Raw genomic sequence first — 71,149 nt, forward strand, 5'->3', positions numbered from 1 at the left:
AGATGTCAACTAAAGTCCAAAGTAACAGATATGCTAAAATATGAATTTTGTCTATACACTATCGATGCACTAAATGCAGTAAGACGTGTCTAGACTTAAGAATGATACGCAGAAAATTTCCTAAGGATGATAAGCAGTTGGTTTCTAACTAGATATGATAAGCAACACTTTTGACATATAGACACGGTCAAAGTCCAGACTCACTAATGTATCCTAACAACTACCAGTTAGACACACTAATGGGAGACCTGGTTCGCTAAGACCAACGCTCTGATACCACCTGTAAAGACCCGTCCTTATCCATCCGGACGATATCTTCAACATTTGGTCCCATTGCGATGGTCGACTCCAAGTAATGTCCTTAAATTGAGCAAATGCACAGCGGAAGTCTTAATTCATACCTGAGAATAACATGTTTTAAAACGTCAACATAAAGTTGGTGAGATATATAGGTTTGTTGCTAGCAGCGTTATAACTATGGACCACAAGATTTCATATGTAAACATTTTAATAAAAATATTCTAAGTGGTTGAGCACTTGGTAACCATACTTAACAATTAATCACGTCGCATATTCCCTTTAATATGAAATCTTACTACACTGTACCAAGTGTAGTCACAAAACGAAGTACTGTGCAACCGTTGAATACTGGTCGTCCAGTCCGGTTGGGGTTGTCAGGCCCGATAGATCTATCAACAGGATTCGCGTTTACAATACCGCTGTAAATATTAGTTACCAAGCTACAGGGAAGTATGCCAGTGGTACAACTCAACGTAGAATATATATTTTTAATCACTTGTGTCCATAACGTAAATCATAAAATGCATGTATTCTCATCCCGAAATATTTAGAGTTTAAAAGTGGGACTATATACTCACCTAATGTATTTTGTAGTAAAAATACATATAACATCATTGAACAAGTGTAAGGTTGGCCTCGGATTCACGAACCTATATCATTAACATCTATATTAACACATATAATGATAATCGAACAAGTTTAGGTATCATTATTAATTGTTATTTTAGTAATTTGTTCATTTTATTAATAGCTAACTTAGCTATTTTTATTTTTTTATTTTTATATATACATTAATTAGATAATTAATAATATATTTTTATATAGAATATCCTTATTTGATATATCAATAACACTAATAATAATGATGATAAAAATATTATTAGTGTTAAAAATAATAAAGATGATAATAAAAATAATAATGATAAAAATAATAATAATTTTAATATTAATAGTGAATAGTGATGATAGTTCTAATAATAAATATGGTAATTTTTATAAAAAATTTAGTTTCAAATATATCACTACTTACCTTAATAATAATAATAATAATAATAATAATAATGATAATAATGAAAATGATATTATAAATAATAATAAAAAAAAAAAAAAATTAGACTACCTTTAATAGGAAAAAGCCTTTTTTTTTTTTTTTTTAAAAATGCTTCAAGAGGGACTCGATCCCGAGACCCCTAGCTAACCCATCAACACCCAAGACCAACGAACCAATTCAGTTTCTGTTTTTAGTTCACCGAAATAAATATATAACCATCTGTATCCCGTTTAAAGAGTCCAACAGATAACTAAATTCTCGGCCCAACTTCACTGGCCCAACTAACATTAAATGGCCTAACAGCAACTCGGCCCATCGTAAAACTAAATCATAAATGGTCCAACAGATTTCGGTTCTTTTCCCAAAAATAATGCCACAGTGGAGATTCGAACTCGTATCCCCTCGTTACATACAATTACACCAAACCGTCTACTCTGCTTTGCTTTTTCTGATTCAAGACCTACTTAAATATATATATTCGATATTACACAGTATCTATTGTCTTCCAAAAATACACGTTGTAATTTAACTTGAATAAAAGATTAGTGGGGTGTGGGGTTATTCTGTAACGTATCATCATCATTAATAATCATCATCATTGACTCGTTACTTCTTCATCATCTTATGGTTTCCGTTCATCATTTCTCTCGTAGGGGTGGGTATTGGATTACGGAAAAAAAAAAAAAACATAGTAACAGTAGAAACGAGATGAAGAATATAAATAGAAGGTGGTGGCGGTCGTTGGGGTGGTCGATGATGGACGTATACAGAAGCAACGAATGGGGTTTTAACATCAACATATTAAAGGTTTTGTGGTGGTTTATGGTTAATCGGTGGTTTATGGTGTTCGAAAATAAAAGTGGTGGATTTCAAGGTGGTTGTACATGTTAAGGGTGGTTGTTTATGATGGTGGTGAAAAGTGTTGGAGGTTCGGTGATGTATAAAGGTGGTGATGAAGGTTGTTTACGGTGGAGTGGTTTAAGAGTGGTTAAATGAGTTTCAAATGACTCGATGGTGTTTGTGTTCGGTTTATTGTGGGTTAAGGTGGTGATCGAATAAGAAATCAGAAACAGAAAAACCCAGCTGAATTTCACGATGGATTGTGGTGGAGATTGATGCCGGTTTATGGTGATTGTTGGTGGTTGTAAAGGTGACCGGAGGTTCAAGGTTACGGTTGAAGATAGTGATGAGAGTGATGATAGCCGTTGGTAGTGATAGGTGATTACGAAGAAGGAGAATGGATCAGTGGTCATGGTGAGAGAGAGTGATTACAAAGTGACGGGTGGTGGTGATGTATTCACGGGAGAGAAAGAGGGACGATTTATATATAAATTTTCGGTTCAATTCTTTAAACTGAGTTGATAAAAAAAAAAAAATAATTGATAATGGTACTGGAAGAATCGAATGCTTCTTGTCTAATATTCCAAGTTACTCAGTTGTCTTTTTGCATTTGTAATCGACAGCAGGAATCAATTTTAAACAGAAGAGGATAAGAAAAGAAGCCTGTGATAGAAACAAGTACCTAATCTGCTATTAATATATATACACGTAACATATCTGTATTTACATTAAACTATAATAAGATATTTTTATATATAAGTAATAATAATTCTAATTAATAATAAGTATGTTAATAATACTGATTAATAATAATATAAGTACTAATAATAATAATAATATTAATATTATTAATGATAATAATGATTTTACTAGTAATAATAATATAACAATTTATATATAAAGTTTTATTAATAATAATTATTTTAATAATAATAATGAAAGTAATAATATTATTATAACAACCATATTTTTAAATTTCTCGAACAATCAGATTAACTTACATATGTATCAGTTGAATCAATTAACGAATGCTATTAATGTTTACAAACTAATTATATATATATCTTTATATTTATATTTATATATGTAAATAAATATTTTATATACAACAACTGTTCGTGAATCGTCAGGCTTGGTTAAAAGGGTATCTAGTCATCCAAATATAGATTTTAGACTTTCTAGACTCAACATTGAGGTTTTTGCTTATCGTGTCGGAAACATATAAAGCTTAAGGTTTAAATTTGGTTGAAATTTTCTGGGTCGTTACATATAATTCACTCGACAATTTTGTTGACAGTTACTCGTATGTTTTATTCTCAGGTTCATGATTGATTGCTTCCGCTGTGCTTAGAGAGTCTGCATATTTATGATGACAGCTTTTGTTAAACATTAACTTGCATTCTATTTTGATACATTAAATTGTGGGTGTTTGTTGACTTTGTTTTAGTCAACTTTTGGTTAAGTATTTATGTATGGTTTTTCTAAACTTACATATTTTGGTAGGTTTCCTTTATAGGAAATCATTTTTAAATAAAGAATGCAAGGTTATTTATTAAATTTATTTAGAGTTATGATCAAGTTGTGGGACCAAGATAACGATGATCGTCAAGTGTACTTTGACGGGTCGTTAAAAACCGTAAACCGTACACCCTAAACTCTAAACCCGAAACTCTAAACTGTAAACTCTAAACCCTAAACTATAAACCCTAAACTCTAATCCCCAAAACCCTAAACCTAAACTCGAAACCCTATACCCTAAACTCTAAACCCTAAACCCTAAACCCTAAACTCTAAACCCTAAACTTTAAACCGTAAACTCTAAACCCTAAACCTTAAACTCTAAACCCTAACCCCTAAACTCTAAACTCTAAACTATAAACCTTAAACCTTAAACCTTAAACCCTAAACAAACCTAAACTCTAAACCCCAATGCATAAACCCCAAACCCTAGACCTTACGTCTTAACACCTAAAGTATAAACCGAAAACCTAAAATTTTAAAATAATTCTTTTTCTTAAAATATTTATTGTTAATCATTTTATTTTATTTTATTGAAATGCAAAATGAGAACTTTTATTGCCAAACTCAAACGAAAAATTCAGTCTTTGATTATTTCAATTCTCCACATTATTTAGTTCTTAAAATTAATATAATCTTGAAGTAACGGATATATATATATATATATATATATATATATATATATATAAACACATGAATTTGTAAAAGGGTTTTAAAGAGTAGCAAGTTAAAATTTTAACTTTTGTAGTCAATGAGATCGAGAAATCGTAAAATATTAAGGTTGTTTTAGAGAAGCATAATACTAATTAATTAAGAAGGGTAGTTTAGGTATAATATTGAAGATTAACCACTAATTAATGAATAATATAAAATGGAAAGATGGAAAGACACATGTCACTTTTTAATTTGGTAGGTGGATTAGTAGGTTAACTAGTCCGGACCGGCCCGCGCGTTGCGGCGGGAATTTTCGGGCTGCGTATTCATAATTAACGTAGCGTTGTGTATTTATAGAGTGAAACATGGTCCATGTGTTAAGCGCCGTTTTAGATGTCGTTGTGTTAAGTGTTTTTTAAAAAGTATCCGTTTTGAACGTAGTTATTTTTGTTTTGTTCAATAAAATTTTTAGAGTGTAACGGTGCTGTCGGAAAAATGTAACTCGCGGCGAGCAGAAAAATACGGGTTGTCGTTGTGTTAAGCGTTTTTTAAAAAGTGACCGTTTCGAACGTGGTTAGTTTCGTTTTGTTCATAAAATTATTTCGAGTCTGACGCTGCCGTCGAAAAATTTAACTCGTGGCGAGCGGGAAGATACGAGTTGTCGTTGGGTTTAGCATTTTTTAAAAATTGTCTGTTTCGCGTATAGTTAGTCCCGTTGGGTTCGTAAGATTTTTTGTAATTGAACGGTGGTCTCGAAAAAATTTAACTCGCACCGAGCGAGAAGATAGAGCCCGTTATAAATTCGGGTAGAATTAGTTTATTTTATTTTAATAAAATTAACATTTAGTATATAAGGGTTAATAAGGTAGGTTAAAAAATCATATCTTTTTATAAATAAAACTTTATTATTAAAACACAATTGCATATCATTTTATGTGTACATTACGTATACACATAAATACATACGTACTTACAAGTAAAATGATAATCATATATTAAAGATTACGGTTAAGCATTAATGTAAAATCATAATAATAATTCTAATATAAAATTACATATTTTCATAAATAAATTGACACATAAATTTAAAATTGGAAATTAAGTTATTTAATATAAAAAATTAACACTTTTTATTAAATACGTAAATGTTGCCCTTAAAGTTACATTTATCAATTATCATTCTTCTACTTGCAATTAGTTTTGTTTATTTTTCACCAACATAATTAATTATATAAATAAAACCTCTTTCGCAAGACGCTAGAGAGGAATAAAAAACAATTACAACGGCTTAAGAGCAAATTATCACAACGGAATTTATACTTTCCTCTATTACAAAGTTAAATAAAGCAAAAATAAAGAATGAAATCAAAAGATACACGTATACGTAAACCCGCAAGCGAGACATTAAATACTTGTCGTCTTTTGGAAATTCTTATTATAGAGTAGTTTTTTTTAACTTTATTTTTTATAGAGTTCAATATCATGCGCTTTGTTGCATATAATACCAAACTGGAAGGACTTAATCATGCGCATATCCGCATCCGCGGATTTCACATATATAATCACGCTATTATGCATGGAATATTCAAAGTCAATGTGCATTCAACACTGAATCATTGACTGAATCTATCCTCATGCGCGGTAATTAAGCGATACACGAAAAACATGCGCATTCCCCAGAAGTCGGTTAATAATTCCTTGTCAATCAAGGATAAGATCTTTTGCATAATTATATCCGATATTCGGAAATGTCAATTATGGAAAGGATTGACATGGTCTTGGAAGATTATAGAGTTAGGGATTGCCTAAAAATACATACCCTAAACCCTTATAATGATATACAACATTTATGTAGTCTAAACTCTGTCGAATCCGTTTACAGTTGAAGTTTAGTTACGCAAATCATCAACATCATCACTGTTCATCTTCAAGGATAACAAGTCAGTCACTTTCGATGGTAACCTACAACCTTTACAGGGCCATCGATAGATGAACGTCATTGATGGTGGACTTAACCATTTAGCCATCTCATCAATATGATCATATCGATCTGGATTATTCATGGTAATCAGACCAAAGAGTTAAATACTAAAATTCTTAAACTTCACATTATACGTAAATTATGAATTATATTTTTTATGGAAAATTTATGCATGATCAAAAATAAATACACATGTATAAATAAAGGATAACATACATATGCACATATATACACACATTAATTTTGTATTATTATCCACATATTCTTATACTTGAACCCATCAATTGTCATATCATGTACCCCTTTTGTTTCTATATAAACTTACTCGGTACTTCAAATTACACACCCAAAAACACAACCCTCCTTATCTCCCCCTCAATCACACACTCATCTTCCTACACCCTTCTAAAAGATCAAAACAACTATGGTTATCAAGCAAGAAAAAAGCCTATCAACCACCATGAATGCAAAAATCATAGGCTCAGGGAAAGAAACTATGATTCTAGCTCATGGCTATGGTGGAGACCAATCTCTTTGGGACAAAGTTCTACCTATACTCACTCAAACATACCAAGTTGTTGTTTTCGATTGGTGCTTTTCGGGCGCTATTAAAGAACCAAATACTCTCTTTGATCCGAGTAAGCATACTTGCTATGATGCTTTTTCTGAAGACTTAATCAACCTTCTTCAGGAGTTGAGCTTAGATTCAACTGTGTTCGTTGGCCACTCGATGTCCGGTATGATCGGATGCATAGCTTCGGTGAAAAAGCCTCATCTTTTCAAGAAACTTATCCTTGTTTCACCATCTCCGAGGTATGCTTCCTAAACATATACTCAACACACACATACGCTTGCGTACGTTCTTTTTTCTAAATCTAGGAACGTTAGGGATAAACAAAGACTATATATATATAAACGTAACACACGATGTCACGATGTAGTTTGTATAAAATAATAAAAAATAAATAATATTAGCGGTGTATAATAAAATCATCCCAATAAAACGTAGTGGTTGAGATGATATCCTTACAAGAACTGTATGTCTTCGATTCAAACTTCACTATCAGTATATTACTTAGTTATTTGCCGAAAAAAAGTGACAAACGGTCACGAGACAACCAGAACGAGTTGGCTATGTTAGTATGTTATGAATATTTAGCATCTTTAAGTAGACTTAACATAAAATCTTATCCGTTTATATTTAATGGTATAGAGTATAGGATAGGTGAAGATGTGAGAACATGTATACAAAATCGTTTATATATTTGTGGAGGAACTAATAAGAGATTAAGAGTATAAATTAGATTAAAGACTAAGAAAACAATTATATTAACTAAATAATTGAAGCTGGTCGATCGGCCGGCCGTCTGGCTTAGTTTGTGAGTTTCCCCCTGGCTCCATCCATATAGTTAACGTCCTCGAATAATGTTTTCTTTTTAGACAAAAGAAAATCATTTTAGTTACTTAATTAATTTTTTTATAAAAATATATCTTTCAGTTTGTGATCGGTATTTAACATATTCTAGTATTCTACAACCACACATATATATACACCCGAAGCAAAATCACTAACAAGTATATGGAGAGGTGATCAATGTTCGTTTATTTTCTTTTATTTTTTTTTTCATTCTTAATTTGCTTTTAAAGAGCTAAGACAAACTTTTATATACTTACAAAAAATTGTTAATATTTTAACGAGAATAAATTTTTAAAAAGATGTTGGAATAGATGATTATCTCGTACATGTTGGAATATAAATTTGGTTGTTGATGTTATTTTTTTTATTTCTTATTTTTTTTAACATCATGATATACTGTTGATGTTGTCTACATAAATATTTCATATGATAAAAGAAAGGGGGATGATTCTCACACACACTTTTTTGATCCTCACACACCAATTGAGTATTATTAGAAGAGTAAAAGGTTAAAATAGGTGTGTGAGGATCAAAAAAGTGTGTGTGAGAATTATCCCCCTAAAAGAAAACCTGTAACTATAATATTAAATTATTAAATTGAATGTTTAATATGAAAAGAGGAAACGGGCTTGTCACTTGTGTGAACGTAGTTAGTAAGACTGTAGAAGTATTAATGCATGCAATGGCGTGTAGTACGTTGTGCGTTGATTGGACAATACTTGGATCTTATCAGAAAAGCTAATATTTGGAAATATTGAAAGAGACCAAACAGCAATAACCTAAATCGTACGTCACCACTAAAATATTTCAAAATAGTCCTTTTCAATAAATAATACGTATTTCATATCATTTCTTGATTGTTTCTTTATAAATGTTCATATTGCTACTTTGAATTGTTTCATTATAACTGTTTAATTTATTGTTTAAAAGTCTAAGTAAAAGAGATGCAACTCGATTGGTAAAGGTTATCGCGCGAGAACTCTACCATATTTATTGATAAATCCATTATATATGTGCATTTACAATAAGTTGCATTAGCAAATTAACAATAAGTTGTACGAGTATTTGATTTGGAAACACTCTGATTGGGGCGGAGAGTAATTTTTATGTGATACGGAGTAATAATTATTAGAGCTACATACATTTAATAATTTATGTGAAATACTAAATAATAATTATAATTAATTAGTTACTACATATATACCCTTGACTATCCCATACGACAAACTAAAATACCATTACCAGTATCATATTATATTTCAACAATAATGAAATAATGGTAAATGATTATTAAGAATAAAGTTTCTCTTTAAAGACGGTTAGTTATGAAATTCTTTAAATTAAAATACTCCGTTTTGTTTTAGACTATATCACATGATTCATGACTACCCAATTTTCAGGGTGCATTATTTATTTATCATGTTTCATGCCGTGATTGATGATGCTTTTTTATTCCTTAAAATCATTGATTAATTAAAATTAATTAGTTTATTGCGGAGTAATATTTTTACAAAATGAAAAATATAAAAGGTTATGAATTGTACTGTATAACTTATTAATTTTTTTTTTTTTTTTTGTAGGTACTTAAACTCTGAATTCTATGAAGGAGGTTTTGATCTAAAAGACCTTGAGCAGCTATTCACAAGCATAGAGTCCAACTACAATGAATGGGCATCCTTCTTTCCATCCCTTGTTATTGACAAAAATGACCCCGAATCACTCAAGGTTTTCGAAAAATGTCTTAAAAGAATGAACCCCGAGATTGGCCTTTTGATAGCGAAAACTGTATTCTTATCCGATCATCGTGACATTCTAGAAAAAGTTGCAATACCATGCACTATAATTCAAACAACAAATGATATTGTGGTTCCAATCTCAGTCGTCGAATATATGAAGAAAACGATTAAGGGAGAATCGACGGTTGAGATGATTGATACTCTTGGACACTTTCCTCAACTTACAGCCCCTAATCAGTTTCTTGAAATCATTGATCGAGTGATGAACGTTGAGTTGTCGAAAACTCTGATAGAGTGAATACCAGTTTGTTTTGGAATTAAGGGTATATTAGTACTTAAATTACTTGGTCTTTTTGGATGTATTTGCTTGTTTCTATTTTGGGGGTTTGTCCATGTGAAAATAGTATGCAATCAATGTGTGTTAGTTTGGAGTTGGTTTTATGGTAGATATGTTAACATGTTCCTGTGGCCATGGATTGTTGTGAACTTGTTGATTTTTTAGTCAATGTGTACAACTTTTAGAATTTAATCAAAGGTGTGGTGTAGTGTTTGAATACAAATATGCTTTTTATCAACTCTACAGAAAACCCGTAATGGTCACGGACGTTTATGTACAATAGTAACGATACACAATTTCGGCCAGCCTGCAAAACAAGTCGTCGACTCAAGATTGATTTGTTCGCAAAACGAGTCGAAAACTTGAGCCAGAAAAAAAACTAAAGAAAAAAAATTAATAAGCAAATAAATAAGCAAAAAATAATGCGATATGTGTCACTGATAATACAGGGATTAATACGAGACACTTGGAAACCCAAAAATCCTTTCAAGTTACACCTAACTCATAAATTCTTTTCAAGTTACACACTGAGATCAAAACCCCAATCTCATCGAAACCCATAAATTAATTGTAGGTGAGTTGGAAACTTTGATGCCATATCAATTTTTAAACTTAGTAGTAAATAAAAGTTACGTGCATACAACTTGCAAGTGTGTGTGAGAATATTTGCTTAATTACCTATGTAAATTTTCGTGTTAAAACGTTATGAAAAACACTCGTTAATATGAATTACTACTACTCTGCTTAATTACCCAAACCCATCATCTCCTCCGGTCAATCTTCTGGCGGACGATGATGTAATCTCAATGTCGAAGCCAAACGGCTTTTCGTCATAAAGTCGAGTGATAGTCGAGTAACTTCGTTCTTGATCTTTAATTTTCCGGATACATGGTCTCGTGACGATTGCCGAAGAGTTTTTGAGGAATACGGGAATCTCAAAGACGTGTACTTTGCACATAAGAGATTGTCGAGCGGTCAACGTTTCGGGTATGTCCGTTTTGAAAGCTTCACGGATACTGACTCTTTTGCCAGAATATTAAACACCATACAAGTTAACGGGAAATGGGTTCGTGCTTACAAGTGTAGCGACCCGACCAAATCATGTTTGACGGCGCCGTCTACGTAGGTCCCATTACATGGTCATAAGTCTTTAAGACAAAGTTTGACCGAAAATATGTCGCATTCATTTCATAAGTGTGGATGTTTCAAAGTTTACAAAAGTAGTTTCCATAACTAATACATAACGATGTTTAAAGTACAAATGAAACACGTGCGACACAGTTTAAAGTAGTCAAAAGACGCTCCACATATGCAAGTATACTCGACATCCAAAGCAAGTATCAAAAAGAATGAGCGGAAGCATGTATCACCTAATGTTCAAGGACTTGAGAAAAACATAGAAATCTGTCAACGAAAACGTTGATGAAATCATAGGTTTAAGTAAGTAAGTGAGTAAAAGTAAGTCGAACCACAAGATTTTGCATCATTGATAAATAGTAATACATTCTAAAAGTTAATATTCACGAGCACCCAATTATCAAGGCTTAACGTTTCCTTCAATAGTACCCCATCACAATAGTGTTAGAACATACACTGTTTCCCGAAAATATATTTCATCCGAATAACGGTAGCGAACCGTCCGAATGAGGGTTTGTCAAACCCATATGGCCATACAACATAAGTTCACGCCTACACTTACACCCTGCAAGTGTAACTAATGATAATCGAATTGAGGATTTTGTTCTAAACTCGTATGTAGAATGTTTGTTTTCCTGTACTTGTGTTCACTTAGTTAAAAAGAAACGTTTATGTTTTCTCATCCCAAATGTAAGTTCAAACGAGTAAAAGTGGGACTATGATCTCACCTTGAGCGCAAGAGTAAATAAGTAATTCGACAAGTGACGTGTGCAAAGAACAATGCTAGTCTTGACCTAAACAAATAGGTTGTATCAATAACGATAGTCACGATTGGTCAAAGATGTTCAATTAGTCCTATGGCTCAATACGACTCGTTTATGTAGCATGTGAATCAAATTGTCTTGTTTCATGCAAGATACAAGTATAGGATCATGTTAGAAAGATCGCATAATCATTTGGTTAAGTTCGACAAAAAGTCAAACTTTGGTCGGTCAAAGTCAACGAAAAAGTCAACGCGTTCGGGTCGGGTCCTGAACTATTTTTCTGTGCTAATTATTCATATATGAACATGTTAGAACAAGTCTCATGTGAATCGGAGGTCCATAGGGTGCCAAACATTTTTCATATAATTGACATGTAGGTCAGAACCTGAACATGCGACCCAAGGCTGCCGCGCCGCGGCATTTAACGGGTGCTGGTACCTAGTCAGTCTCAATTGTTCAAGTCTTTTTTTCGAACTTCGATCAAACACAAATTACAAACCGCAAACACTTATGACTCGCACCTTATATTGTTGGAAAGCTCTTTTGACAAGGAAGACAACTAAGCACATTTCACCAACCGAAAACATTATTTGCAATAACCGACTTTTCAAATCAAATAATCAATCAATGCACACATTTAATACTCAAATTTGATAAGTGCACATTTATGATTCGGGCATTTAATGCATACATACAACACTCCATTTTGTAGGTAATCGAGCATACAATACAACTAACTACTTACTAACAATAATTCATGGCATTCAATGCATCAAATATTCATTTCAAGCTTATCAAACCCTAACCCAAATTCACCAAAATCACTAATCAAGTTTATGGTGTGTTCTCAAGCAACCTACACATCAAGTTGAAGCTAGTGATGTTAGAAACACATTTAATACATGCATTTATAACATTTAATAATATTCAAACAACCAAATCACCAAATCAAACACACCAAAGTTCATATTCAAGCTAGTTACTTCAAATAACGAAATCGAGCATATAAATCATATAATCATGTTAGACTTGAGTCATAGACACTAATTAACAACTTTATAACTTAAAAACATCAAGAACACAAAATCTAGTGATTTTAGAAAGTTACCCAAATGTAATGAAATCGGTATGGAATCGAAGAGGAAGTTGCAAGGATTCCAAATATGTAATTTGTTTGGATTGAAGCTTGATCGATTTGTTGTAGATGATGAATTCTTTGTTTGGAGAATTTAGAGAAAATTGGAAAGTATGAAGAGAAAAGGAAAATGAAATGAAATTAATAAATGGTGGAGAAAGGGTGTTGACTAGTTGACCTAGTCACACCTTTGGTCACTTGGCAACAATGGTCCCTCAAGTTTCATTCGGGTGCGTGAATTACCTAAACGAGATATTTTTAAAACGCGTATTAACGGGAGATGTTATAAACATATAACGGAATTTAAATAGTTAAAAGAAAAAGTAAACGGAATAAGGCGGGATGTTACATTACCTACTCCTTAAAAGAAATTTCGTCCCGAAATTTAAGTAGGCGTAGTATGTGATGACCCGAAAATTTTTGACTTATTTAAACCAATTCTCTATACGATTTATTATTTTAACACGTTAAACAAAGTCTGTTAGATTGAGTCTCAAAATTTTAGAACTGTTTCATATATACAATTACCTTTGATTACTCTCGACGATTCATGAACAATTATATGTGTATATATATATATATATATATATATATATATATATATATATATATATATATATGTACAAGTAAAAACGACTTTCCTACAGTAAAACCCTATTTGCTACATTAAAAATTACTTTGTTACAGCAAAACACTATTTGCTACAGTAAAACACTATTTGCTACAGTGAAAAAACTATTTGCTACAGTGAAACCGTATTTTGCTACAGTGCTACAGTGAAAATACTATTTGCTACAGTAACACTATTTGCTACAGTAAACACTATTTGATGTTGACGAACTAGCAAACAAAAACGGAAAAGGCGGCCATGCGATCGCATGGCAAAAATACTGAAAACTCATGCGATCGCATGAGCTACAGTAAATCGAAAAGTAATATAAATACGCAGTTTGTTCGACGAAGTTTATCACAATTATCTCTCAATATTCAAGGGTATTTTTAATTCGGGTTTCAAACCGTTTTAAGCTAAGGAAATATTGGGTATTGTTCGGGGTATTGTTCTTGAATCCAAGGTCAACCATAAAGTCGTATTCCATCATTACGTCTACGCAATTTACCTACAATATTGAATCGCAATATTGAACTGTGAGTTTATAGTCTCCCTTTTTAAATACTTTAAATATTTTTGGGCTGAGAATACATGCAATTTATTTTAAACGCGATAAGACACAAGTACTTACTAAATTCTACACTGAGTTAAACCGAAAATCCCTTAGCTTTGGTAACTAGTAGCTGCCAGTACATAGGATATGGACTGGTGGGCGCGAATAATTGTATATGGATCCATAGGGCTTGACATCCACGTCCGAGCTAGAGCGCTAGCCTTTTAACGGACGTATGTTATTTGAGTTTAAGACACGTTGGTTTGCGTGTATTAAAACGAATGGGGTAATTATCACTATAGCGTTAAGTTTAGTTACCAGGGTGCTCTGTTACGTAGAATCTATTGATAAACTTTTGATGAAATCTTGTGGTCTATCTTTATATATGTTTATGACTCGAGCAATTAAACCTATAACTCACCAACATTCGTGTTGACTTTTTAGCATGTTTTATTCTCAGGTCCTTAGAATGCTTCCGCTGTGATGTGCTTGTTGCCTGCATGGAGTCTCTCATGCTTTGTACAAAGTTTATTGCATTCAAAATAAAACTGCGTTGTGTAATAAATAATTGGACTGTGATGTCAACCTGTATATTAAAGACTTATGTATTTCGGGGTTTTGCTTATACCTAAGCACTCGCCCACATGTTTATAACTTTCTATGTTTAGAAAGTCACTTATTTTAATGAATGCAATATTTTATCAAAACGTATCATATAGAGGTCAAAACCTCACTGTGGAATCAATGATTAACGTGTCGCGTCAATAGCGATTTTGACGGGTCGTTACATAGTAGTCATTGTTCCTTCCTCGAAATCTTGCGTTTCCGGAACCGGGAATAAGTGAAGGTATTTCTTTTGCATTTGATCTTGCCTTTCCCAAGTAAACTCGGGTCCTCTTTTGGCATTCCAACGAACCTTGACAATCGGGATTCGGCTTTGTTTCAATGTCTTGACGGAGGTATCCACAATTTCAACCGGTTCCTCCACAAAATGAAGTTTGTCATCAATAGTAAGCTCCTCGAGAGGGATGACGATATCGGGTTCGGCAAGACACTTTTTCAAGTTAGATACATGGAAGGTAGGATGAACGGAGCTCAATTGAGGCGGAAGATCTAAACGATAAGCAACGGTTCCAATACGCTCCAAGATTTCAAAAGGATCAATATACCACGGATTTAGCTTCCCGCGTTTCCCAAAACGGATTACACCTTTCCAAGGTGCGACTTTTAACATTACTCGGTCACCGACTTGAAATTCGAGGTCGTTGCGTCTTTTATCGGTATAACACTTTTGACGACTCCGGGCCGTCCGAAGCCTATCTCGGATTTGAACGATCTTTTCGGTGGTTTCGTGAATGAGTTCGGGTCCGGTGATTTGCACGTCGCCTACCTCGGCCCAACAAAGAGGTGAACGACATTTTCGGCCATATAGCGCTTCAAAAGGTGCGGCTTTAATACTCGCGTGATAACTATTGTTGTAAGAGAACTCGGCGAGAGGTAAGTGCTTGTCCCAAGCTTTTCTAAAATCGACAACACAAGCCCGTAACATGTCCTCTAAGGTTTGAATTGTGCGTTCGCTTTGCCCATCGGTTTGAGGATGATATGCGGTGCTCATGTCTAAACGCGTTCCCAACGCTTCTTGCAAGGTACGCCAAAATCTAAAAACAAAACGGCCATCTCGGTCGGAGATAATCGATAAAGGTACACCGTGTCGAGCTACGATCTCCTTAATGTAAAGTTGTGCAAGTTTCTCCATTTTGTCGGTTTCTTTCATAGCGAGAAAGTGTGCGGATATGGTGAGACGGTCAACAATAACCCAAATGGTATCATAACCGCCCGTTGTCTTTGGTAACTTGGTGATGAAGTCCATCGTTATTCTTTCCCACTTCCATTGCGGGATTTCGGGTTGTTGAAGTAACCCAGACGGTCTTTGGTGTTCGGATTTGACTTTGAAACATGTCAAACATTTGGCAACATAAGTAGCTACGTCCCTTTTGATGTTCGGCCACCAATATTGTTGTTTAAGGTCGTGGTACATCTTATTGGCACCGGGGTGAATCGAGTATCGTGACTTATGGGCTTCATCTAAAATAAGACTTCGTAGATCCCCATAGCTAGGCACCCAAATCCTTCCGGCGAAATATCAAAGTCCGGTCTCCCTAACATCGAATCGAGAGACGAGAATGTTCAAGAGCTCGTGTGAAACGTTTTCATCCTTGAGAGCCTCATCTTGGGCTACCCGAATTTGGCTATTAAGGTTTGTGTGGATGGTAATGTTTGAAGCTCGTACACGAAGAGGCACCGCTCTTTCTTTTCGACTTAAGGCATCGGCTACCACATTTGCCTTTCCGGGATGGTAACGAAGCTCGCAATCGTAATCGTTTAAGGTTTCGATCCACCTTCGTTGTCTCATGTTTAGTTGCTTTTGATCGAAGATGTGTTGGAGACTTTTGTGATCGGTAAAGATAGTACTCTTGGTTCCATAAAGATAGTGTCTCCAAATTTTTAGTGCAAAGACAACGGCTCCGAGTTCAAGATCATGTGTCGTGTAGTTTCGTTCATGAATTTTGAGTTGTCGAGAAGCATAAGAAATGACTTTCGTTCGTTGCATCAACACACACCTAAAACCATATTTCGAGGCATCGCAATACACAACAAAATCATAGTTGCCTTATGGAAGTGACAAGATAGGAGCGGTGGTTAGCTTCGTTTTCAAGATTTGAAATGCGGATTCTTGTTCGGTCGCCTAAACGAATTTCTTTCCCTTATGAGTTAACGCGGTTAGAGGACGAGCGACCAAAGAGAAATCTTTGATGAATCTACGATAGTATCCGGCGAGACCCAAGAATTGACGAATGTGAGTAGGAGTAGTAGGAGTCTCCCATTTAGTAATGGCTTCGATTTTTGATGGATCGACTTTAATATCTTGGTCACTTACAACATGACCAAGAAATTGAACTTCCTTCAACCAAAATTCGCACTTGGAGAATTTGGCATAGAGTCGTTCTTGTCTCAAAAGTTCAAGCACAAGTCAGAGATGTTGTTCGTGTTCTTCTTCGCTTTTAGAATAGACCAAGATGTCATCGATAAACACAATAACGAATTTGTCACGATACGGTTTGCACACGCGGTTCATAAGATCCATGAACACCACCAGTGCGTTAGTGAGACCAAACGGCATGACAAGGAATTCATAACTACCATAACGAGTTCGAAAAGCGGTTTTGGAGACATCTTACCCCTTAACCCTTAATTGATGATAACCCGAGCGGAGATCGATTTTCGAATATACACAAGACCCTTGTAGTTGATCAAAGAGGTCATCGATGCGGGGAAGAGGATATCGGTTCTTAACCGTCAATTTGTTTAGTTCACGATAATCGATGCACATTCATAGGGATCCGTTTTTCTTTTTAACAAACAAAATCGGAGCGTGTCACGACCCTACTTTTTCCTTTATCTTTTCCGTTAATTATTTAACGACCGTTAACTGTTAGTGTGCCACGTCATTTCTATGACCTATATTATAATTTTTGTAATAATATATATATATATATATTAATTATTATGTGTTATGTGAATATTTGTATTCATATTTTAATTTATACGTTTCTACGTCTCGCGGATTTCCATCCGGCGAATCTTTTCGGTTTTCAAACCAACGGACGCGTTTTTGGGATATTTAAATCCTAAATATTTTAAATATGATATTTTAAGATCATATTATTATATAGTGTATTTATATTTATTTTCGTCGCGCGTTTGTTATCTTTCCGGATTTTTAATCGCGTAAGCATGTTTTCGCGTTTCGGGATTCGTTCGGGCTTTCGGGCCATCAGGAATTACACGTTTTTCAAATTTGGGCCATGAGGCCCACCCCACAACCCACCCATCGGCCGAATAAGGGAGGGGGGTGTATCCCTTTTGCTTCTCATTTTTTGTTTTACATAATTTTAATTCTCAAATAATTCCTAAACCTAACTTGCAATTTTTCTCTCCTCCTCCTCCCTCCTAGCCGTCGCCATTCATCACCAATATCACCATCATCATCTAAAATTAAAGCTTGGATCAAGGATTGATTACTATATTCGTGTTCCTCTCGTTCTTCTCTACGCGATTACATAAATCGTTTCTCGATTAGGGTATAAACCCTAACCCTAGAATTTGCAATTTTTCATTTATTTACTGTATTTTGATGATTATTTAGTAGTATGATGTTTGTGGATTATTGTAATGGTGTTTGTATGCATAGATGTACTCATAATCACATGTTTTCGGTTTGTTAAATCCTGGACAGCAGCTATTTCGTGTATTCTGGGTTTGTTACTGAGATAAATGTTAAAATAAAGTATGTAAATGAGTTCCCCTCATCAAGACATTAATTTTAGACTCCGGATTCATGTCGTTTCGATTCCCGGAGCCCTAGTTATGATCAAATTACTATTTTGTTAAAATTGAATTGTGGATTGACATGAAACAGGTTTGGTCCGACTTTGTGACCTTCCTTGGTGTCTTTAGGGTGTGTTAGTGTGTTAGGACTGATGGTGGGACGAACTTTCATGTTCGGGTCACCTAAATCTGAGCCACGGTTCACCCGGTACGACTAAAACACGGTTTTGAGTAAATTGAAGGTCCAAGTGGTGTCATGGCTGATTACCATGACTTGTGGACTGTTCTTGGTGTGTTCTTGAGTGCACCTTTGTGTCGGGTGGTTTGAATTGGCGGAGATGCATATAAGGCTCGCCAGAAATTGACACCCGGGGCTCAAGATACGACCCGATGAACTTTTAAATTAAAACTTATGTTTAATTCTAAAACTTATGATAAAAATAATGAAACTCATTATTAATTAATTACTTATGATAAAAGAAGTAATTATTATTATTTAAGACTTATGATATAAATATTTATTATATCATTTAAATTATTATTTATGATTTAATTAACCTTTTAATTTAACTTATGATTAATGACACTTTTATTATTAATGGAAAATACTTATGATAAGTATTAAATTTATTTTATAAGAATATTATTATAAGACTTATAATAAAGATTAAATAATTATTTAATTATTATAAGACTTAATTATTATTTAATTATGATTTAATTATTAAATACTTATGATTTAATAATTATATTTAGAAACTTATGATATGATTAATAATTCATTATTAATTAATAATACTTATGATATGATTTAAAATTTATTATTAATTAATAATATTTATATTATGACTAATATTTAATTAATTAATTAAATACTTATGTTATATTAATTATATCATTTCAACTTATATTAACTTTAATATTTCATTTTATTTAATTAAACTTATGTTATGACATAATTATACACTTTTAACTTTAATAAACATTATAACTTATATTATTATTATAACTTACACTTTTCAAATTAACGTTGACTATGTTTGACCAAGGTTGACTTTTGAGTTGACTTTCAGTTGACTTTGACTTTCAGTTGACTTTTGTTGACTTTCTAAATAAGGAAACTTTCCTAACTTAAAAACTTTCTAAAAATAGAACTTTCTAAATTTGGAAACTTTCCAAATATAGAAACTTTCCAAAAATAGAAACTTTCCAAGAATAGAAACTTTCCAAAAATAGAAACTTTCCAAAAATGGAAACCTGCTAAAAATAGAAACTTTCTAAAAATAGAAAGTATGTGTCCGTACGATGTTCCAGTCAAACCGATGCTTGCCGAGTATTGTTCTATGTCTACTTGCAACATGTACAATAGCTATCATACTAAGACTTGACCTAAGTTAGTTATTTATATCGACCTGCTTTATTTGTAGGTCGGCGTTGTGATCGTTCCTGATCACTTTATTCTATTTGCTGTTCGCTTGTTTGTGTGGTTTCTTCAGTTGCTTTTAAGGTGGGTTATAGTCCCGTTTTTACATACTTTTCAAAGTATATTTTTGGGATGTGATTACATGCATTTTCATTTACGTTTAGACACAAGTAACAGTTAAATTTAATTATTCATTGTGAGTTGGACAAAAATATTCCCTAGTCTGGTAACTGTAATCATTGGTTTCTACCGGTGAACGCGAATCCTACGGATAGATCTATCGGGTTTGACAACCCCATTTCGAGCTAGTCGCGCTAGCAATTTATAATCGGAATGTTTAGTACTTCGTAATTTATTGTAGATACACTGTCCAAGTGTATATTTTTATTGTGTTTGGCAAGGGTAAATAAAGGGTTAAGTGGTTACCAGGTGGCTCATTGATAATGGAATAATGTTTAATGTTTTCTAACATTTTTAAATCTTGTGGTCTAAAGTTTATTTATTTATTTAAACCTATAATTCACTCAACCTTTGTGTTGACAGTTTACTTGCATGTTTTCATAGGTACTTGAGTTTTGTGATGCTTCCGCTGTGTTTAGAAGAGTCTGCATGCATTTGGGCAGATTTTATGAAACATTTTATGAAACTTAAGCTTACATTCTATTTTTGGATAATTTAAACGTGTGGGTTTGTTGGCAAGGTTTTGTGTCAACATTTGGTTTATTATTATGGTTGGTTGTTTAAAACTACATATTTTGGTTTGTTTCCTTTTTGGGAAACTTTTGAGATAAAAGAATGCAACTTTGTTTATTTAATTCATTTAAGCCCGATCAAGCTGTGGGACCAACTGACGGATCCGTTAAGTGTTTTGACGGGGTCGTCACATGTGGTATCAGAGCCAGGTTGTAGGGAACTAGGCGGTCTTAATGTGGTCAACCCGTGGTTATTAGGGTGCATTAGAGTCTAGTCTACAGCCCGACCTTTTTGCTATAGCATTAATATGCATTTCATTTCGTATAAGTTATATTATTAGCTTTTATATCTTTTTGGTATGTGATTTGCGGTTTTGCTGTTTGCAGATGTCGACTTCGAGCGATAACTCCGTTGCTGCTCCTGCTCCACCGTCTCCTGCTAGACGTCGTGCTAATCAACCAGAGATTGATGATCCTGTTCATTACTATTTTTCTACCATTACTCATATGAACCGGGCTTATAATGAGGTGACACGTATTAACGCCCTTAGTGATTGTTTGCGCACTTTGCCACATAATGAAGTTATGGACGAGATCCGTGCCGACATGGGTAACTTTATCACTTTCAAGCATAGGGTTGAGGATGAGAACCGTAAGCGTGATCGAGAAGTTAAGGCTAAGTTCGAGGCTCTCGAGAGCACTGTCCGTGGGTTGAAGGAAGAGTTGGATGTTGTCAAAAGGGAAGTTGCGTAAGTATGAGGATCCTGCCGAGACTCATGCTGGACCAGCTTATCACACCCACTCTAAGTGAATGTGATGTGATTATTAATATTGATTATCTATTTCATCAGACTTAATGTCCTTTTTATACATACATTTTGGGTTATGTACGGCGTTTTGCCGAGGATTTTATTAAGATTTTGTTATGGGATATTTTTCATTATGTATGGAAGGTTATTTTTAAGACATCTACTATCATTATCATGTTTTATTTCTGATGTTGTGGCTCCTGGCATGTTATATTATGCGTAATATATGTTCATGTATGTTAGGTGCTATGTATGTTGTATGATGTTATCATAAAATATGTATGCATGTGATGGTTATTTCTATAACAATCATAACTGTCATGTTATTACTCATAGTGTTAGTTGACTAATATCTTAATGGTTAGTCTTTTCGTGTTTTGATCTATTCCTTTATGACACTAGTATTATTCTTGGTACTAACGATGTGTTATTCTATTTTGAAGATCATGCCTCCAAGAGAGTCCACTGAAGCGCGTATGCAACGCCTGATCAATGAAGGAATTGCTGCTGCTATGGCAGCAAATGCTAATGTTAACGCCAATGCGAACAACAACGTGGGATGCTCCCACAAAACTTTTATGGCTGGTCGACCCCAAGAATTTAGTGGTACGGAAGGACCAATAGGGCTTACTCGTTGGTTCGAGAAAATCAAATCTATTTTCAGGGTCAGTCGGGTCCGTGAAGAGGACAAAGTTAGTTTTGCTAGTTGCACTCTCAAGGATAGTGCCTTGACATGGTGGAACAATCTGGTTAGTAGTTTGGGGAACGATGTAGCTTATGGTTTGGCCTGGAATGATTTTAAGGAAAGATTGATCACCCGCTATAGACCTCGGGGTGAGCTTAAGAAGCTAGAGGTTGAGCTCAAGAATTTGAAAATGCATGGCACCAAGTTAGATGCCTATGAACAAAGGTTTTTCGAGTTAACTTTGATGTGTCCTATGGTTTATGCGGATGAGGACTGCAAAATTGAGGCTTACATTGATGGTTTGTCCGAGAAGATTGAACACGGGGTTGAGTCTAGTGAACCCCAGACTATTGAGGCGGCTACGTCTATGGCCCACAAACTTAATGACAAGGTGTTGAGAAGAAGCAAGACTACAGTTGTTGAAACTAGTGAGGAGGTTATCAAGAAGGCTGATAATGGGAAACGAAAATGGGATAACAACCGCAATCAAAACCAAAATCAGCAGAAGAAACAGGATACCTCAGGTGCTAACAACAGAAATCAGCGTGTGTGTCCTCGTTGCTATAAAGCTCATGATGGTTACTGCACAGTTACTTGTAAGAGGTGCTCTAAGCAAGGGCACATTGCTAAAGATTGTACAGTGCTTTTACCGAGTTCTGCTACTCCCGCGGCTGGTGGTAATAATAATAATGTTGGTAATAGAGGTGGTAACGGAAATGGTAATGGGAAACCGAATAATGGAAGTAATCAAAGGGTTTGTTATGAGTGTGGGAAGCCGGGGCATTTTCGAGATGCTTGTCCCAATAAGAAGACTGCTGAAACTGTACGCGGCCGAGCGTTCAACATTAATGCTAAGGATGCGGAGGAAGATCCTAAGCTTGTTACTGGTACGTTCTCAGTCAACAATTTATCAGTTTATGTACTATTTGATTCGGGGGCTGATTTAAGTTTCGTGTCGAGTAAATTAAGTCCGAGAATCAAAACGCCGTTAACTCCCTTAGACAATACTTATGTTGTTGAAGTAGCTAATGGTAAGGAACTTACTGCTAAGACTGTACATTGTAAATGTAACATTAATCTGGGTGGTAGGGATTTTGAGATAGATTTGATACCGATTGAACTTGGTAATTTTGATATTGTTATTGGTATGGATTGGTTGTCTGCGAACTGTGCTGAGATCGTGTGTTATGATAAGGCTATTCGTATTACTGATGTGATTGGAGAGCCACTGATGGTCTTTGGAGATAAGAAATGCACACAGTTAAATCTTATTAGCTGTATGAAAGTTCGTAAACATCTCCGCAAAGGCTGTCATGCTATTCTTGCTCATGTTGTTGATCCTAGTAAGGAAGTAAAGAACGTTGATGACGTTCACATTGTTAGGGATTTTCCCGAGGTGTTTCCTGATGACTTACCTGGCCTTCCGCCGCAACGCGCGGTAGAATTTCAAATTGATCTTGTTCCCGGCGCTGCTCCTGTAGCACGTGCTCCTTATCGTCTTGCGCCTTCCGAACCTCAAGAATTGTCGAGTCAACTCCGTGAGTTGTTGGACAAAGGTTTTATTCGTCCTAGTTCGTCCCCTTGGGGAGCTCCCGTTCTGTTTGTTAAGAAGAAAGATGGTTCTTTTCGTTTATGCATTGATTATCGTGAACTGAATAAGCTCACTGTTAAAAATCGTTATCCTCTTCCGAGAATTGATGATCTGTTCGATCAGCTGCAGGGTTCTTCTGTTTATTCAAAAATTGATCTTCGTTCTTGTGATGACCCGGAAAATTTCAACTAATTTAAACCAATTCTCTATATGATTTAATACTATGTAAATATACATATATATGTATGTATGTATGTATATATATATATATATATATATATATATATATATATATATATATATGTACAAGTAAAAATGACTTTGCTACAGTAAAACACTATTTTGCTACTGTAAAACACTATTTGCTACAGTGAAACCGTATTTTGCTACAGTGCTACAGTGGAAACGACTTTGCTATAGCTATTTGCTACAGTAAACACTATTTGCTACAGTAAACACTATTTGCTACAGTAAAATACTATTTGATGTCGACGAACTAGCAAACAAAAACGGAAAAGGCGGACATGCGATCGCATGGCAAAAACACTGAAAACTCATGCGATCGCATGAGCTACAGTAAATCGAAAAGTACTATAAAAGGTCAGTTTTGCTCGACGAATTTTTCATAATCATTTCTGTACGTAAATTTTATATTTATAATTATAATTTTAATTTTAATTTTAAGTTTAATAATAATAAAGTATATTCGAGGGTATTTTTAATTCGGGTTTCAAACCGTTTTAAAATAAGGAACTATTGGGTATTGTTCGGGGTATTGTTCTTGAATCCAAGACCAACCATACAGTCGTCTACCATCATTACGTCTACGCAATTTGCCTACAATATTGAATCGCAATATTGAACTGTGAGTTATAGTCTCCCTTTTTAAATACTTTAAATATTTTTGGGCTGAGAATACATGCAATTTATTTTAAACGCAATAAGACACAAGTACATACAAAATTCTACACTGGGTTAAACCAAAAATCCCTTAGCTTTGGTAACTAGTAGCTGCCAGTACATAGGATAAGGACTGGTGGACGCGAATAATTGTATATGGATCCATAGGGCTTGACATCCCCGTCCGAGCTAGAGCGCTAGCCTTTTAACGGACGTATGTTATTTGAGTTTAAGACACGTTGGTTTGCGCGTATTAAAACGAATGGGGTAATTATCACTATAGCGTTAAGTTTAGTTACCAGGGTACTCTGTTACGTAGAATCTATTGATAAACTTTTGATGAAATCTTGTGGTCTATCTTTATATATGTTTATGACTCGAGCAATTAAACCTATAACTCACCAACATTCGTGTTGACTTTTAGCATGTTTTATTCTCAGGTCCTTAGACTGCTTCCGCTGTGATGTGCTTGTTGCCTGCATGGAGTCTCTCATGCTTTGTACAAAGTTTATTGCATTCAAAATAAAACTGCGTTGTGTAATAAATAATTGGACTGTGAAGTCAACCTGTAAATTAAAGACTTATGTATTTTGGGGTTTTGCTTATACTTAAGCACTCGACCACATGTTTATAACTTTCTATGTTTAGAAAGTCACTTATTTTAATGAATGCAATATTTTATCAAAACGTATCATATAGAGGTCAAAACCTCACTGTGGAATCAATGATTAACGTGCTGCATCAATAGCGATTTTGACGGGTCGTTACAGTTGGTATCCGAGCTTGAGGTCATAGGGAACCAGAAATTACATTAGTGTGTTTAACTGGTAATTGTTAGGATGCATTAGTGAGTCTAGACTATGATCATATTTGTTTTTACTGAATTTTGCTTATCATTTGGTCAATAACATTATATGTGATATATTTATATGCTAACGTAATTGTTGTTTCAATTATGTGATAGATGACTTCTTCTGATCCTATCATTTTGTACGACTCGGAATCGGACACTGAATCTATTCTATCCACAACTGAAAAGGGCGTTCCAATACCTATTAAAGAAGAAATTGTGTTAGCCGGGGAATCTCAACTCCCGGTAAACCCAGAGGAGGTTCCAGCTCCACCCAACTCTAGTTTTCCGGAGCCACAGTATCGTTGGCATGGACCCGTGATCCCTGGAGTAAACGAGGATCGTCCATTTCTAAACAAATATGGACATTGGTCCAGATATACCGCCGACGGGCGGGTTGTGCCGATTACGCCTGGCAGATTTCGGTTCATGACCACCGGTACATATTCTCGCAGTTCGTCATCATATTCTCCTACACATGACTCAGACAGTTCGTCATCAGACGAGATCAGTAAGGAGGAGGATTTTGCTAATGAAATAAAAGAGGTCACTAAGGAGAAATTCCAACTTGCTATAGATAATAAAAACAACCACAATAATAAAAAGTCCTTAATTATTAAAAAGGAACAGGGCCATTCAATCCGTAACTACCCTTATTGTATTAAACCCACTGAAGCAACGGGTACCTCAAAACCCCAACCAAAAATAAAATACACTGCCAGAATGTCTGTCGGACCATGTGCACACAAATAATTGGCAGAGAGAACCAAATGGGAAGAAGTTTCTGATAGTTCTGAATAAACGACCTCGCAACCATAAATCTTCCATGCGCTATTCTATTGCTTATGTGTTCTACTCTATCTTGTTATGTAGAATAATCATATGTAAAATATCGGTATTGTATGGTATTGTATTATTTTGGTTTATTAATAATAAATGCATGGAATGATTATTTGTATTATTAATACTTATTATTATTATTACATAATAACGTAGTAACTCGCTATAATTTTTCATAGTGGAATATTATTAGAATTTTAGTAGTTAATTCCTTGTACTAGCTATTATGTATGAACTTAACGGGTAGGTAATACCCTAGAAATAATTATAAAATGCTAATAAGAAGAAAAGACTTTTATAATAATCGGTTCATATTATTAATATGCTACGATTAACTATTGACAACTCATTTTACCTATAATATTCTATATGATTAAATTATATCTGTTGTGTTTATTGAAGAAACATGTCTCAAATGTCGAATGCTGATTTTGAGCAACTAGTCGAGAAACGTGTGAATGAAAGAATTGCTGCAGCCGAGGCAGCAAAAGCAACAGCCGAAGCAGCAGCCAAAGCAGCAGCCGTAAACACAAACTCACGAAATGGATGCTCATACAAAACTTTTCAAGGATGCAAACCACAGACGTTTAGTGGAACCGAGGGGCCAGTCGGTCTAACCCAATGGTTTGAAAAGATGGAGTCCGTTTTCAAAATCAGTAATTGTGCGAACGGAGACAAGTCAAAGTATGCTTCGTGCACGTTGCAAGACGGTGCACTTACTTGGTGGAACAATTATGCTAAAGCAGAAGGAATAGATACGGCATATGATATCTCTTGGGAAGAACTGAAAAAGATGCTAATCGAGGAGTACTGTCCTCGAAACGAGATCAGAAAAATGGAATCTGAGTTACGTAATCTGAAGGTTATCGGCGCGAATCTCAATAACTATGAAAAGCGTTTCATGGAACTAGCCTTGTTGTGTCCCGAATTGGTGCCAAACGAGAAACGAAAGATAGAAATGTATATTGACGGTTTATCGATCAATATCAAAGGAATTGTTACATCATCCAAACCGAATACGATGCAGGAAGCCATGACAATGGCACACCAACTCATGGACCAGATCACAGAGAGTTCGATTAAGGCACCAATTACCGAAGTCAAGACAACTGAAGGAAAGAGGAAATGGGAAGACTATAAGGGCAAAAGTACTCAACTGAAGAAACAAGAAACTTTTAAAGGTAAACAAGATGGGGCAACTGCAAGTCCAAACTATAAGGGACCCCATCCGTTCTGCAAAAGATGTTACACACATCATGCAGGTTATTGCCAAGTGGTCTGTGACAAGTGCAACAAGAAAGGACATGTGGCGAAGGATTGTTATGCCACCGTTTCTGAAGTAAAGACAAAATCGACCGATGTCAAGAAATGTTATGGATGCGGGAAGTCTGGTCACTTTATAAATCAATGCCCTGATAAGGAGAAGAACAAAGAACCCGCATGTAGGAGGGCATTTAATGTTAGTGCCAGTAAAGCACGTGAGGATCCTAATCTTGTCACGGGTACGTTTACCGTTAATAATCAACTAGCTTCTATTATGTTTGATACGGGTGCTGATAGAAGTTATATGTGTAAAGACTTTAGTTTTAAACTAAAATGTGCATCATTACCTCTAGACGATAAATATACTATTGAATTAGCTAATGGTAAACTGATAAAAGCCGATAAAATTTGCCATGGTTGCGAAATGAATCTCGCTGGTGAAACCTTCAAAATCGATTTGATACCCATAGAATTAGGAAGTTTTGACGTAATCGTTGGCATGGACTGGATGTCCAAAACAAGAGCGGAAGTTGTTTGCGCTGAGAAAGCAATCCGCATCCCTCGTAAGGATAAAACGTCATTAATGATTTATGGGGAGAAGAGAAACTCAAAGCTGAACTTTATCAGCTGTATGAAGGCCCAGAAACTTATAAGAAAAGGTTGTTATGCTATTCTGGCACATGTAAAGAAGATCGATACTGAAGAAAGAAGCATTAATGACATGCCGGTTGTAAGAGAATATCCCGGAGTATTTCCAGAAGAATTACCGGGGCTACCTCCACACAGATGTGTAGAATTCCAGATTGATCTCATACCAGGAGCTGCACCTGTAGCCCTATCTCCATATAGACTTGCACCTTCAGAAATGCAAGAATTACAAGACCAGTTGCAAGAATTATCGGACCGTGGATTTATTCATCCTAGTTTTTCACCTTGGGGTGCTCCTATTCTGTTCGTCAAGAAGAAGGATGGATCTATGAGAATGTGCATAGATTACCGAGAATTAAACAAATTAACGATCAAGAATCGGTACCCATTACCGAGGATTGATGATTTGTTTGATCAATTGCAAGGATCAAGTGTTTATTCCAAGATTGATCTACGCTCCGGATATCATCAGCTGAGAGTGAAGGAAGAAGATGTTCCTAAAACCGCGTTCAGAACCCGTTATGGTCACTATGAGTTTCTAGTCATGCCTTTTGGATTAACTAATGCTCCAGCAGTATTCATGGAACTAATGAATCGCATCTGTAGACCGTATTTAGACAAATTTGTCATTGTTTTTATCGACGACATATTGATTTACTCGAAGAACAAGGAAGAACATGAGCAACACTTAAGACTGGTACTAGAGATACTCAAGAAAGAAGAATTGTACGCAAAATTTTCGAAGTGTGATTTCTGGTTACAAGAAGTACAATTTTTGGGACATGTTGTCAGTAAACATGGAATTAAAGTTGACCCTGCCAAGATCGAAGCCATTAGTAAATGGGAAACACCGAAGACTCCAACACAAATCCCCCAATTCTTAGGTCTTGCTGGTTACTATCGAAGATTCATTCAAGATTTCTCTAGAATCGCCAAACCCTTAACTTCATTGACTCAAAAGGGAAAGAAGTATGATTGGTCCACGGAACAGGAATCCTCATTCCAGTTATTAAAGAAGAAGTTAACGTCTGCACCCATTTTGTCATTACCAGAAGGAAATGATGATTTCGTGATTTATTGTGACGCTTCGCGCCAAGGTTTAGGATGTGTATTAATGCAACGAACAAAAGTTATCGCATATGCCTCACGACAACTAAAAATTCATGAAAAGAACTATACGACACACGATTTGGAACTTGGAGCTGTAGTTTTTGAACTCAAAATATGGAGACACTATCTATATGGCACAAAGTGTACAGTGTACACCGACCATAAGAGTCTTCAGCATATTTTTGATCAAAAACAACTCAATATGAGGCAACGTCGCTGGGTAGAGTTGTTAAACGATTACAATTTTGAAATCCGTTACCAGCCCGGAAAGGCTAATGTTGTAGCTGATGCCCTAAGTCGAAAAGAAAGAGTAAAACCTCTTAGGGTCCGAGCTTTGAATATTACAATTCGTACTGATCTCACAAAGCAAATTCAAGCAGCACAGTTAGAAGCTTTAAAAGAAGAAAACAAAAAAGGTGAAATGAGTAAAGGGTTAGAAAAATAACTTGAAGTAAAAGCCGATGGAACCCTGTATTTTTCTGGTAGGATATGGGTACCAAGACATGGTAACCTAAGGCAACTAGTACTAGATGATGCACACAAAACGAGGTACTCAATTCACACAGGAAATGGGAAAATGTACCACAATCTCAAGAAGTTCTATTGGTGGCCTAATATGAAGACAGAAATTGCTACTTATGTAAGCAAATGTTTGACGTGTGCAAAGGTTAAAGCTGAGCACCAAAAGCCGTCAAGATTACTGCAACAACCAGAAATTCTGCAGTGGAAATGGGAAAGAATAACCATGGATTTCATTACGAAATTGCCAAGGACTGCAAGTAGTCATGATACTATTTGGGTGATAGTTGATCGTCTAACTAAATCAGCTCACTTCCTACCAATAAAGGAGACAGACAGTATGGAGAAATTAGCACGCCTATATTTGATGGAAGTAGTTTCCAGGCATGGTGTACCCATCTCCATCATATCTGATCGCGACACCCGATTCACATCACGTTTTTGGCAATCATTACAAAAAGCATTGGGAACTCGATTAGATATGAGCACCGCTTATCACTCACAGACAGATGGTCAAAGTGAAAGAACAATACAAACATTGGAAGACATGTTACGGGCATGCGTGATTAACTTTGGAACCAGTTGGGATCGACACTTACCGTTGGCAGAATTTTCATACAATAACAGCTATCATACGAGCATCAACGCAGCGCCATTTGAAGCACTTTACGGTAGAAAGTGCAGATCTCCTATCTGTTGGAGTGAAGTAGGAGAAAGACAACTTACTGGACCAGAAATTATTCATGAAACCACCGAAAAGATCATTCAAATACAACAGCGATTGAAAACGGCCATGAGTCGCCAAAAGAGTTATGCTGATGTAAGAAGAAAACCGCTAGAATTTCAAGTGGGTGACAAAGTCATGTTGAAAGTGTCACCCTGGAAAGGCGTAGTACGATTCGATAAACGAGGAAAGTTAAGTCCTAGGTACGTAGGACCCTTTGAAATCACAGAAAGAGTTGGAACAGTTGCTTATCGATTAAAGCTACCGCAAGAACTTAGTAGTGTTCACAACACATTTCACGTGTCAAATTTGAAGAAATGTTTAGCTGAAGAGGATGTCGTAATTCCTCTTGACGAAATACGAATCAATGATAAACTCCATTTTATCGAAGAACCTGTTGAAATCATGGACCGTGAGGTCAAACAATTAAAACAAAGCAAAATACCGATAGTTAGGATTCGTTGGAACGCTAGACGAGGACTCGAGTTTACTTGGGAACGTGAGGATCAAATGAAGCAAAAGTATCCACATTTGTTCACTGATATCGCTCATGAAACAGGTACTACTCAAAATTTCGGGACGAAATTTTCTTTAACGGGGAGGTTATGTGATGACCCGGAAAATTTCGACTAATTTAAACCAATTCTCTATATGATTTAATACTATGTAAATATACATATATATATATATGTATGTATATATATATATATATATGTACAAGTAAAAATGACTTTGCTACAGTAAAACACTATTTTGCTACAGTAAAACACTATTTGCTACAGTGAAACCGTATTTTGCTACAGTGCTACAGTGAAGGACCAATAGGGCTTACTCGTTGGTTCGAGAAAATCGAATCTATTTTCAGGGTCAGTCGGGTCCGTGAAGAGGACAAAGTTAGTTTTGCTAGTTGCACTCTCAAGGATAGTGCCTTGACATGGTGGAACAATCTGGTTAGTAGTTTGGGGAACGATGTAGCTTATGGTTTGGCCTGGAATGATTTTAAGGAAAGATTGATCACCCGCTATAGACCTCGGGGTGAGCTTAAGAAGCTAGAGGTTGAGCTCAAGAATTTGAAAATGCATGGCACCGAGTTAGATGCCTATGAACGAAGGTTTTTCGAGTTAACTTTGATGTGTCCTAGGGTTTATGCGGATGAGGACCGCAAAATTGAGGCTTACATTGATGGTTTGTCCGAGAAGATTGAACACGGGGTTGAGTCTAGTGAACCCCAGACTATTGAGGCGGCTACGTCTGTGGCCCACAAACTTAATGACAAGGTGTTGAGAAGAAGCAAGACTACAGTTGTTGAAACTAGTGAGGAGGTTGTCAAGAAGGCTGATAATGGGAAACGAAAGTGGGATAACAACCGCAATCAAAACCAAAATCAGCAGAAGAAACAGGATACCTCAGGTGCTAACAACAGAAATCAGCGTGTGTGTCCTCGTTGCTATAAAGCTCATGATGGTTACTGCACAGTTACTTGTAAGAGGTGCTCTAAGCAAGGGCACATTGCTAAAGATTGTACAGTGCTTTTGTCGGGTTCTGCTACTCCCGCGGCTGGTGGTAATAATAATAATGTTGGTAATAGAGGTGGTAACGGAAATGGTAATGGGAAACCGAATAATGGAAGTAATCAAAGGGTTTGTTATGAGTGTGGGAAGCCGGGGCATTTTCGAGATGCTTGTCCCAATAAGAAGACTGCTGAAACTGCACGCGGCCGAGCGTTCAACATTAATGCTAAGGATGCGGAGGAAGATCCTAAGCTTGTTACTGGTACGTTCTCAGTCAACGATTTATCAGTTTATGTACTATTTGATTCGGGGGCTGATTTAAGTTTCGTGTCGAGTAAATTAAGTCCGAGAATCAAAACGCCGTTAACTCCCTTAGACAATACTTATGTTGTTGAAGTAGCTAATGGTAAGGAACTTACTGCTAAGACTGTACATCGTAAATGTAAGATTAATCTGGGTGGTAGGGATTTTGAGATAGATTTGATACCGATTGAACTTGGTAGTTTTGATATTGTTATTGGTATGGATTGGTTGTCTGTGAACTGTGCTGAGATCGTGTGTTATGATAAGGCTATTCGTATTACTGATGTGATTGGAGAGCCACTGATGGTCTTTGGAGATAAGAAATGCACACAGTTAAATCTTATTAGCTGTATGAAAGTTCGTAAACATCTCCGCAAAGGCTGTCATGCTATTCTTGCTCATGTTGTTGATCCTAGTAAGGAAGTAAAGAACGTTGATGACGTTCACATTGTTAGGGATTTTCCCGAGGTGTTTCCTGATGACTTACCTGGCCTTCCGCCGCAACGCGCGGTAGAATTTCAAATTGATCTTGTTCCCGGCGCTGCTCCTGTAGCACGTGCTCCTTATCGTCTTGCGCCTTCCGAACCTCAAGAATTTTCGAGTCAACTCCGTGAGTTGTTAGACAAAGGTTTTATTCGTCCTAGTTCGTCCCCTTGGGGAGCTCCCGTTCTGTTTGTTAAGAAGAAAGATGGTTCTTTTCGTTTATGCATTGATTATCGTGAACTGAATAAGCTCACTGTTAAAAATCGTTATCCTCTTCCGAGAATTGATGATCTGTTCGATCAGCTGCAGGGTTCTTCTGTTTATTCAAAAATTGATCTTCGTTCTTGTGATGACCCGGAAAATTTCGACTAATTTAAACCAATTCTCTATATGATTTAATACTATGTAAATATACATATATATATATATATATATATATATATATATATGTATATATATATATATATATATATATATATATATATATATATATATATATATATATATATATGTACAAGTAAAAATGACTTTGCTACAGTAAAACACTATTTTGCTAGAGTAAAACACTATTTGCTACAGTGAAACCGTATTTTGCTACAGTACTACAGTGATTTGCTACAGTAAACACTATTTGCTACAGTAAACACTGTTTGCTACAGTGAACACTATTTGCTACAGTACACACTATTTGCTACCATAAAATACTATTTGATGTCGACGAACTAGCAAACAAAAACGGAAAAGGCGGCCATGCGAACGCATGGCAAAAACACTGAAAACTCATGCGATCGCATGAGCTACAGTAAATCGAAAAGTACTATAAAAGGTCAGTTTTGCTCGACGAATTTTTCATAATCATTTCTGTACGTAAATTTTATATTTATAATTATAATTATAATTTTAATTTTAAGTTTAATAATAATAAAGTATATTCGAGGGTATTTTTAATTCGGGTTTCAAACCGTTTTAAAATAAGGAAATATTGGGTATTGTTCGGGGTATTGTTCTTGAATCCAAGACCAACCATACAGTCGTCTACCATCATTACGTCTACGCAATTTGCCTACAATATTGAATCGCAATATTGAACTGTGAGTTATAGTCTCCCTTTTTAAATACTTTAAATATTTTTGGGCTGAGAATATATGCAATTTATTTTAAACGCAATAAGACACAAGTACATACAAAATTCTACACTGAGTTAAACCGAAAATCCCTTAGCTTTGGTAACTAGTAGCTGCCAGTACATAGGATATGGACTGGTGGACGCGAATAATTGTATATGGATCCATAGGGCTTGACATCCCCGTCCGAGCTAGAGCGCTAGCCTTTTAACGTACTTATGTTATTTGAGTTTAAGACACGTTGGTTTGCGCGTATTAAAACGAATGAGGTAATTATCACTATAGCGTTAAGTTTAGTTACCAGGGTGCTCTGTTACGTAGAATCTATTGATAAACTATTGATGAAATCTTGTGGTCTATCTTTATATATGTTTATGACTCGAGCAATTAAACCTATAACTCACCAACATTCGTGTTGACTTTTTAGCATGTTTTATTCTCAGGTCCTTAGACTGCTTCCGCTGTGATGTGCTTGTTGCCTACATGGAGTCTCTCATGCTTTATACAAAGTTTATTGCATTCAAAATAAAACTGCGTTGTGTAATAAATAATTGGACTGTGAAGTCAACCTGTAAATTAAAGACTTATGTATTTTGGGGTTTTGCTTATACTTAAGCACTCGCCCACATGTTTATAACTTTCTATGTTTAGAAAGTCACTTATTTTAATGAATGCAATATTTTATCAAAACGTATCATATAGAGGTCAAAACCTCACTGTGGAATCAATGATTAACGTGCTGCATCAATAGCGATTTTGACGGGTCGTTACAGTTCTGGCTATCATCAGTTGCGTGTTAAAGAATATGATGTTTCAAAAACTGCTTTTTGCACTCGTTACGGTCACTTTGAATTTCTTGTTATGCCGTTCGGATTGACAAATGCACCTGCTGTGTTCATGGACCTCATGAACCGTGTGTGTAGACCCTATCTGGACAAGTTCGTTATTGTTTTCATCGACGACATCCTTATCTATTCTAAGAGTGATGAAGAGCACGAAGAACACTTGAGGTTAGTGCTTGATTTGTTAAAGAAAGAAGAGTTGTACGCTAAGTTCTCTAAGTGTGCTTTTTGGTTAAGAGAAGTTCAGTTCCTTGGTCATATTGTTAATAAACAGGGAATACAAGTTGATCCTGCTAAAATTGAGGCGATTGAAAAGTGGGAAACCCCGAAAACTCCTACTCAGATTCGTCAGTTCTTAGGGTTGGTAGGTTACTATCGAAGGTTCATTCAGGATTTCTCTCGTATTGGGAAACCTCTGACTGCTTTAACGCATAAGGGGAAGAAGTATGAGTGGAAGGATGAACAAGAGAATGCTTTTCAGACTTTGAAGAAGAAGTTGACTACCGCTCCGATTTTGTCACTACCGGAGGGTAATGACGATTTTGTTGTTTATTGTGATGCATCGCGACAAGGCTATGGTTGCGTTTTGATGCAACGAATTAAGGTTATTGCGTATGCGTCACGATAGTTGAAAATTCACGAACAGAACTATACAACTCATGATTTAGAGTTGGGGGGCTGTTGTTTTTGCGCTTAAAATATGGAGACACTATCTTTATGGTGTTAAGAGTACTGTGTACACCGATCACAAGAGTCTTCAACATATCCTCGATCAGAAACAGTTGAACATGAGACAACGAAGATGGATTGAGACGTTGAATGATTATAATTGTGACCTTTTGTATCACCCGGGTAAGGCCAATGTTGTGGCTGATGCATTGAGTCGTAAAGAAAGGACTGAACCTCGCAGGGTTAGGGCCTTGAATATGACAGTTAGATCAAACCTTGCACGGCAGATTCTTGAGGCACAACAAGAAGCCTTAAAGGAGGAGAATTTCGTGAAGGAGAATGTAGAAAAGGTAGCTAAGAAGTTTGAAGTACGAGCTGATGGTACTAGGTATTTTGCGGGACGTCTATGGGTTCCGAAATTTGGAGGTCTTCGATAACTTGTTTTGGATGAGACTCATAAGTCTAGATACTCTATTCATCCTGGTTCAGGAAAGATGTATCAGGATCTTAAGGAGCTGTATTGGTGGCATAATTTGAAAGGTGATGTGGCTACGTAGGTCAAAGCTGAACATCAAAAACCGTCTGGACTTTTGGTGCAACCAAAAATTCCCGAGTGGAAGTGGGAAGGTATCATTATGAATTTTATTACTAAGTTACCAAGAGTTTCGGGTGGCTATGATGCGATTTGGGTGATTGTAGATCGACTCACTAAGTCGGCTCACTTTTTGCCAATTAGGGAAACAGATTCAATGGAGAAACTCACCCGTTTGTATTTGAAAGAGATTGTTTCTAGCCATGGTGTTCCCGTGTCCATTATTTCCAACCGAGACAGTCGATTTGTGTCGAGGTTTTGGCTATCTTTACAGGAAGCCTTGGGTACTAGGTTGGATATGAGCACCGCTTATCATCCTCAAACGGATGGTCAAAGTGAAAGGACCATTCAGACATTAGAAGATATGTTGCGAGCGTGCGTCATTGATTTTGGAAATGGGTGGGATAAATATTTGCCGCTAGCTGAGTTTTCTTATAACAACAGTTACCACGCAAGTATTAAAGCCGCACCGTTTGAAGCTTTGTACGGTAGGAAATGTAGGTCTCCTATTTGTTGGAATGAGGTTGCTCAACTTACAGGTCCAGAGATTATTCACGAGACTACTGAGAAGATTGTACAAATTAAAGAAAGGTTGAGAACTGCTAGAAGTCGGCAAAAGAGTTATGCCGATAAGGGAAGGAAAGATGTTGAATTTCAAGTTGGTGATCGTGTTATGTTAAAAGTTTCGCCTTGGAAGGGCGTAATCCGTTTTGGTAAAAGGGGGAAGTTAAGTCCTCGTTTCGTGGGACCTTTTAAGATCATTGAAAGAGTTGGACCGGTGGCTTATCGTTTGAAATTGCCACAAGAACTCAGTGCTGTTCACGATGTTTTCCATATTTCGAATTTAAAGAAGTGCTTGGCTGAATTTGATCAGACTATTCCTTTGGAGGAACTTCAAGTTGATAAGCAATTGCATTTTATTGAGGAGCCTGTTGAAATCATGGACCGAGAAGTTAAGACTCTTAAACAGAGCAGAATTCCTATTGTTCGGGTCAGATGGAACGCTAGACGCGGTCCCGAGTTCACTTGGGAGCGTGAAGACCAGATGAAGCAGAAATACCCGCATTTATTCTCAGATGCCGAGTCAACCCCTGCACCTGCTTAATTTTCGGGACGAAATTTCCGTAACGGGAAGGTACTGTCACGACCCTACTTTTTCCGTTATCTTTTCCGTTAATTATTTAACGACCGTTAACTGTTAGTGTGCCACGTCATTTCTATGACCTATATTATTATTTTTGTAATAATATATATATATTAATTATTATGTGTTATGTGAATATTTGTATTCATATTTTAATTTATACGTTTCTACGTCTCGCGGATTTCCATCCGGCGAATCTTTTCGGTTTTCAAACCAACGGACGCGTTTTTGGGATATTTAAATCCTAAATATTTTAAATATGATATTTTAAGATCATATTATTATATAGTGTATTTATATTTATTTTTCGTCGCGCGTTTGTTATCTTTCCGGATTTTTAATCGCGTAAGCATGTTTTCGCGTTTCGGGATTCGTTCGGGCTTTCGGGCCATTAGGAATTACACATTTTCAAATTTGGGCCATGGGGCCCACCCCACAACCCACCAATCGGCCGAATAAAGGAGGGGGTGTATCCCTTTTGCTTTTCATTTTTTGTTTTACATAATTTTAATTCTCAAATAATTTCTAAACCTAACTTGCAATTTTTCTCTCCTCCTCCTCCCTCCTAGCCGTCGCCATTCATCACCAATATCACCATCATCATCTAAAATTAAAGCTTGGATCAAGGATTGATTACTATATTCGTGTTCCTCTCGTTCTTCTCTACGCGATTACATAAATCGTTTCTCGATTAGGATATAAACCCTAACCCTAGAATTTGCAATTTTTCATTTATTTACTGTATTTTGATGATTATTTAGTAGTATGATGTTTGTGGATTATTGTAATGGTGTTTGTATGCATAGATGTACTCATAATCACATGTTTTCGGTTTGTTAAATTCTGGACAGCAGCTATTTCGTGTATTCTGGGTTTGTGACCGAGATAAATGTTAAAATAAAGTATGTAAATGAGTTCCTCTCATCAAGACATTAATTTTAGACTCCGGATTCATGTCGTTTCGATTCCCGGAGCCCTAGTTATGATCAAATTACTATTTTGTTAAAATTGAATTGTGGATTGACATGAAACAGGTTTGGTCCAACTTTGTGACCTTCCTTGGTGTCTTTAGGGTGTGTTAGTGTGTTAGTACTGATGGTGGGACGAACTTTCATGTTCGGGTCACCTAAATCCGAGCCACGGTTCACCCGGTACGACTAAAACACGGTTTTGAGTAAATTGAAGGTCCAAGTGGTGTCATGGCTGATTACCACGACTTGTGGACTGTTCTTGGTGTGTTCTTGAGTGCACCTTTGTGTCGGGTGGTTTGAATAGGCGGAGATGCATATAAGGCTCGCCAGAAATCGACACCCGGGGCTCAAGATACGACCCGATGAACTTTTAAATTAAAACTTATGTTTAATTCTAAAACTTATGATAAAAATAATGAAACTCATTATTAATTAATTACTTATGATAAAAGAAGTAATTATTATTATTTAAGACTTATGATATAAATATTTATTATATCATTTAAATTATTATTTATGATTTAATTAACCTTTTAATTTAACTTATGATTAATGACACTTTTATTATTAATGGAAAATACTTATGATAAGTATTAAATTTATTTTATAAGAATATTATTATAAGACTTATAATAAAGATTAAATAATTATTTAATTATTATAAGACTTAATTATTATTTAATTATGATTTAATTATTAAATACTTATGATTTAATAATTATATTTAGAAACTTATGATATGATTAATAATTCATTATTAATTAATAATACTTATGATATGATTTAAAATTTATTATTAATTAATAATATTTATATTATGACTAATATTTAATTAATTAATTAAATACTTATGTTATATTAATTATATCATTTCAACTTATATTAACTTTAATAATTCATTTTATTTAATTAAACTTATGTAATGACATAATTATACACTTTTAACTTTAATAAACATTATAACTTATGTTATTATTATAACTTACACTTTTCAAATTAACGTTGACTATGTTTGACCAAGGTTGACTTTTGAGTTGACTTTCGGTTGACTTTGACTTTCAGTTGATTTTTGTTGACTTTCTAAATAAGGAAACTTTCCTAACTTAAAAACTTTCTAAAAATAGAACTTTCTAAATTTGGAAACTTTCCAAAAATAGAAACTTTCTAAAAATAGAAACTTTCCAAAAATAGAAACTTTCCAAAAATAGAAACTTTCCTAAAATAGAAACTTTCCAAAAATGGAAACCTGCTAAAAATAGAAACTTTCTAAAAATAGAAAGTATGTGTCCGTACGCTGTTCCAGTCAAACCGATGCTTGTCGAGTATTGTTCTATGTCTACTTGCAACATGTACAATAGCTATCATACTAAGACTTGACCTAAGTTAGTTATTTATATCGACCTGCTTTATTTGTAGGTCGGCGTTGTGATCGTTCCTGATCACTTTATTCTATTTGCTGTTCGCTTGTTTTTGTGGTTTCTTCAATTGCTTTTAAGGTGGGTTATAGTCCCGTTTTTACATACTTTTCAAAGTATATTTTTGGGATGTGATTACATGCATTTTCATTTACGTTTAGACACAAGTAACAGTTAAATTTAATTATTCATTGTGAGTTGGACAAAAATATTCCCTAGTCTGGTAACTGTAATCATTGGTTTCTACCGGTGAACGCGAATCCTACGGATAGATCTATCGGGTTTGACAACCCCATTTCGAGCTAGTCGCGCTAACAATTTATAATCAGAATGTTTAATACTTCGTAATTTGTTGTAGATACACTGTCCAAGTGTATATTTTTATTGTGTTTGGCAAGGGTAAATAAAGGGTTAAGTGGTTACCAGGTGGCTCATTGATAATGGAATAATGTTTAATGTTTTCTAACATTTTTAAATCTTGTGGTCTAAAGTTTATTTATTTATTTAAACTTATAATTCACTCAACCTTTGTGTTGACAGTTTACTTGCATGTTTTCACAGGTACTTGAGTTTTGTGATGCTTCCGCTGTGTTTAGAAGAGTCTGCATGCATTTAGGCAGATTTTATGAAACATTTTATGAAACTTAAGCTTGCATTCTATTTTTGGATAATTTAAACGTGTGGGTTTGTTGGCAAGGTTTTGTGTCAACTTTTGGTTTATTATTATGGTTGGTTGTTTAAAACTACATATTTTGGTTTGTTTCCTTTTTGGGAAACTTTTGAGATAAAAGAATGCAACTTTGTTTATTTAATTCATTTAAGTCCGATCAAGCTGTGGGACCAACTGACAGATCCGTTAAGTGTTTTAACGGGGTCGTCATAGAACGCCCCATGGTGAATGGCTAGGTTGGATAAAACCACGGTCAAGTAGTTCTTGGATTTGACTTTGCAATTCTTGCATTTCCGATGGAGCGAGTCTATATGGTGCACGTGCTACGGGTGCGGCTCCCGGAATAAGATCGATTTGGAATTCAACCGGTCGATGAGGTGGAAGACCCGGCAATTCGTCGGGAAATACATCGGAATAGTCACTAACAATTGGCACATCATCGATATGCTTCTCATCGGACTCGACTTTCTTAACATGGGCAAGGATTGCAAAACAACCCTTACGGAGTAGTTTTCTAACTTTAATGCACGAAACGAGGTTGAGTCCGGTGCAACTCTTATCGCCATAGACGATCAAAGGTTCACCGTTCTCGATAGGAATCCGGATTGCGTTAAGATCACAAAGGATGTGAGATTTCATTTTGGCTAGCCAATTCATACCGATTATTACATCGAAGCTTCCTAGTTCCATGGGTATCAAGTCAATTTCAAACTCATTACCCAAAATGTTTAACGTACACCCCTGGTAATATGTGTCGGCACTCAATAGCTTCCCGTTGGCCACTTCAATGGTATAAGTGGTATCTAGTGGGAGTGGTGGAGTGCTAAAAGAATGGATCAAAGTCTTGGATACAAAGCATTTATCGGCACCCGAATCGAATAAGCAAGTAACATAAGTGTTGTTGAGAAGAAACGTACCCGTGACTAGTTCATTGTCATCCCAGGCTTCCCCGATGTTAATGTTGAAAGCTCGGCCGCGTGTGTTGGGGTTGGCTTTCTTCTTCGGGCATTCGTTCCTATAAAGGCCCGTTTGGCCACATTCATAACAAGTGACCATTTTTGGAGGATTGGGCCCCTTTCGAGCGACGGGGGTGGCACTTGTGCAATTGTTGGCTCTATGACCAACTCCTTGGCACCGGTGGCAAATTAGCTTGCCACACTCACCCGAGTGGTGCTTGTGACATTTGTTGCAAAAAGGTTGAGTTCCGTCATAACCTTTCTTGCCGTCGTTGGTGAAAGACTTTTTGGTGAAGGTGTTGTTGTTGTAGTTGCTTGATGAAGTGGCTTCCCATTTCCTTTTGTTGCCACCCGATTTGTCCTTGGCCTTAGGAGCCGGCACTACGATTTCATCAACCGTTTCAATCAATTGGCGGGCCATGTTCAAAGCGGCTTGGTGATTAGCGGGTTTGGAGGACATCACACCTTGTTTGATGCTCTTTGGAAGACCATCCATATAGAGTTCAACCCTTTGAGATTCGGGGTTCACGAGATTAGGACACATCAAGGATAATTCGGCGAAACGTTAGTTATAGGCCTTGAGATCGTTTTCGACCGCCTTCAAAGTTCTTAGCTCTTGTTCGAGCTTTCGGGTCTCTTCGCTAGGAAAATATTCAACAATCATCTTTTTCCTTAAATCGGCCCAAGAGAGGGCATGAGCTTCATCGGTAGCCACCGATTGTACATAGGTGTTCCACCATGTAAGAGCGACACCGGTGAGAGTGTGGGTGGAGTACTTGACCTTATCTTGGTCCCGACAACCGCTTATGCTAAAGACGGCCTCCGTTTGTTCGAACCATCGAGTAAGAGTAACCGGTCCTCCGGTTCCATCATAAGTGTGAGCTTTGCAACCCATAAAAGCCTTGTAGGAGCACCCTTCGCTAGAGTTACCGGCTCCTTGGTTGTTGTTGTTGTGGTTGTTGTTGTTATTGTTGTTGTTGGTGGTGGTGGAGTGACCGGCCATGGCCGCCTCTACGGCGGTGGCCACCATTCGTTGTAGTGCTTGTTCGGGAGTTTCACGGCGTGGCACACGGCGAGGAGGCATTGTTCCTTCAAAACAAAAGAATACCGTTGGTTAGTATTCTAAATAATACTAACCGTGATATGGAATAAAGATAGAAAGAAAATTTTCCTTGACTCGCCTTAAATTCTTAATGTCATAATGTCGGAATGTTCATATGAGTCACCGTAATATAATCCCGGAAATTATATTACCCTAATTCATATGTGCATTCGACACTATTTCATATAGTCAAGGTGGCGCGTCAATTAAATCAAGTACCCTATGACTCGGGGTTGACACCAATGAACTCTAATTCCCTACAACCAAAGCTCTGATACCATCTGTAGCGACCCGACCAAATCATGTTTGACGGCGCCGTCTACGTAGGTCCCATTACATGGTCATAAGTCTTTAAGAAAAAGTTTGACCGAAAATATGTCGCATTCATTTCATAAGTGTGGATGTTTCAAAGTTTACAAAAGTAGTTTCCATAACTAGTACATAACGATGTTTAAAGTACAAATGAAACACGTGCGACACAGTTTAAAGTAGTCAAAAGACGCTCCACATATGCAAGTATACTCGATATCCAAAGCAAGTATCAAAAAGAATGAGCGGAATCATGTATCACCTAATGTTCAAGGACCTGAGAAAAACATAGAAATCTGTCAACGAAAACGTTGGTGAAATCATAGGTTTAAGTAAGTAAGTGAGTAAAAGTAAGTCGAACCACAAGATTTTGCATCATTGATAAATAGTAATACATTCTAAAAGTTAATATTCACGAGCACCCAATTATCAAGGCTTAACGTTTCCTTCAATAGTACCCCATCACAATAGTGTTAGAACATACACTGTTTCCCGAAAATATATTTCATCCGAATAACGGTAGCGAACCGTCCGAATGAGGGTTTGTCAAACCCATATGGCCATACAACATAAGTTCACGCCTACACTTACACCCTGCAAGTGTAACTAATGATAATCGAATTGAGGATTTTGTTCTAAACTCGTATGTAGAATGTTTGTTTTCCTGTACTTGTGTTCACTTAGTTAAAAAGAAACGTTTATGTTTTCTCATCCCAAATGTAAATTCAAACGAGTAAAAGTGGGACTATGATCTCACCTTGAGCGCAAGAGTAAATAAGTACTTCGACAAGTGACGTGTGCAAAGAACAATGCTAGTCTTGACCTAAACAAATAGGTTGTATCAATAACGATAGTCACGATTGGTCAAAGATGTTCAATTAGTCCTATGGCTCAATACGACTCGTTTATGTAGCATGTGAATCAAATTGTCTTGTTTCATGCAAGATACAAGTATAGGATCATGTTAGAAAGATCGCATAATCATTTGGTTAAGTTCGACAAAAAGTCAAACTTTGGTCGGTCAAAGTCAACGAAAAAGTCAACGCGTTCGGGTCGGGTCCCGAACTATTTTTCTGTGCTAATTATTCATATATGAACATGTTAGAACAAGTCTCATGTGAATCGGAGGTCCATAGGGTGCCAAGCATTTTTCATATAATTGACATGTAGGTCAGAACCTGAACACGCCTTAGGTCGCGCCGCGACCCAAAGCTGCCGCGCCGCGGCATTTAACGGGTGCTGGTACCTGGTCAGTTTCAATTGTTCAAGTCTTTTTTTCGAACTTCGATTAAACACAAATCACAAACCGTAAACACTTATGACTCGCACCTTATATCGTTGGAAAGCTCTTTTGACAAGGAAGACAATAAGCACATTTCACCAACGGAAAACATTATTTGCAATAACCGACTTTTCAAATCAAATAATCAATCAATGCACACATTTAATACTCAAATTTGATAAGTGCACATTTATGATTCGGGCATTTAATGCATACATACAACACGCCATTTTGTAGGTAATCGAGCATACAATACAACTAACTACTTACTAACAATAATTCATGGCATTCAATGCATCAAATATTCATTTCAAGCTTATTAAACCCTAATCCAAATTTACCAAAATCACAAATCAAGTTTATGGTGTGTTCTCAAGCAACCTACACATCAAGTTGAAGCTAGTGATGTTAGGAACACATTTAATACATGCATTTATAACATTTAACAATATTCAAACAACCAAATCACCAAATCAAACACACCAAAGTTCATATTCAAGCTAGTTACTTCAAATAACGAAATCGAGCATATAAATCATATAATCATGTTAGACTTGAGCCATAAACACTAATTAACAACTTTATAACTTAAAAACATCAAGAACACAAAATCTAGTGATTTTAGAAAGTTACCCAAATGTAATGAAATCGGTATGGAATCGAAGAGGAAGTTGGAAGGATTCCAAATATGTAATTTGTTTGGATTGAAGCTTGATCGATTTGTTGTAGATGATGAATTCTTTGTTTGGAGAATTTAGAGAAAATTGGAAAGTATGAAGAGAAAAGGAAAATGAAATGAAATTAATGAATGGTGGAGAAAGGGTGTTGACTAGTTGACCTAGTCACACCTTTGGTCACTTGGCAACAATGGTCCCTCAAGTTTCATTCGGGTGCGTGAATTACCTAAACGAGATATTTTTTAAACGCGTATTAACGGGAGATGTTATAAACATATAACGGAATTTAAATAGTTAAACGGAAAAGTAAACGGAAAAAGGCGGGATGTTACAACAAGGCTGTGGAGAGGGGTACAGATAAAAATTCATCAAGTAAGGTTCGTGAGTTCAAATTGAATGTTGAGGGGTCTGAAGACTTCCCTCCTGCTCCCTGGAATCAGGGATCGTCAAAACCTTCAAGATGGGTAGGCAAAAGCTTCGCAGAATCGGTTATACATAACCCAAAAGTATCTCAGATTCCTTTCTCTAATCACATCGAGGTAAAAGTCGGGGGTAAATGGATAGTATTCGATCTTCCTTATTCGGTGAACAACCACAATCTCGTTTTTAGTTTCAACAAGGATCGGTTAATTTGGTCTCTGGTTGAAGTAAACAAGCTTATGGTCGATGTCGCAGATGGAGGTTTTCAATCGGCCAAAGATAAATCAGAAGGTGATAATGAACTGTCGGACGAGAGTAATAAATCGGTTAGTGAAAACAAGGAATCATCAAAAATGGGTGAGATCAAGCGTTCCTGTGATGAAGAAATCACAGGGAAACCTATTGAAGAACAGGGTAATTATGTACCTGCTGCAACAATTGATGAGGTAGAAGATGGTGAGTTTGTGCCGCCTGAAAACAAGATTTTTTTGGCTTCGCCCGATGATCCTCCAGCACCGGTATCCACACCGGAAATAATCGATGGCCCAATGTTAGATACAGTTCAAAGGTCGAGGGATTCTTCGTTTTTCAAGATGAAAGGGGCTGGTCTCGAGGAAATTAATAGCACGCGTGATGCTGGGTCGGTGGAATCTCCAAGGCAATTTCAAAAACATGTTGGGCTAGATCAAACTTTTGGGCCAGATTGTACTGCTGACTCAAATAGGGACAATTGCTCTTCAAGTGGGCCGAGCTTGGGCTCAGACGGAAGAGATGTGGGTGATCCTAGTTCATACGATCAAGAATGTGTCATGACTTCTATTCCAGCTCATACCGCGGTTGCTCGTTTTCGTGTTAAAAGGAAAAAAGCTCATCCTTTGATCAAAAGTCGTTTTATTAATCATGTATGTGGTAGAAATAATATGAAGCGTAACCGACGTCGAAATAATTTTCGATGGCAAGATAGATATTTTATCAACAATGTGATGAATAAATCGGAGGAAGATATTGGCTGTTGCTCATGCTGCTCTTCTTGTGCGTCTTCGGACTCAGATACATCATCGAACTCGGAAACATAGTTTTCTCAGTTGTCGTGTCGTGTTATCTATAATGCCCTCGTGATTGTGCACCCTATATAATTTACGAGATTTTGTGTGTGTGTCCTAAATTAGTGGTTGTGTCATGTGTGTCGTGTTTGGTCTAGCTCCTTGCTAGTTTTTATCTCGTGTAATTGGTTCTTCTTAATAATATAAATTTGCTTGTCTTTAAAAAAAAAAAAAAAAAAAAAAAACTGTAGGTGAGTTGGAGGTCAATCGGTTCTATCCGAAAGCCAAAATTGAAGTTGCAGGTCTCCATAAATGAGTTGCAATTTAAGTTACAGGTGAGTTGGAGGTTGCCGGAAGTCGTACACTCCGACGATAGCAGCCGAACCCCAAACGAAGTTCTAGATCTGACCAAGTTTGACTGAAACCCCAATCACCGTAAATCTTACACTCCGAAGTTCCTGATCAAGTTTGGTTAAACCTAATCGAAGATGATGATGAAAGTTTGGTTAAACCCAATCAAAGATGATGACGACGTATGATGATGACGATTTACAGTCATTAATTTTTTAAAGAATGAAAATATGTACAGTGAGTCACCGATTTATAAGTTATAAGTGACGATGATGTTGTTCAGTGACTCACTTCAAAATATGATTTAGCTTAAAATTAATAGATGTATGGTGAATTGGTGATTAATTCCCAGATTTGTTCCAAGATGATGACGATGTATGTTGATGAGGATGTATGATAACTATGTTATGATTAAAAACTAAAAAATGAGTTAAATTTAAAATTAAAATAAAATGACACTTCAACTGTTTAAAAATTACAAGTAGATTAATTTAATTAAAAATTATATCAAATGCCACATCAACCTATTAGTGACCGGTTACCTTGTTAAAAGGTAAACAACACCCCTAATTGCATCAATTTTGATTTTATAGTCCTTTTTGAGCACAAAATTATTAAAATTGCCTTTATTGAAAAATTTAGTAACTTACATTATCTTTTTGGGCTATTTGCCCTGAGTAAGATATATATAATAGCTCGTTTAGGCTCGCGAGCTTAATCGAGCTCGACATTGAAGGCTCGAGCTCGAGCTCGTTTATCAAAGGAGCCATAACTTAGGCTCGAACTCGGGCTCGAGCTCGTTTAGGCTCGGCTCGAATCGAGTTTTTAACGAGTCGAGCTCGAGTAGCTCACGAGTAACTCGTCTCATTTACAGCCCTAGCCCTAGAGCTGTCATTAACATTTTCCATTATATAATTGCAGCTGCAAGCTTGCAAGTCCATTTATGGATTATAAAGCCCAGAATTCAATTTGGGCCGTTCACCCGTGGCATATATCAATAGGAGTATCAAACTAGTTTTAACGAAAACACGGGTTTCTTTTTGAAAATAAAGTACTGGCCTAAGAAGAAAAAAAATGCATGGATTATGTCTTAAAATTCAAGTTTTCAATTTTGAAATTACCCAAAATCTTTCTAGATGAGTTTCCAAAAACAATTTCATTAGCAACACAATCAAATAAATTTACATTTGAGGGGGATAATACAACAACCAAGTGACAACTTCAACTATTACTTCTACCATTCCAACATCAACCTGTCTTGCGTTTGATCAAGAATCATCAAATGACAACTATTGAGTGATCCAAGAAATCTCTTCAATGCATTACACAAACCATGCTTGAAATCTTAGATATTTTGACACCTGCCACATCTTTTTTTTCAAAAAAGGAAAAACAAATTGCAGCAACATACAAGGTCTTCTAAAAGAGATGTGTAGTGCATATACCTAATTCTCAAAGAAAGACACAAATTTTAAAAGAAGCAAATAGTCGCAAAAGACACTCCACGAATGCATAAACATATGCTTATGAAAAATTTAGGTAAAATTCAATTGTTAGAACTGCTAGTCACCTAAAAATGGATTAAATACATCATCTAGACTATCCTCGAAAGAACTAATATGCAGCACACTGAATTCCTTTATCACAACAGGTCTGGTGGTTTTGGGGTAAGTAACTTAACACCTTCAAATAATAAAATATTGTTTGGTCATAGTGGTTTATCTTTTGGAGTGTGGCTCTTAGCTAGTTTCTAGCACAGTAGAACAAAAACCCAGGGATAACAACATTATTAAGTTACGCAAATCATAATCCACATAATATAATGGTAGATTGTATCAAGAAGTTGTACGGCGGAGTTAGGTTGAACCAAATCATAATCAACATAATATAATGGTAGATTGCATCAAGAAGCTGGATGGCAATAAGTTTCGGTGAAAGAAATAATAACATAAAAAAAATATATTCGAGTATAATTTGATGTGTTCTATAAATAGTTACATAGCTAGTAGGGAAACCTTACCACAGTTTATTAGTTTACCGGGGAAACAAAGATGCCTACCAAGTACCTTATGCAAGAGCATCTGATGCAGGTTGTGACCTCCCACACTCGTTGTCCAGAACTCAAGTGAAACTATGTGTTGTGTATATAAATAAATCAAAACCTTTTCTTTGAGAGGCTGATGAAAGCAAATAACAATATATATATATATATATATATATATATATATATATATATATATATATATATATATATATATATATATATATATATATATATATATATATATATATATATATATAAGAGCAAAAGAAACTTACATAATCACCAAATTGTACTACAGTCGACTGAAAGCCTAATTTCTACTAACATCTTCAATCGATTATATTGCATACAAAAAAGGAAAAACAAACACATATTAATCAATCAATTACATATAGAACGCACCTCGATCAGTTAAAGTCTTCGTTCAAACCTTCAGAGCTCAAAAAACTACTGTAATAATCAAACCACAGATACACCAATCTCGTTACATTTTCCTTAAAATTTATTGGAATACAAACACCCAACAACATCATGAAGAATATTTTAGATGCAATTGGAATTTGGCCAAATCAATTACGATAAGAATTAAGGTACAAAATTAGAAGAAAAAAAATTGAATAAGCAATAAATAAAATCTTACGGATTATACGAAGAGCAACACCGTGGAAGAGATGAAGCAGATGAAATCCCGATGAACACAAAAGACGTCGAAGAAAGAAAACAAATTTCTTCTTTTTCAGAGCATAGAAAAATGGCGAAGCTGAAGGATTGCACTATCGCCAAAATCACCAGAGAAGCCCGGGTAAAGAAAAGGATGACGTGAATGGGATATAGGGTTAAAGCAGAAAGGGATGGCTGAAGAAGAGTGGGTCGACATAACAGGAGGAGGTGTGGGAGGGATGGTTTGTTTAGTCAGATATTCACGCAATCTGATTGTATCTGCATTTTTTATATTAAGTCTCATGGGAAAGAAAGAGGATATGACCAGAATATCAACAAAATATCCATTTTTTTAACCTTGTTGACTGACAGCCCTAATTTTTTTTTTTTTTTTGACAATATGCCCTCGCAAGGCGCAAGATGCCTTGCGTCCTTGCGACCTTGCGTCCTTGCGTTTAGACCAAACGCAACAAACAGCCTTGCGTCCTTGCGTCTTGCGTATTGCGTCTTATCCTGATAAGATTTTCATGATTTCGTGGATAAGATTTTGCTAAATTTTTGTACTATTACGGAATACCTTTTATTTCTATATGGAACTATAAATTACCAGCTTCATTTCACTTCATTTCCACATAAAACATGTAATTTCAAGCATCATTAAGGTAACTTTCCACCATTTTTTTCTCTTGTTGTTTTAAATAATGAGTTGTAGTGATAATGAAACCTTTGTTATTCATATATGTTGTGGTGGTTCTTTTCAATTTATTAATAACTTACCTATGTATATGCCTTTAGATTGTTTTAGAACACGATTAAAACTCCCAGTTGCTCCCCAAAAACCAATTACTCGAAGAATATTGTTAAAAAATGTTCTTAGAAAAATTAATTTGCCACCTAATGCACCTGTTTCAATGAGATATGTTGTCGATAATCTTATTTTTGATATTACTGATGATTATGAAGACTTTCGTGATTTTCTACAACATACAATATCAAATGTTCCTATTGATATTTACATTGTCGACAAAGTTACAATGCATCAACTTCCAGAAAACTTACAGTCATTGCAAATCCTACCAACACACAATGTCCATCAAAACCTACCAACACATTATGTCCAACAAAACATACCAACAAGCGAGGCCCAAACAAACCTTCAGACACCCAATTTGGAAGAAGCACGACCTGAAATACCACCTCCAGACACAGAAGAGTTTGATTTCTTCAACTATGGAGTTGAGAACGTATGTAAAATTAAAAAAACAGATCACCCTTTTGAATCAGTTGTCGCGTCTAGTGATTCGGAGGAAGAAAATGACAGAGAAGATCAAGATGAAGATGAAGAAGAGGAAGAAAAAAAAGATGTATTCTGGAATATGCCACTTTTATTGAGTGAGCATGACCAAGAGACTGAATCTACGAGCCAAATAACAACCAGTTATAGAGTATCCGATTTGATTAAAGTTCGACAAACTTTTTTAAACAGGGATGATTTTGTAAACCATCTATACACAAAATGTCTTGAAGAAAACTTCCAAATTAAGCCTGTAAAGTCGGACAAATCTCGATTCACCGCTAAATGCATGTTGCCAAATTGTGAGTGGAAATGTAGTGCATACAAAATACGCCACACTGACAACGTCATCGTAAAGAAATTGCATGACGTAACATATGCTCACGTACCCAAATTATGGGAAATAATAAACATGCAACCAAAAAGGTGTTAGGAAGTATTCTGATGGAATCGTTCAAAGCTGCAAATCGAGACTATAAACCAAAAGATATACGTGATGATGTTGGCAACCGTTTTTGAGTGAGCATTTCTTACAATCAAGCATGGAGAGCCAAATGTCATGCAATAGAGATGTTCCGTGGCAGTATGGATGACTCATTTCGAATGCTTCCCATTTATCTTCATAACATTAAGATTCATAACCCAGAAAGCATGACACATGTGGTGACTGACAATGAAAATAGATTCGTGATGTGTTACATGTCTTTTGGCGCAGTTGTAAGTATCATTCATCCTATAATTGTTTTATCTTAAACTAATAGCAATCTCATTTGATTTTTTTGCGTGCAGATTCGATCATTTGTCCAAAATGTTCGCCCTATTATCATCGTTGATGGTGCACATTTGAAAGCTGGATACTTGGGTACAAATTTAGTTGATGTTGCAATGGATGCTAATAACGTAATTTTGCCATTGGCTTATGAAATTGGTGAAGGCGAGACAAACGAGGTTTAGTGATGGTTTTTTGGCAATCTAAGAGATCATTTAGAGAGTTGTAGTATGAGTATTCGTATGTCAGAAATTACCTTTATTTCTGATCGTGCTCCTTCAATAGCACATGGTATTTCAAATGTGTTTCCTGAAGCCTTTCACTCTTTTTGCGCACGTCATCTATTCATGAACATAAAAACGATGTCCAACAAATTCAAATATTTTGAATGGAACTATTAGAAAATGGTTAAGGCTTACCGTTTGTCAGATTTTCAAGATCATGTTAGTGTATTTCAACGAAAATTAAAAGCGTCTCATAAGTATCTAAATGACGTTGGTTTCAACAAATGGTTCAGAAGTCAAGCTGATCATGTTAGGTATGCATACCTTACTAGAAACAGTGTAGAGTCTATTAACGCTCTATCCAAACATGCTCGCAAACTACCAGTTTGCATGTTATTAGAATTTTTTCGCGCTTCAATACAGGATTGGTTTTTCAAACATCACAACAAAGCAGTTAGTCTTACTTCAACGGTTACTCCATATGTTGAACGGAAATTAGGCAAGAGGACGAATAAATCAAGAAGATGGCAAGCACGGAAGAATGTTCAAAAATTACATATAATCTGGGGTCTGTCAAAAATTACATATATTTTATGACCAACTTTAATCAGACGCAAGGACGCAAACAAGACCTTGCGTCTGTCATTTAACCAGACGCTAGGACGCAAAAAAAGCCTTGCGTCTATCCCAGAGTATTTACATTCAAAAATTACATGTTCTACCTATAAATTGTATAATAATTACATCTTACAGTACAAGTTAACTACTTAACGACCTTTGGGTCCTTTGGTGGTGGTGGTTCATGTGTGTCAAAGCGTGCACGGAAGAATGTTCTTGCCATTCGAATTCTATACTCCATAGCAGCCTTTTTAGGGTCTCCAATGTTGTCAATCTGATCCCAACCAAAAACTATCCTCTCCATATAAATGCAGACCCAAACACCACAATCACCATGGCCACCACTCTGCATTGGCACATACGGTGCATCCTCAATCATCAACTCTACATCTTCTTTGTTCTCATAATACTCAACAATTTGTGGTGTTAAAGTAATCTATAGCCTTCAAATATATCGGCAAATTGTCTGACAAGTTTTTGAAGACAACATCGAGTTGACCTTTATCCAAATAACTTTTAAACTATCATAGACAAAAACTCTCTGTTCATCTAAGTTCAAAAAGAGTAGTATAAAATGTTCAGGATCTGAAAAATGTACTGGAATCAAAATCTGCAACAAAAGAAACATAAAATATCAATAAGCAAGGACGCAAGGTTGACCTTGGGAGTGGCGCAAGGACGCAAGGTTTACCTTGCGAGTGGCGCAAGGATGCAAGGTTGACCTTGCGTCCGGAGTGAAGACGCAAGGATAATCTTGCGTTGGACGCAAGGACGCAAGGAAGTCTTTGCGAATGGACGCAAAGGAGCAAGGTGACCTTTGCGACACAAGCAAAGACGCAAGAGATGTCTTGCGCCTATAATAGTTTACTCAAAATGGATAGTTGATATAAAAAAAAGCACTAACCTTATCACATTCAGCCCAGGATGGATAAAGGTCATCACTACCATCCCCAAGACCAATCAAATACATATAATCTGGGGGATTAGATTTAATGATCCCCTCTGCTCCAGGATTAGATGTATCCCCCATATCCTCCTCCTTTTGAGTGTAATCATCATAAAAGGACTTGAATCTCTCTAGTTAATTGAGGAAACTCAATGGCATAATCGTCTATCGAGAACTACATGTATAATCTGCAATCGGAAACTGAGGACTTGAGGACATCTGGCTAGCTCGGGGGAGAAACCTCTGCCTAAATCTCAACAGGAAGGTAGCCCATCCATCAATATGCTATAATCAGATCAAGTTGATCATGATGTTAAAAAGCAAAAACAAATTAATAATACAAACTTCTGGTTTAATTAACAAACTTACTATGTTTTCCAAATAACCAGAAAATGTCATTCCCAATAATCGCCTCCAAAACTCAGCATCAAGGTAGAGGAACGTTTCATTCTGGAAAATGAACATACAACGCGTATCTTGTTTATTGGAGATCAGTGATTTCAAATCTTTTGCTGGCCCAGCGTGCTTCCTTTGATCTCTCCATGCATTAGGTGGTGGTGGTTACAAAGTTCCTTGATCGTTTATAAATTTATCAACCATGGACCAAATTTATTCCTCACTAACCCAATCCTTCTCCTTCCTTTTTCTATTCTTTTCCTTTTTCTACAAAAAAAAAACAAAATTATATAAAGGATAAACAGGCAAGAACTGTCTTGCGTCTGTCTAATGCAGACGCAAACACCCTAGAACTGTCTTGCGTCTGTCTAATGCAGATGCAAACACGCAAGTGGATCTTGCGTCAATGCATACGTAAATACGCAAGACAGTCCTTGCGTCAATCAGTAATGTACACGCAAAGACGCAAGGAAAGTGTTTGTGTCATATACTAACCTCAATCTGCTCTGGTTCATTAACCAATGGCAAATCAACAGGTTGCTCTTTTTCCACAGACTCCACAGCCACATTCTCAGCCTGTTTTTCCACAGACTCCACAGCCACATTCTCAGCCTCTTTTTCAGTAGGCTTTTCAGTATCCAATGGCACCACATTCTCAGCCTCTTTATTCTCTTGATGAGAAACCTTTAGCCTTTTTACTCTCGAGGCTACTTCGTCTGACAACTTTATAATGTCATAAGTTAGCAAACATACGCAAGGACGCAAGATATAGCTTGCGTCCGACAAGACGCAACACGCAAGCAATTTTAAAGACCACACGCAAAGACGCAAGTAGAACCTTGCGCCTGGTGGCGCAAAGATGCAAGTAACCCCTTGCGCCTGGTGGAGGTAAACAAGCAAGCAATTTTAAAAACCACACGCAAAGACGCAAGACATACCTTCTCCAATGGTTTTCTATACCCCCGATGTTGTGAAAGGGGAGTTTAAAACACGAGTGAGCCTTCTTTCTCTTTTCCCACGTCTAACAACCCTCGGAGATGTATCATTGTCAGAGAAAGATCGAGGATCCACACATGCATCTTCATTGTCATACTATAATTAACCAAAGGCGTAAAGAATAAGTTAGTAACGAAAACGCAAAGACGCAAATAAGATCCTTGCGTCGATGTCTTGCGTCTTGGTAACATTCCTAGTAACAGGCGCAAGGACGCAAGGAAGACCTTGCGCCTACATTTTAACCCAGACGCAAGGTCGCAAAATAACCTTGTGCCTAATTTACCTGATGGTGTTCTTGTTCCATTAAACGTTTTTCATGATCATCAATCTTATTTTTACATTCAGTCAACTCCTTTTCTTGATCATCCACCTGCTTAGTCAACAAATTTACCAAACGCAGTAATTCCTGCAAATTGGGATTCTGTGTTGGATGAGGAGTGTCTGAGGTCTGCTCTGACTCCTCATGCAATAATTCCTGCTTGCCACCCACCTGCTCCTCAAATTGATTATCATCTTCAGTATTTTCCTCCTCTTCAACAACCTCTCCTTGAAAGTAAGAGGAACTCTGGATCCACCACTGACAAGTGATATCGAGCAAAAAGTCACGTTTTTACCCCCTAAATTAAGCCCTAAAATAATAAAAATTAAAACTTTGTTGGCAAAATTATCGCTTTTTCGGTTGGTTTTGTAGATTAAGTAATTACAAAGGCAATGCAAAAAGAATCAAGTAAAACAGAGCTAAAACGAAGATTCTAGAGCGAAAATGGTGAAAGACAAGAAATCAAGTTACGATTCAGTGAATCAAGGCTGACCAGCACCACATACGGCCTGCCATACGGGCTGCCATACGTGCTGCCAGTATGGAGTATGGCCTGCCACACGACCCAGCAAACGCCCCCAAGAAACGGCCTGCCAGCCATACGGCCTGCCAAATACGGGCTACCATACGGCCTGCCAGGCGTATTTGGGCAAAATTCTGGTCTATTTAAAGGGCCTTCTCCATCCATTCCAACACACACTCAACTTGCAATTCAATTTATATTTTCAATCTTTTAGCTAGTTTTTAGTAGTAGTTAGCTTAGCTTTTATTTTCCGGAGGATATCCCGGCGAGTCCCTGCGATCTCGGGCAGATTTGTTCGGCCTTTTCAGGTTTTTATCCGAAACGCTTGTCTTTTGTATTAATCATGTATTCTTACTTTCTATGTTTAATAATGCATTCCGATATTGCCATGATAGCTTAACTATGTTTAATATGTATTCTTACTTTCTATGTTTAATATGTTTTTATCCGTTAGTGGCATATCAGTTGTGTCTCTCTTCTTGGCGCCGCTGCTGGGGATCGAATATTTTGATCGAGAAAGATTTTAAGCAGACAAAGTATTGTTTGGTGGTGTCTAAGAAAAACAATTATACACGGACTTGGTTATTGGATTTTCCGAACAGTCTCCAATTATATTGGAACCAAAAGGATCCTGCCTCTCCGTAGTCGGCCTGGCCACCTCGATACGAGTAATCTGTGAGAAGTCCTATCAGTTAAGATATCCGATCTGGTTAGCGTCCGAATTTCAAGGATAATTGTTTTTATTAAATTATCGATCCTTTTAGTAATTTTCTAAAAGTTACTTTTAAGTCTTTTTAAAACAGAAAATATAAAAAAAATGGAACAACAAGATACCCTTGCTTCTATGCATAAGTCATGCTTAGAGGAAAGAGGAGGACCAATCACCTTAGGAACCGAAAAAACTCCTGAAATCAGTTCACACATGATTAAACTAGTCAGTATGATCTGTAAATTTCAAGGATTACCGACTGAAAATTCTAACTTTCATATAAATAAATTTATCAGTCTGGTTGACTCTTTTAAGAAGGAATCAAACGAGAAAAACATTTTAAAACTTCATCTCTTTCAATATTCACTTTCTGCACACGCTTCAACATGGTTTGACGCACTTAACCCGAATTCAATCAGTACATGGGAGGATTTAGCCACTAAATTTCGAAGAAATTTTATCCACCCTCCCTGCAAACCTGTTTAAGAAATGACATCACCAACTTTTCTCAAAAAGAAAATGAGTCATTGTGTCTAGCATGGAATAGAGTAAAGATGATGCTTAAAAGATGTCCGAATCATTCGTTAAGTTGGGCAGATATAATATGTACGCTTTACAATGGTTTGACCAAGGGTGATAAGTCTCTCTTAGACATGGCCTCGCAAGGCAATTTCATGTCCCGAACAGCAGACGAAGCCTGGAATCTCTTGGACGCAATAGCTGCACAGCAGGAAGATTGGAACAATGAAGCTGCTGAGAAGGATGACGTCTTCGCTCATACGGTAAAAATGTTAGAAACCAGGTTACAAGATCTCACCCTCACTCTTCAAAGTTTACAAATTCCTAAAAACTCTGATGCTACTAGAACCAATCTAAGGTATCCTTATCCTAGATGGGCACACAAACAGCAAAATAGCTCGGATCATAATATAATATTCCCATTGCACAAACCTACTCTTCACTCTAAGGAAATTTTAGCTGAATTTATGAAAAAAGCAATATATGATAAACCTTCAAGTCATAGAATGCCAGAACAAGTTCGACACTTTAATAAAGACTTTTGAAGAATTAATCACTAATTTTCAGCTTACGCTTAAACGATTAACCACTAAAATTAATATAGAGTGTAGTGAGTTTGATGCCCTAGTAATTACTAGAGGAGGGAAAGAAAAAACTATTGATATACATATACAAGATTTTTCTGATAAGGAACCTGTGCCAATTGACCCAGTCGTCAATCCACCGGAACCTATCTCTCCTAAGGCCCCGGAAATTATTCGGCGCGCCCGCATACCTTTCCCAGGTAGGCTTAGGAAGGAAAAACAAGAAGCACAATTTGCTAAGTATTGAGATATTATTAAGAATCTGCATTTGAATGTACGTCTAGTAGATGCTTTAGTAGAAATGCCGAAATGCGCCAAATTTTTCAAAGAACTGCTTTCAAACAAAGAGAGATTAAGAGAGATAGTTAGCTTGCCCTTAAGTGAAGAATGCTCGTTAGTGTTACAGCATGGAATTCCCTCTAAGTTAGGAGATACAGGAAGATTTACGGTACCTTGCTACCTGCAAGATGTCCAAATTAGCAATGCGTTAGCAGAATTAGGAGCCAGTGTAAACCTAATGCCCTATTCATTATTCAAGAAGCTAGGATTAAATGACTTAAGGCCAACCAGGATGACTATCCAACTCGCGGACAGATCAGTTAAGATTCCTCGGGGAATCGCTGAAGATGTCCTAGTTAGAGTGGATAAGTTCGCATTTCCCGTTGATTTTGTCATTATGGATATTGAGGAAGACATGAAGGTCCCACTCATTCTTGGCAGACCATTCCTAAATACTTCCAAGGCCGTAATTGACGTTCATGAGAAATCTCTGAAGTTAAGGGTTGGAGGAGAGGAAATCACATTCAATGTTGATCGCCTCATGAACCATCCTAAGGAAGAAGATGTGAATCTCTCTGATTCTTTTCAAGAATTCATCAACGAATACATGGAAGAGACTATGGCTATATGTAGTCAAGATCAAATTTCTAAGGATCTGTTCTGTACACCTCCTGAAGAAAATCTCGACAAACATTCCGCCATAAACCTTAGTCAACACATATCTCCCCTCTCTGAAAGTAACTTTCTTGGCAACACTATTCATATAGCACCACTAGGACAAGGCATTCCTCTACCTCTATTAAGGAAAAGACCGAATGAAGAAACAGATTTCATTCCGGTATATCAGGAACCCCAGTCAAGGGAAGACTGTAAGGAGTTTCCCGAACCTACCTTCGAAACTAAAGAAGACGTTTCTGAAGAGGAGGCATTAAGAAGGACAATTTCCAGAAATGAAGAACAGATAACATCAGTGACCGCTACTGAAGAATCGGAATTTCAGGAGAAGTACGACTCGTTAGACCGAAAGGAGATAGCTAGAATGAAGCTATCTATCGAGGATCCTCCGGAATTGGAATTGAAGAAGTTACCCGACAATCTAGAGTATGCATTCTTAGAAGGAGAATCGCAACTCCCTGTGATCATATCGAAAGACCTCACGCCATAAGAGAAGGCGAAATTGATTCAAGTTTTGAAATCACATAAGAAGGCAATTGCTTGGAAGATCTCCGACATCAAAGGGATCAGCCCCAACTATTGTACCCATAAGATCTTCATGGAAGATGATTTCAAACCATCAGTTCAGAGGCAAAGAATGGTCAACCCTATGATTCAAGAAGTCGTCAAGAAAGAAGTAATCAAACTTCTGGACGCCGGTCTGATCTATCCCATCTCTGATTCGCCATGGGTCAGTCCTGTTCAAGTGTTACCCAAAAAGGGATGGACGACCGTAATTCAAAATGAGAATAATGAGCTTATTCCAACTCGGAAAGTCACTGGTTGGAGGGTTTGCATAGACTATCGTAAACTAAATGATGCAACCCGGAAAGATCATTTTCCATTACCTTTTATCGATCAAATGTTGGAACGTCTATCAGGAAATGAATTCTACTGTTTCCTTGACGGTTTTTCCGGCTACTTTCAAATTCCCCTCAATCCAAAGGACCAAGAGAAAACAACCTTCACCTGTCCTTATGGAACATTTACCTATCGACGCATGCCCTTTGGGTTATGCAATGCACCGGCTACATTTCAGCGATGCATGGTAGCAATATTCCACAACATGATTGAACGTTGTATGGAAGTCTTCATGGACGACTTCTAAATCTTTGGTAGTACCTTTGATTCGTGCCTTTCAAACCTTGACAAGATGCTCACCCGGTGTGAAGAGTCAAATTTAGTTCTAAATTGGGAAAAATGTCACTTCATGGTAAAAGAAGGGATAGTTTTAGGACATAAGATCTCTAAAGCAGGAATAGATGTTGATAAGGCTAAGATTGAGACCATTACTAAACTTCCGGAACCTACCACAGTAAGAGCGGTAAGGAGTTTCCTAGGACACGCCGGTTTCTACCGACGATTCATTAAGGATTTTTTAAAGGTCACACGACCTCTCACTCATCTTCTAGGAAAGGAAGTCCCGTTTGTCTTCAATGAAGAATGTCAAAAAGCATTCAACTATCTGAAAGAGCAGCTAACACATGCGCCCATCATGATAGCTCCTGATTAGAGTCTACCTTTTGAGATCATGTGTGATGCGAGTGAATTCGCAGTTGGATCAGTGCTTGGACAGTGGGTAGATAAACACTTTCATCCAATCTATTACGCAAGCAAAACCTTAACCGGAGCTCAAGAGAATTACACTACCACTGAAAAGGAGCTGCTAGCCGTAGTATTCGCCTTCGATAAATTTCGTTCCTATCTCATCATGTCCAAGACTACAGTCTATACAAATCATTCAGCCCTTAAATATCTATTCACAAAGCAAGACGCGAAGCCAAGACTCTTACGATGGATCTTACTCCTTCGGGAATTCAACATTGAGATTAAAGATAAGAAAGGAGCAGAGAACGTCGCAGCAGATCATCTTAGTCGTTTGGAGAATCCAACGATGGAAAAACTTGCCGAACAAGATATCAAAGATAAATTTCCGGAAGAACAGCTTATGAGTTTATGACAAACTCACATAGGATCACAATTTACTGACACTCATTGGTATGCCGACATGGTCAACTACCTAGTTGCCGGAGTAGTACAAAAGGGGATGAGTACCTCCCGAAGAAGAAAGTTCTTCAGGGATGCCAAGTACTACTACTGGGAAGATCCTTACCTGTTTAGAATTTTCCCTGATCAAATAATCAGGAGGTGCGTAGATGAAAAGCAAGCAGTAGGGATTCTTCACCAATGTCACCATGAGCCAACTGGAGGTCATCATGGAGCAAACTTAACCGCAAGAAAAGTCTACGAGTCAGGATTCTACTGGCCGTCTATATTCCGAGATGCGCAAGAGCTTGTAAAGCGTTGCGACGCATGCCAAAGTCAAGGTAATATCTCTATGAAGAACGAGATGCCTCAGACTAATATCCAAGCTTGCGAGATCTTCGATATATGGGGATTAGACTTCATGGGCCCATTCCCAAAGTCTAACGGGAAAGAATATGTCCTCGTAGCAGTAGATTACGTCTTCAGATGGGTCGAAGCCCAAGCATTTCTGACTAATGATGCCAAAGTCGTCACCAATTTCCTGAAGAGACTCTTCTGCAGATTTGGAGCTCCCCGTGCGATAATAAGTGATATAGGCACACACTTCTGTAATACTCAGTTTATGAAGGTAATGCAACAATACGAAGTTACCCACAAGATGTCCACTTCCTATCATCCGCAGACCAACGGACAAGCAGAGGTCACGAACAGAGCACTCAAAAGAATCTTAGAATGAACTATTGGCCATCATGGTAATAAATGGGCCGAGAAGTTAGATGATGCTCTGTAGGCATTCTGGACTGCCTACAAGAATCCTCTAGGAACTACACCCTACCTCATGATCTATGGAAAAGCTTGTCACCTTCCACTGGAACTTGAATACAAATCACTCTGGGCACTAAAGACCTGCAACCTCGATCCCTCAGTTACCGGAAGACATAGGAAAATGCAAATGAACGAACTCGCCGAATTGAGAGACCAATCATATGAAACGTCATACATCTACAAGGAACGAACAAAGCTTATGCATGATGCAAAATTGATCCCTACAAAGTTCGCCCCAGGAGATAAAGTTCTTTTCTTCAATTCTCGGTTCAAGAAGTTCGCGGGAAAATTTAGATCAAGATGGAGTGGCCCATACAAAGTTGTACACGCTTTTCCTCACGGAGCCATGGAATTGGAAGGACCTACTGGTAATTTCAAAGTTAATGGCCACCGGTTGAAAGCCTATCTAGAAGACTACGATAAGGAGGAGCACCTCTTCTCCTTTGATCCATTCTGAAGATCTGACAAGGAAAAGTTGAGCTGTAACGACTTGATAAGCAAAGCGCTCTTGGGAGGCACCCCTTGCTTATCCTTTTTATTACTTATTATTTTTTATTTTCAGTCTTAAGATATTACCTCTGTGTACTAACAACTAAGCGCCATACTTGCGCTTAGTACTTATAAAGTTTGTTGAATGTGTTTAGGCAAAATGCCAAGCTCAGGAGCTTCAGTTTACATTCCCGTTCACAGGAGGAGGACTCCTGTAGTTTACTCATCCGAAAGCAGTGCTGATCAGAACAGGCCATCAACGGGGCATTTAGGCCCAAGGCGTTTGATATTAGAGAGTGTTGAGGAGGATATCGGCACAGCACCACCAGCTCCTCCCGTTCGACGATCTAGACGTTTAGCCAGGAGACCAGCTGAGCACACACAGTTTCCAGATACGCATGAGCCAAAGATAGTGATACATTACGGAGCTACGTTGAATGACCCTGATGTCGCATGGGCACTACTCAGAGATCAGTAGAGACTTTACAAGGCTCTGAGAGCATACCTCCAGCGCGAGGGGATGCCACGCAGTACTCTGGGCCCATCTTCATTTAGGCTAGCACGCCGTGTTCAGCCGACACGACGAGCTACGCCCAGTCATTTCACACAGGCCTCAGTTCACTCAGTTCACTCAGCTGCCATGCCTGTACATGCTACTCCTGTTCCCATCACGCCGCCTGCCCCAGTCACCGAGCCAGTTTCAGTCACTGAGTTACCAGAGGGTTGTCATCTAGTCACTATTCCCATTTCAGTGGAGCCACCAATGGCCCAGGCATTTGAAATCACTAGAAGCATACCTGACGAGGAGCCTTTACCAGACTTATCCCACCTGGAGATGCCAACAGACTTATGTCTAGATTCACTACTAGGCCCAGAGTTGGATATAGGGCAACCTCTCGAGTACTTGCCGAGCCTAGAGGATGAGGATGATGAGATTTGCAGATATTTTGCAACGCCAACACAGCATTGACCAGGATCGTATCCCATAGACTACTTTATCTTTATTTTATCTTTTAGTTTTTTTTAAAAGCATTGTACTAAAAAGTTATATATAGTGAAAATGCTGCCTTTCTCTTTTTGTCCTTCATGCAGAAATATTATTAAAAGAGACTGGTACGTAGGAGATTGACCGTAGGAAGGCCCATCACTAGGAAAGTAACGCGACTATAGGGAAGTAATCCTTCCTCAAACCTATTTCAATTATAACGCACTAAAATCTCTAAGTGTGGGGTAACCCCTGCAACTAACTTAGAATTTTAGGAGTCAATGTCCTTAATTTTTAAAGTATTAAAATATTCTTTCTAGAGAACATTAGGGACAATGTTCTTCTAAGTGTGGGGTAATGGGTAAGGTTTTTAAAGGTCGGAAGTTTTAATAGTAAAGTAACCATAAATCGCAAAGTTTTGAAAAATTCTTTTGTCCAAAAGTAATTGAGCAATGGATATTGGGTAATTTTGAAAAATTCTTACTTTGTTTTCGCCCAAAAGATCTAATAAAATTGCTAGAAATCGGTTTTCGGAACATTTATTAGAACGGAACGATTAAGCTGAAACTTATGTTTTGTGTCAAAAGATTTCTTTTAAGAAAATATGTAAAAGGCTACCATGATCAAGCGCGACCCCTACTCTAAAAAGTGAGGAATATTGGACCCAAAGTATCTGTATGACCCATCAAATCTGCAGTACTTTGTTATTTCAATTGATGAGCGTGCCGGTGTACGGTTCAAGTTAGAACTTGGTTCAGACATACGTTTAAAGACCAATGGTTAGTGAGCGCCATACGTGGTGCATGTGCGATACTCCTTCCGAAATCATTCTGAATAGAGAAGACAAAAAGCCATCCGTTTCCATTTCCACTCCACGCAATTTAAACCGACCAACTCACCAAAAAAAAAAAAAGTTGATGAATCAGAAATATTCACCCCAAATTCACTCCCAAAATACACCATTCACATTCATTCCCCTTTCCATTCATCCAAAGATCCAGAGATCAATGAAGAGATAGATCGATCAAATTCGCTTCAAAAGCACTAGTTGAAAGATTCCGAACCCCTGATTGTTTTTGATAGGTCAAAGACCTATTTTCAGTAGATTATCACTTCCTCTCTGGGCACCAGGAACGAAAGACAAAAGTTATGAAGAAAGGGTATGGCGATATAAAAAAAAAATTGTTTTTGAAAGAGTAAAGTCTCTAATAAGGCAAAAAGAAACCCGAGGAGATGCCCTGAAGAAGAATGCTGGAAGAGCAAAAGAAAAAAATTCTAGACAAAGTCTTAGCAAAATCCTCCTCTTTCGAAGAAAACCTTTACGGAATTCTCAGCCATTATCTATCCAAAATGGATACTCTGAAGAATCAAAGTCTATCAATTCTCTCAAAAAATCAAAAGATCTGGATACCTTTCACCGAAATCCATAAATTTCCAACCAAACCCTATAACCCATCTTCCTCTTGAAAGAATGCTTAGGAAGAAGATCAGTACTGTCCTTACTTAACCGGTGAAGATATCGATGCTTTACCAAGCCTATGATGAGAACTGTTACACGACTGGCTTCTGAGCGACAATACAATTAGAATAGGACACCCTAAACACTTGAGTGATATGAGTGATCCGTCAGTGAGGAGCCTGATCATGTATACTCTACATCCGAGAGTTGGAAAGTACGCCTTTTCTACTATGGACGCAATTGAAATCTAGCGATCAAAATCATCGAAGCTCGAAAATTTTTCTAATACTTTCGAAAGATGTGCCAACTTCTGATGAAGGCATAATAAAGAGATCTACGGGTGGGGCAAGGAAGAATCTATTAGAAAGATCCTTATATTCTCGCTTTCTTGCTTGATGACAAGCAAAGCTAAGTGTGGGTGTGATGACCCGAAAATTTTTGACCAAATTTAAACTTAATCTTTAACGTTTCCGACACGATAAGCAAAGTCTGTAAAGTTGAATCTCAAAATTTTTGAACTATTCAATTACCTTTCGATTGTTCTCAACGATTCGCGAACAATTATAGGTAAATAGATACATATATATACCATAACTTGAAAACGTAACAAAGTGTTGAGTATATGATACTGTGCATTAAACTTATTGGTTTGATTATCTGATTGATATATTTAGATACAGAGTTAAAAGATTATGCCAAATGATTGAATTAAAAGATAATTATTGAGTCCCTTAAGGATTATGATATTATTACGGGTCTCTGTTGTAAGGTCCACGTTGATTTGGGAAATCATTCATTCTTAACGATATTCGAAATAAATGGTAAAGTGTTTGTTTAAATAACGTAATTTGGACACATACAATAATAAGGAATATCAACTGTTGGAATTAGATATATGAATAACTTGCGATATGTATTTTAAAACGTGTTTATTAATATCGAAAATATATATTTAACAATACGATAAAATATAATATTAAGTTGGTCATAAAAACGAATTGTTATTATATATATATTAACAAATAGCGAGACGATGATTTATAGAAGTAAATGATCAAAATACTCGAAAGTTTAAGATATACTTTGAGTGGTATAGTTTAGGGATAATTTAAGGCTATATTTTGACAAATGTACGTGACACGAAATGTAAAATACAAGTTTTCTCAGCGTACGAAAGGACATTTGAAAAACCGGAACCGGGACATAAGTCGAGTGATGATGTACGACTTATCGGAACAAATATTACAAGTCAACTATGCATGTGAATTTAATATAATATATAATTAATTATATAAATTAAATATATTATATATATTATATAAAATTATGTCGACAAACAAAAAGTTAAAAGTTTGTGAGCTGGATCAGAGGGCCATGCGATCGCATGGCCTTGAAGCACAAATCTCATGCGATCGCATGGGGTGCTTTTTCAGAAAAGGTACTATAAATTCAGTTGTTTTGCTCGAACATCACACACACTTACACAGATATAGATATATACTCCGTAATATTTATATTATTTATATTATTATTATTATTATTATTATTATTATTATTATTATTATTATTATTATTAATATTATTATTATAATTATTATAATTATTATTATTAAAGATTAATATTAATATTAATCTTATTATTATCAGTAGTATTAATATTATTTTTATTAGTATTATACATAAAATACTACGACGAGGTCATGTTCAAACGATTTCAAAAATGATTTTCTAGTGAATTAAAGCTAAGGAAATTATGGGTTATTGCCAAGGAGGTTATGGGTAATGTTCGGGGGTATAATTGTGAATCAAACTTAGTGTTTATCATCTCCGTTATGTCTACGTACTTTCTACAATATTGAATCTCAATATTAATACGTAAGCATTTATATTTTATATTTTATAAATTAATAGTGTATACATACTAGTGCTCGAGTGTATATATTTATACATGCTTGTATGCTAAATTTCGTCGTTAAACAGTTTATAATAAATCACGAATTAAATACATATATTACGGGTAAAAGGTATATGATATACATGTTTTCGAAAAGCTGACGAAAAATCAATAACTTTTCATTTAGATATCGAATAGTTTCGAGGAATGAATCAAAAGATATGGTCAACTGAATTATAATTGACATTAATTGGAATTACTTTTTGAATCTGCAATTAATACTTAAACAACTTGTTTACGAGATTGATAAAATGGATTTTTGAATATTACCAACCGAGTAAATGAATCCTTATATAAGGTACGTCTCGTTTGTTGAACTATTGTCAAAATTGACTTTTTGAAACAACTTTGAATAACTTTTGTATGTCAATTTCGAGCATTAGGATTGTGATACACTATGACCTGACCTAGCTTGATAGACATTTATTGACCAACATATGTTCTCTAGGTTGAGATCTACGATTATTTGATATACCGAGTTTCGGTCACATTACGATGAACAACTTTATGTGCTGCTAAGGTGAGTTTATAGTCTCCCTTTTTAAATACTTTAAATATTTTTGGGCTGAGAATACATACACTTTATTTTAAACGCAATGGATACAAGTACATACTAAATTCTACACTGAGTTTGAACCGAAAATCCCTTAGCTTTGGTAACTGTTAACTGCCAGTTATAAGAACTGGTGGGCGCGAGTAGTAGTATATGGATCCATAGGGCTTGATATCCACGTCCGAGCTAGAGCACTAGCCTTTTAACGGACGTATGCTATTTGAGAAGCGTACATTGGTTTGCGTGTATTATTAAGATGATTATACAAAGGGTACAAATTATATATACGTTAAGTTTAGTTACCAGGGTGCTCAATTTTGTAGAATATTTTGATAAACGTTTCTGGATGAAACAACTGAAATCTTGTGATCCATCTTTATATACAGATTATGCGAAACATACAAACTATGAACTCACCAACCTTTGTGTTGACACTTGTTAGCATGTTTATTCTCAGGTTGCCTAGAAGTCTTCCGCTGTTTGCTTATATGATAGACAAGCTATGTGCATGGAGTCTTATATGGCATATTTTTCAAGAAAACGTTGCATTCACCAATTCATCATCATGTACCTTATTTTGACTGCATTGTCAACGGAAGTACTATTGTAAACCATTATATACGGTGATTGTCTATATGTAGAAATCATCAGATCTCGAAAACCTTTGATTTAAATATTCATTTATGGTGTGCCTTTTCAAAAGAATGCAATGTTTACAAAACGTATCATATAGAGGTCAAATACCTCGCAATGAAATCAATGAATAACGTGTTCGTCCATATGGATTTGGAGCGATCGTCACAGTTGGTATCAGAGCGTTGGTCCTAGCGAACCAGGTCTTGCATGAATGTGTCTAACTGATAGTTGTTAAGATGCATTAGTAAGTCTGGACTTCGACCGTGTCTGCATGTTAAAAGTTTTGCTTATCATTTCTTGTCGGAAATTACATGCTTATCATTCTTAAGTCTAGACATGTTTTCCTGCATTTATTGCATAAATAGTGTATAGACAAAAATTCATATCTTAGCGTATCTGTTACTGTAAACTTTTCCTGATATCTTCCGAAAATTTCTCCGTAATTTATGGAATTTGGTATTATATATACATATGTAAATTATGTATTGAAGAATACCAAACTAAATTCTATAATCTAATTCATATCAAAAATCATCTCCCTAATTATACAAGATGGATCCCGTATCTAGTTCAAACCCTGACAGCTATTCCGATATGGATATTCACCTGAATTCCGAAGACTGTGTAACCGGAATGGATCAACCAATTAGCCATCATCTATTCTGGATGAATTGGGGATGGGTTCGTAGCCTACTTAATTATTGGAGACAAGAAGAAGGCGATCCCTTTCATCCACCACATTGCCCTCTTGGCGAAGAACCTGAAGCACTTACCGGCGAACCTGTTCGAGACACCATTTTCTCTCTCATTTCCAGAGTATCTCGTCACGATAATATACTATCTCAAATTCTGGATCTTATTCATCCGCTCGTCCGAACCGCCAATCATCCCGGTGTAGTAGAAGAAGTCAACGAGCTTCATGCTCGGGTAGTGGCTTTGGAGAATATGGTGCAAAGGTTACAAACACCAGCAGCATCACCGGCATCAACAGTACCACCGACAACAACATCAACAGTACCATTACCACCACCAACAACATCCGCATCGCAAACCTCAACTTCACAATCTGTTCCACGAGCATCAACGTCATACGCACCGTAGTTACCAAGAAATATCAGCAACAATAACCGATGAAGTATTAACTCATTTCCCCTGAAGAAATTTTATGTATATTTAATATATATGAATTTTGAAATCAAAATAAATATTTTCGTACTAAGCTATTACGTGTGAATCTTAACTGGTAGGTACTACTCGGTTAGTTCATATTACTAATATGCAATGATGTATATCCTTCCTTAACAACTTAACCACTGTTAACTACAATCTCCGTTTCAACTCCATGAATTCCATTTCATAATAAACCAAGTGTATTAATCAATTACATAATTGATTTTACATTTTCAATTTCAATATACTCGAAACTTTTCAGAAAACATCATCTGTGCCTTGTAAGCTTCACAAAAATTCCACGAGCACCAACATCCTTCACCGAGGAATATCAATAAGAATAAATAATGAAGTATCGATTACATTAGCGAAATACTCCGCAAAGATTATGTAATCTTTAATGTTTTAGAGATTAATCATTTCTAAGTCAAGCCGAAAATTAAATGAGCTTAATATGATATTAACTCATTAATTCTGTGTTACATCTGAAGAAAATATACATACAAATATTTTCATAAAGACGGTAATAAAAATTCTTTTGTACAAAGTATTAATTGTGAAATCTTTAACGGGTAGGTAATACCCGGAAAATATATAAGTTCGCAATTAATATGTTACACTGTACATTCTTCAACTTTGATTCAAAAATTATTAACTATGCTCACAGCGATATACAATCGTTTCCATACAAATTCAATTACATATTCTGATATTGACAGAGCAGAATCCAAGTCAAGATTTAACAAGTGACATTATTCTTAGATCTCTATATCTTTCAAAGCTATACTTTGACTTCAAAACGGTGAAAGATCCTTTAGCTTTGTTATTACCGAAAATAATCTTGCAATTTCTTTTCAAAGTATCCAGTTTTATCACATTTCCAACCAGTCAACTTCAACTTTTCAGATTAAGCCTTATTGTAACCTTCATATATACGTTTTGTTACTGGGAAATCTTTCATGTTCCGCCACATTAGCAGTAAATTTACCAAACAACTTTATTAATCCTTGACCTTTCAAAAATTTCTTATACTCATTGAAACCCTATCATGTACTCATCCACATCTTGTAACAATAATTTCCATACCAACTACTGGGAATTAGCAATCAGTATTTTGAATCTCGCAGCATTTTCTACGACAACAGTTATATATATATAACATCTATCTTCTAGACTTACGTACTTCGAATGTGAATTTTCTGAAAAACACCCCAAACTACGAAACTAGTTCTACGAATTTTGGAAAAATACTGATGAAGCAGCAAAAACTATAAACGATTTTAACAGTCGAAAGTTTGATGATAAAGAGTAGTGTGTTGGAAAAGCACAGAAAAAGAGAAGGTTTGAAACTGGAAAACGGGTTGAGCAAAGTATGAAGGAAGTTGTAGACAAATCACAAGGACGAAATCTACCTTCAAAGAATCCAAATGATTCAGGGTCTGCTGAAACCATTAGTAAGAATCTTACTTCTTATTCTAAACCTTCACAGACAGATATTCCGTATCATCCTCTGATATTAGAAATTCTAAGATATCATCGTATCTTCCATTATAAATACCCTCCATATTTCTGAAGATATTTTCATAACTATTCTTATCTGAAATCATTTATCTCTTCACGCTATCTGTGTTACATCATAAAAGAAACTATTTTAGTTTCTAATTTCTGAAAATTTCGAAAAATGGATGTTTTTAAAGTAGTGTTGGGAATTGAAGCATGAGTTAGTATAATATAATGACACTTGATCAACGTGATTATATTACAGTAAGTCACGCTGAGTTTCTAATGGAACGTGATAAAGGTTCACAGATCATACCCTCATCAGGAACCATGTTGCATAACTCTTTCATTCTATTTAACCTCTAAACATATCAAGAAAATATTTTTCTTGATGATTCGGTATTTTTCGAGGTATTCTGGTAATTTGACAAGTCAGATTGTGCCATTACCGTTTCTTTCTTAGAACATTAATTATGTTCATTTCAAAAGCCATACCTACGAATTTTGGACCATTATTCGCTTGACTTAAAGTCGGGAAGAGAAAACGAAAGCATGAAGCTCCGAAATATAATGGAAAATATAAAACCCGAAAACAACCCCGAAATTACAAACCGTGTATATCAATGCTGATGTTTTAGCAGAGTAGTATATAAAATAGCTTATTTTTAGCAGGAAATACTATTAAATACGATACAATTTTACACAAGATATTTATTTATTTATAGAATGGATATACTTAAACCTTGCTACAACACTTATAGGCAGTGTACCTAATCGTACAGTAGTGTAGTTTTTAGTAAGTACGGTTCGTTCCACAGGGAATCTTTTTAAACAAAGCTTAACGCTATATTAGTTTACTTTTATAAAAATACAAATATATATATATAAGTAATATTATTATTATAAAGGGGGGTTTTTACCGTTTAATGACCGGTTTGTCGATTTTAAAACTTTAGTCGCAGTTAAAACCAAATGTAAAATAATAGATAAATACAAGACTTAATTTAAAGCGTAAAGTAAATAACGATAATGAAATTGCGAATAATAAAAGTGCGATAAAATAAACTTGCGATAATTAAAAAGTACGATAATTAAAAGTGCAATTAAATACAATAACAATAAAAATGCGATAATTAGAAGTGCAATTAAATATAAAAATAAAGGAAATTAAATATGAAATAAAAGAATTATGCTTATTTAAACTTCCGTAATCATGATGTTTGACGTGTTGATTTTAGTTTTATGCCCATGGGTTAATTGTCCTTTGTCCTGGATTATTTAATATGTCCATACGGATTTGTCCATAATAGTCCATCAGTCATAAATATAAAGAGCGAAAGCCTTCGTCAAATTATTCTTATTTCCGAAGTCAAATATTCCAACTAATTGGGGATTCGAATTGTAACAAGGTTTTAATACTTTGTTTAATGAATACACTAGGTTATCGACTGCGTGTAAACCAAGGTTTTACTACTTTGTTAACAATTACACCAATTACCCTTGAATGTAATTCACCCCTGTTTCAACAAGTCTATTAACTACTAATCCAGTTCCGTGTCCGGTAAAATGAATAATTATTGGTATTTATAGATATCCCGCCCACCGTACCCAGTCAAGCGTATGTGGTTATATATAAATACATCGAATTATAAGTTTGT

General features: G+C 36.2%; 2 protein-coding genes across 2 annotated transcripts; both read left to right on the forward strand.

The window, feature by feature from the left end:
* Positions 1–6,694: 6,694 nt before the first annotated feature.
* On the forward strand, positions 6,695–10,057 carry LOC139883584 (strigolactone esterase D14). Its single transcript, XM_071867747.1, has 2 exons — positions 6,695–7,157; positions 9,342–10,057. Exons 1-2 carry the CDS (start codon positions 6,769–6,771, stop codon positions 9,793–9,795), a joined length of 843 nt encoding a protein of 280 aa, XP_071723848.1. The 5' UTR covers positions 6,695–6,768; the 3' UTR covers positions 9,796–10,057.
* A 41,454-nt stretch (positions 10,058–51,511) lies between these two features.
* LOC139846968 (uncharacterized) lies at positions 51,512–51,928 on the forward strand. Its single transcript, XM_071836557.1, has one exon. The coding sequence runs from the start codon at positions 51,512–51,514 to the stop codon at positions 51,926–51,928; it is 417 nt and encodes a 138-aa protein (XP_071692658.1).
* Positions 51,929–71,149: the final 19,221 nt, after the last annotated feature.

Source organism: Rutidosis leptorrhynchoides, chromosome 1, assembly GCF_046630445.1.
Source record: "Rutidosis leptorrhynchoides isolate AG116_Rl617_1_P2 chromosome 1, CSIRO_AGI_Rlap_v1, whole genome shotgun sequence".
NCBI classification, from domain to species: Eukaryota; Viridiplantae; Streptophyta; class Magnoliopsida; order Asterales; family Asteraceae; genus Rutidosis; species Rutidosis leptorrhynchoides.

What these genes read in the sequence shown, in the direction of transcription:
- LOC139883584 (XM_071867747.1), top strand. Translation starts at nt 6,769, where the DNA reads ATGGTTATCAAGCAAGAAAAAAGCCTATCAACCACCATGAATGCAAAA. An exon ending in CTTGTTTCACCATCTCCGAG is followed by an intron (nt 7,158 to 9,341) that starts GTATGCTTCCTA and finishes TTTTTTTTGTAG; the next exon opens with GTACTTAAACTCTGAATTCT.
- LOC139846968 (XM_071836557.1), top strand. Translation starts at nt 51,512, where the DNA reads ATGGTTAAGGCTTACCGTTTGTCAGATTTTCAAGATCATGTTAGTGTA.